The 60,948-nt window shown below is 35.8% G+C and overlaps 2 protein-coding genes across 2 annotated transcripts in view; one reads left to right on the plus strand and one right to left on the minus strand.

Moving 5' to 3' along the window:
• LOC145786232 (uncharacterized) overlaps window positions 1-9,633 on the minus strand; it is a 25,157-nt gene extending 15,524 nt beyond the window's left edge. Inside the window, exons 1-10 of the mRNA XM_082597874.1 lie at window positions 9,522-9,633; window positions 9,223-9,348; window positions 7,753-8,064; window positions 6,828-7,007; window positions 4,355-4,564; window positions 2,846-3,060; window positions 2,356-2,532; window positions 1,289-1,496; window positions 808-904; window positions 507-656 (exon numbers count right to left, since the gene is read on the minus strand). Coding sequence (XP_082454000.1) covers window positions 507-656; window positions 808-904; window positions 1,289-1,496; window positions 2,356-2,532; window positions 2,846-3,060; window positions 4,355-4,564; window positions 6,828-7,007; window positions 7,753-8,064; window positions 9,223-9,348; window positions 9,522-9,633 — 1,787 coding nt within the window. The remainder of the gene's footprint in view (window positions 1-506; window positions 657-807; window positions 905-1,288; window positions 1,497-2,355; window positions 2,533-2,845; window positions 3,061-4,354; window positions 4,565-6,827; window positions 7,008-7,752; window positions 8,065-9,222; window positions 9,349-9,521) is intronic.
• A 10,695-nt stretch (window positions 9,634-20,328) lies between these two features.
• Window positions 20,329-58,833, plus strand: LOC145786233 (receptor-type tyrosine-protein phosphatase H-like). The gene is made up of 28 exons (XM_082597875.1): window positions 20,329-20,347; window positions 21,014-21,313; window positions 21,927-22,208; window positions 22,623-22,901; window positions 30,946-31,221; window positions 32,467-32,742; window positions 33,724-33,999; window positions 35,741-36,016; window positions 37,261-37,536; window positions 38,518-38,793; window positions 40,012-40,287; window positions 41,488-41,763; window positions 42,973-43,248; window positions 48,473-48,766; window positions 49,026-49,129; window positions 50,248-50,410; window positions 51,670-51,800; window positions 52,174-52,330; window positions 52,712-52,814; window positions 53,291-53,362; window positions 53,848-53,929; window positions 54,964-55,054; window positions 55,308-55,384; window positions 55,591-55,720; window positions 56,051-56,178; window positions 56,992-57,149; window positions 57,525-57,660; window positions 58,442-58,833. The coding sequence occupies exons 1-28, from the start codon at window positions 20,329-20,331 to the stop codon at window positions 58,592-58,594; spliced, it is 5,343 nt and encodes a 1,780-aa protein (XP_082454001.1). The 3' UTR covers window positions 58,595-58,833.
• The last annotated feature ends 2,115 nt before the right edge of the window (window positions 58,834-60,948 follow it).

Raw genomic sequence — 60,948 nt, forward strand, 5'->3', positions numbered from 1 at the left:
TTAACAACTGAGCAGTGGGATGGCGCAGCGGATAAGACGCTCGTTTTCCACTCATCCAATCATGCAATCCTGGTTCGACTCCTGGCTTAAGCTGGTTGTTGAAAAACACCGTTCACCTCTACCTAGAGTGTAATAAATTGAGTGGCCGTAGTTGCTGAAGGAAAGGCGGCCGAGAGAAAGGAACTGGCCACCCCACTCTCGTTAGTGCCGAAGGCTTAGTATAATGGGAACATTATCTTCTCATTCCCGGATCAAGCATGATAGTTACCTTTATAGCTACACTATAAGTACCGAATCTGAGGGAGTAGCTAAATTTCAGGATTGAAAACCAAAAATCTCGGTTATAAAAGTAAACGTTTTGGATCGAGCTTAGGTTTAAATAAACCAGGTAACACAATAACATTCATTTTGTAAAATGTTTCTAAATGCATGTACTGTATTGTTCAAGTACAATCTACCTTCAATTTGGTAGCCTATTATTTTTAAGTGAATTCTCCAATTCTTACCCTATTTCTGCTACGGCAAGATATTCTTCTCCCGGTTGAAGATTGGCAACGTCATTACGTGCAATTTTGTCAAGAAACGCCTGTGAAGGCTGTGGTACTGACGGAATGGTATCATTTGTAGCGTAATACTGACCGACAATAAATATGCAGCTGAAAAAATTCGTTTCTGAATTAAAAATTCTCCAAAAAAAATTACTTAAAACGTGTACAATTCAGGAATCACTTTTGAAAACAGCACTAAAACCGCAACAACAATACATTCACAACATTCTGATAAATTCACTAAGTCATTGATGAATACCTTACTGGTCCATTAGTTTGACCCACAAGAGGGTAGAACAATGTTATTTTTCCTTCATCAGACACTGTTATTTGTGGAACAGGCAAGGTGGAAGGAGCTGAAGAATTACAACTTTCATTTTACAACAAAGTATATGTACGTAAGGTAAAGGAGCCAAATCCTTTTTGTTTTATTATTCACAGTGAAAAACATGCAATTTCCAAGAATGTTACGACTAAGCCAAATGTTTAACGTAACAACTTACTCCAGTCTCAAGCACGATCGCGTTTTGTCGCTTTTATATTTTTTAGACTTTTTCTATATGGACATGCATTGTTTTTGCTGGGATAGTCAAAAATACAAACAGTATTGAACTGACACATTGTAAACATCTTTACAAGTTTGATTCGTTTCATCAAATTAATAGAAAACAGTGTTGTACACCTATACACCCTAAGTACAGTGAACAAAAAGAAAATATTTTTTTAAGTATGTTTTCTACCTGTAGGTGGAGTAATGCACCACCCCTGAGCCATTACTTTTGTTCCATTGCCAGCACATGATTGGCCAAATATTTCTGCAGAGTGCCGACGGTTCGGTTCAGAAGGAAACGAAATATTTCGAGCTTGTGGCAAAGCATTTAATACAAAGCTGTTGGTATTGGCGTTGTTCACTTCAGGCAGGGTGTTAATTTCCACGGTGACTAAAATCTAAGAAGTGGACAATACTTAAATAAGAAGAGTCTACCAAGTTTTACTGAGCCTGTTGCAATTTATTGTATCTACTTGTGATTGTGCTAAAATGTGTTCTGGTAACTTTAGCGCCGCTCCTCGTAGTGTACAACTGTGTGTCGTTTGTTTTTGTGTACTGTAATTATATTTTTGGTTTGAATATGGACATTCTTGTCTGATGCAAATAAATAATAATAGTACAACCCAGAAACGCACAGTTTTTACCCAGAGATGTTCGTGATAACAAATTTTAAAACAAAACAAAATTTTATCTCATGAAACGAAATACTTTGCTATGAAACTCCATTTGAAACGGAATAACGTCGAAGAAATTTTGCAATGAACCGACAAAGCGTTTTGTTTCGTTTTCAAATTTCATTGTTTTAAACAAGAAAAACAATATAATTTTACGAATGAAAACCTACCAAATAGTAATAAGTCTTACACAAAATGGACTTTTCCGAAAGCAAAATCGGTTCTTTGCGATAGACGATATCTACTAAGCTACCGTAGCTTACATTAGACCCCTACAGTAGATTGATGTAGTCGTTCATTCCCAGTGGACTTTTCAAGTGAGCATCTGAATGCGTTGTTATAATGTAGATAAAAATTTATCCTTTTGCCACCAAAATGCAAGTGCCATAATAAATCTTCGATAATGTTGGTACACTAAGCAGAAAGAGAATACCTATACAAGTAAATCTTAAATAAAACATTTTTAGTACCTTTTTTTTGCATTTTACAATGACTGCAAAGCTGAAACAAAATGAAAAAAGCTACCAAAAATTATTAGCTGTTTATTGTTATATTTTCTCGAAAATTTATTTACAAAACTTACAACAAAGTTGTCCACGCTCGGAATATCTTGATCTGACCACAGCCATGTTATCTGGCACGTGCCACTGTTGAGGAGATGAATTGTTGCATTTTCTACTTCTTGGGGAGTCACAGAGCTTGTTTGTGCCGACTGTGACGTCATTATTGGAAGAGTGCAGAAGCTTGGGAGAGCAGATGCCTAAAGATAATATTACTTTGTACTGTCAAGATAATTAGCTTTGACCTTTTCTGTTACTGTGTATATTTTAGTTACCTTATCAGGCACAGGCTACAGACTTGCAGTGCATAAAGTATACATTTTTTGTTTGAGTATCCCACTTTGAGAGCAGAAGACTGGTTGGCAAACACCACAATGATAAGCTTGCTGCAGGTGCTTTGTGACACAAAGAATCTCTGTAAATGGAAACCAACGACACACAGATACGTGTTGCACTTACAGCCGAACTATAGCATAGAAAAGTTATTACATCGTCAACAAATAAAATACTTACCACAACATTGTATACAGTGACAGGCATTAGGTTTGTAAATTCCGTCAAAATATTTTCTGTGTTGTTTGGCACTACTGTTTTATTGAAGTTTGCCACACGAATTTCGTGTAAAAATCCAACCATAGTTGCAGAAGGACGCCATGTTACCATCAACAGGCTAATATTGCCTTTGATACAAGGTGATGAGATATTTGTGATTGTGGGAGCATTTTCATCTGAAATTTTTTTGTCAAGCATAAGTTTGATTTTGCAGCAACCGCAATAATATTAGCATGCGTTAGTTTTTGTTAGTTTTTTATATTTAAATGTAAGGTTCACCTGCAAATTATTGTCACATCTTATTAAAAGTTTTTGGTGACAGTAGATTTTCTATTTCGCATGATATTCAAGATATGGCTACTAACTTATATAGGCTTACTACTATTTCGAAACACTTTCGGTTATCATGCACCTCTCATAGCCAAGTAGGCAGTGGCGTACGCAGGATTTTCTCAAGGGGGGGGGGGGGGGGCATTGAGAGGAGCGTAGCCAGGAATTTTGAAAGGGGGGGTTTTGACGACCGGAGGGCGAAGCCCAACGGCGTTTTCGCTTAAGACGACACCCAGCGGCGGGGGGTCTGGGGGCCTCCCCCAGAAAATTTTGAAAAATTACTTTGAATTTGGTGCATTCTGAGAGCATTTTCAACAAAAACGTAGGTATGAATATTCCTGTAAAATGGCGCTGTCAGGTGGCATAGCAAAAGGATAAGATCATGTTTTCTTCGGCATTTTTCGGAAATAAAGCTAAGTCTCTATGTTTTCTTGTTGTTAATTCCTGGCTGAGATGTTTGAATGTTTGGTATTGGCAAAACTCGCTCTTTTAATGCAGTTTTGTATAAAATTAGACAAGTTTTTTTTTAGACTGAAAGCATCATTCCCAAGCATAAAGAGACTGAAAGCATCATTCTCAATATTGTAACGTCACACGCGTGCCAAAGTGGGGTTGTAACCCCCCCCCCATGTATTTCGTATTGGTTTAGTCTATAAAACAACATTGTTACAGTAATTGCTTTGACAGAGCAATGCAAAACATATTAAATGCCTTAATCTACGTCGTTAACTACAAAATTTTTTTAAAGGGGGTGGGGGGGCCATGGCCCAATGGCCCCCCCCTGCGTACGCCACTGCAAGTAGGTAATACTATCACACAAAGTATAAATATGTACCAATATTATTGTGTTTACTATTCCAGATTAGCAGCTCTAAATTTTGTCGAGTTGATGTAATAACCTACTTTGCACTTGTAGGTGAACTTTGCACCACAACGCAATTTGAATACAAAAAAACCTACACACCACTACAACATGGAAGATACAATAAGTTTGATTCTGCCTAATAATCTGCCTAATGAATAAGTATGTCTAGCTAATTATGCAACACCAAGTAAATGTTTGGGAACATGCAACATCAATTTTAAATCTTCAACTACCCGACGTAAGCCTGTACGACAAAAAAATAAATGTTGATATACTTATGATTTCACAGACGTAATCAGCCAAGAGCGCTGTTCCAGAATCAGTTGCCTCACAAAAATCACTCTCCCACAGCCACGCATTTTTTTTACTCATGAGTGTGCAATTCTTTCCAACAGAAGGCTCATCAACAAGCCAGTTGGTGAATACCACAGGTTGATCATCAGGCCATTTCCAAGTACCGTTGTGATTTTTTAAACCTATCCAGGCTAAAGAATAAGAAATAAAGTACTTGAAAAGTTTAAAACTTTATGCTAATCATTCTTCAAGTAGGAAATACCATAAGCAGTTGATTGATTGTGGAAATATTTATCCTCGTTTATGAGATTGCTCATGAGCTTATGAGCTCAACGGCAGTTTCCAACAGCCTACTTGTAAAACAGGGGTTGGCAACTCTTTCTCAAACGTGAGGTAAAACTAAACTCAGCAAAATTTCTGCTGCCGTAGTTTTATTCCTATCATAGTTTGTAATTTTGTTAAACCATGCAAACGGATGATAGTTTGATCGGATTACCAGTAGAAAACACAAAACCAACATAGCCTACATTTACTGCTACCACAATATAAATGTGTTTTTTCGTGTTGCTTTTAGCTTGAAAGTTTCTAAACTTCAGGTAGTAAGTTGGATGTAAAAAAAGCAGGTAACATCTGGAAGATGGTTTTATCAGTAAGTTTTGCTTTTAACTGTCTCCTTGTAAGTTTCGCTGACGAAGATAGTTGTTTGCGCAAACAAACTGCTAATAAATATTCGGGCTCTTTGCTTAGTAGCTTGAAGTTTTCTTTTTTTGTAGAAGTCACTCTGTCTCTGCTTCTTCTTCTTCTGGCTTTATTTGAACTTCAAGTAGGGTCGCTGGTGCAGATTGCAGCCTTCCAAATCTCTCTGTCTGCATGCAGCATCTTCTTCTTTCAAGCTGCTTGTGATTGATTGTAACTGTTTGAAATTTTTATTTGAACTTAGCACTGTTCTGTATCTCAACTGCTTCAGTTTAACACTTCTCTTGAAGGCCACGAAACAATTTGACATCACTCTCAAAAAAATAAATGACACCGCAGGGATGATTCACTTAAAATATCGTATCACAGAAGCAAATAACCACTGGCAATAGGTTTGTTTTCTTTCTATGCGGCAGAGAGCACAAAGTTTGTATTTTCAGCTGACTTTCCAAGAGTTTTCGTTTTGTTTTGAATTTGTGTACTTACGCGTAGTGTATGGTGTATCCATATCTTGAGCTTAAGTCAGAGATTGTCCTGAAGCTATAACTTCAAGTTTTTTTTAAGTTTAATAGGCTACGATGTCATACCGACTAGAAATGAAAAATCAGAAAACCGTTCTTGATCGAAAATTTTCGCACGATTGACGTTTTCATTTTTTAGAAAGACTGCACGTTGTAAAAATAAAGCAAGTCTCCAGACCTCTCCTCTGCTTATAAGAATTGATAGCATTAGCAAAAGTTTAATTATCGAGTCGAAATAGAGCTTAGAGTATTCATTGAAAACCTTTTAAGCATGGCACCTTTGGTTACAATGGTTTCTGGTGAATTTCACAATGTTGTCACTGACTTCTTGATTTCCAATTGCTTTTGAAGCAATTACACAAAACTTGTCGATTTTGGAATTTAGCAATTGGAAATTAAAATTTAGCAATTGGAAATCAAGAAGACGTTTTTTCAATTATTATTAGATCTCCTTCAGTTGTTATCGCCAATTTTCATCGCAATGTTGTTGTTATTGAAAGATATAGTAAGATATTATAGAATTATATAGATACCACAAGGCTCGCCGTACAATGCTACAATTTAAAAAAGTTTCAGTTACAATTTAAAACAATACGGCCGCCGGCTGTACAAATAAAATCTTGTAAGATTATTTTAATGTTTTGAGTGTTTGAAACGGATTGGCAATAATAATAATGTGAATTTTATAACATTGTGTCCATCGCAGATGTGCGTTGGTTCTCAGCGTTTTACAAAGTAGAGCTGTGCTCAATGATCGCTGATAACAACTTCTAAAGCATCCCTGCAAGACATTGTTTGGTGATTTTGATTGCGTAGTGACGAAAAAATATCAGTAGGCATAAAATACTTTGAAGCCAATATCATTTTTCAAAAAAACTTCATATTTGATCATCCTAAAAATATAAGTGTGAAACTGTGATTGTTAACCATGGTTTTCGGGCTTTGCATCTAGCCTGGTATACTTTAAAACAAAGCATAAGTTTCATTTTATCGCCTTGTAGTATTAAAAGTTTGTAATTTGTGCTTGGTATTTTTTAATTAAATTACTTCTATTTGTTATTTTGATACCATGGAACACATGACGCCTCACCAAGTGCGTCACTGAGAAGGTTTAGGGTGTAGAACTGCACCCTTAAGCAAGCTAGGTATAAAATTAAGCTCTGAAAAAAGGAGATGGAGACTGAAAATCTAGGGTGGAGACTAAAAATCATTACTAAAAAACTCTAATGGAGCTCACCGTTGTTTGTCCATTGTTGAGTTTCAAACACTTCTTCCATTGCTTGTTGTGTGTAAACGTCATCCACAGAAGCTAAATGCCCTCCAATATTTTTGCATTTCGTTTCAGCTCCATCACGATACAATGGTGGTTGTTGTTTGTAAAAAACAAAGTAGTTTTTTCTTATAACTTTGTAAAAGTCTAAATAAAAAATTCTTGAGTTACGTCCCGGGACTAGTTACGTCTTACAACCAACAGCTTGCAAGTTCTCGCAATGTCACTGAAATCAGCTGAGTGCTATCCATAAGTAAGTTCATTGCAATTGAACAAGTTTAATCAGCCATTTTAGAATTTTCCGAGATCAATACTTTTTACTGCAATTTTCAATTTGATACATTCTCAAAATTCAAATTAAAAATAATTCATTCACAAATTTTTCAAATTAAAAATAACAGTAAAAAATTTGATCTCGGAAACTTCTAGAATGGCTGATTAAACTTGTTTAAAATGTATTGAAATTAATGTTACGAATACCATCTCAAAATTCTTGCACAAAGAGTTTATTTGCTAAGATGTAGCCGTTACTTTTCTCGAAAGGATTTTCGGTTGAGAATAGTGCCAATCATTTGGCTTTAAAAATAAATATGTGACGCATATCAAGCGACAAAGGTTGAAATCTTAGCACGAGCAATTTATTTAAAAATAAACGCCCAAAGCTTCTCAGGGTAAATTTTAAAAGTTCAAAGGTGTGCAGGCTTAACAGCTGCTTGAAAAGGGTCCTTGACTACAGAATGGTTGAGAACCACTTCTGTGCAGTTTGCAAGTATGCAAGCATTTTCAACAGATAAAACTTAACAAGAAGCCTTCTCAGTTCGAAGTCAAATTGTCTTAAAATAAAGAATACAGCATGATTTAAATAATAATAATTGCTATAATTATATCTCACCATTGTTGATGGTAAAGCTGTGCGCATCACCGTCAACTATGTTTACCCCATGGCAAGAAATAACGCTGTGGCCCAAGCAGAATCCACCAAAAAACATTGTCAGTTCACTCTGGACAAACATTCCACTGGTACTAGTTGCAATACGAAACCAGGATAATGTTGCAGACTCTTCCAAAATACTTTCATTTAATAACATCCCATTCAGTTCCCAAGTAACGTTTGGTGCTGGACTGCCTTTAAATTCACATCGAAGTGTGAAGCTGTCGTTGAATATGGTTGACTTCGGATCAAAGCTTTGCAATTGTGTAGGCACTGGGAAAGAATTTTTATATGTTGTTACACATATTATTTTGCTCATGTAGTATTTGACACTTTATTACAGAAACAAATAATGTACAAGCTTTTAAAGTAAAACGTGGTTTGCTGTTTGTGCGATGTAGGTCATCAACGATATTTAGATGCTGTAGGCTACCAAACGTTTTAGGGTGTCGACGCCAAGTGAAAATCAAAATAAATTTGGTGCTGTATAAAAACAAGTAAAAGCATTGTAGAATATACAAAATACAAAGTGCGCAAATTTGAAAGTTTCACAACAATTCAAACACTTGTAATAGCTAATTAAATCATATGATAGCTCTTAGAATCTAATTATCGTGTGGTCACACACACCTTTAGGGAGAAGGGTGAAAGTTTATAGCTCCACAAGTATTGCAGACATTCTGGGAGTTTCAAACCCAACATGACTCTTGTTGAGGTGTTTGCATTTTTGACTGAAAACAAATTTGAATCCCACTATATAGCTCGGCCGAAATATGTCTGTTCTGCAACTAACTTAGGCAGGGTTGGGCAATTGAATTTATCCGTGGGCCACGAAAAGGTTGCATTAAACGGAAAACATTCTCCCTTAATTTAATCGTATAAACTAATTAATAAATAAATAAAATAAAAAAAACACACGAGAAGGGTATTTTATTGTTTTTCAGAAATACAGTTTATCCAATTCAAGTTATTCAATGAAGCAAATGCAAACTTTCACAGGTTTAAAAAGTTTTGTGTTTTGAGATTTTTAATAAGGCCACTTGTTGAGATCTTTGTCAATGTCTTCAAATTTATGTCAGTGAAAAAAGAAGATCTATTTTTATAGCGCCCAGTTGTGTCGGAGAAGTACGCAAGTAATTTGCTGCATTTAATGTTGCTATAAAGATAACACACTGTGTTCTTACAGAAGATATGCTATTCAAATGTTGATGGCAATGTCACATGTGAGACACATGGCACATGTGTCTTGGAAGATCTTAAATCAATACTCTGTACAATAAGCTAAGACGATAAGAGTAATTTATTTCTGATATCAACGATAATTTTAAGAACAGTTAATTTTGCTCATAAAATCTTAAAATGTTTTTTTGGCCACTGATTAATCAACGTAGACTGTTGGTTCTTATCACAAGCAAATAATCACAAACTTACGATATTGACAAACGTTCCCAGTGTAGCCGCCTATGCATGTGCAGTTGACAGAGCCGCTGTTGATAGAACAAGTTGAATTGTTTAAACACTCAACGGCGTCATCTTCAGGTTTGCATGGCCTGAATTCTGCAAGACAAATTTGTCAGAACCACCAGTGTGTTCAATACACAAAACTTGTATTACTCTGCACTAAGCACTAGTATAAAACTGTGTAGTAAAGGAAAATATGACATTAATTATTATCATCATGTGCCATCTCCGAGACGAAAGTTGGCTGTTCATTGGCTTCCACACGTCACGTTCTTCCGCTACTGTTTTTGCTTTTCCGATGCTGGACAAATCAGGCCACTGTTTCACATCATCTCCCCAAGTTCGTCTCATTCTTCCCTTGCACCTCTTTTTTTCCACCATGCCTTCAATAACCAATTGATGTAGCTATGCTGCCGATCCTCTCAAAATGTGTCTCGTGAATTTCATATTTTGTTTTACTAAATAGTTTGCCCATCTATCTTGCACTTCAATCTATTTTCTAATTGCTTCGTTTGTAATGTGTTTTTATATGATAATTTAAAATATTCTTCTGTAGCACCAGAGTTGAAAGGCATTAATTTTTTTGTAAATTTCTTTGCTGTAGGTCCAAATTTCACTTCCATATGACATGAATGGTTTGATATAACAAGATAATAGTCTCAGTTTTAATTGCAAATATATATCTCTTCTTAAAAATTCCTAACATTCCAAAAATGACGCTATTGCTTGACCGGTTATTCTTTTTATATCATTGGTGCATCTTCCATCTTGTGTAATGAGGGATCCTAGGTATGCATAGATAGTGACTTGTTTCAATTGTTCTGCTTCTAGCATAATTTTTATTTTTTTATTTTAATTGATTTTGTCTATCAACGTTGTCTTTGTTTTCTTTAAATTTAGTTTCATTCTGTACTTTTTGAGGACTTTATTAATTTTGTCCATAATTTCCTGACCATTAATGAGAAAGCAAAACAAATCGAATAAAACATTTCTTGTTATAAGTAACTACCATTTTCACATCTCAGTGATCTGAAAATTTCGATTTACTACTCATGCTTGTGTCCATGCTAAAGCATAACTTGTAACGTAAACCTAAGTTATACATTACAACTAGGCAATCAAAATTCAATAGGCCTACTAACAAAGTCTACAGTATTTAGCTTCTACTACACCTACGCAAAACATATTTTAGCATCTAAAAAAGCATCACAAGAAGTTAGGCTTAAATGAAGCTAATACTTTGCTTGCAAAAAATTTCACCTACAAAAACGAGCTATTATTGTGTCGTTATTACGGCGTATAATTTGATGTCTGTGAAAATATATGATAAGAGTGCTGTATTCCAATTTGTCATTTACTGGTATTTAAAAAAACATTAAAACTTCCCACGCATTATTGAAAACGTTTGCCATTAGGCCTACATTGCATCTGGATTTAATAGTAACCTAGTTATTATCTGTTGAAAGTTCTATTTCTTGTTTGTTTATTTTATTTCGAAACGTCTTTCACGCAACGTCAAAGTTATGATACACCATAAAATCTGTGTTAAGAACACAAGAACTAATGCTGATGTTATTGACATGTATTTTCAGTTAAAAGTAGCAAAAAATGTTAACAAAAACATAAGTGAAAAATTACCGTCTTTGTCTAGAATAGATGTAGGCTTCTACCCGAAAACGTTAGGATTGTAAATGCGGTGTCGCAGTGCTGCCAAGTTTCATTTGTATTTTATTGAATGATGGGTAAATTTTATTTTACTAGATTGATAATAAAACAAGATATATATTCTCTTAAACTGAAGAAGAAACGTTAAGATTGGTACATAAGAGCGACAGTATGGAAGTTATCGACTTACCTGCAAAGCTTTGATGACAGCAGATCACAAGCATGAGACAACATACTAAATGAAAGGACAGCATGCTTCAAATGATGATAAACAATCTTCGATGGTGATTCTGTACGTTGTTTTTATAATCTTTCTAATGTGTTTTCATTGAATCAATCTGCTTATTTTGTTACTGGTTTATCACAAGCTGGTGTCTGTAAAATATCATTTCATTTTTTTTTTATAAGTGTAACGCTGCCAATCTTGATTATATCTTTTTATAATCCTGTCCTTAAATCTTTCAGCTAGCTGTCATTTTCCAACAAATGTCTTTACTAAACATTTCTACTTTGCTTTTCAATAACAGTGAAATAATTTCCTACACTGTCGCTTCAGAACAATATTTATTTTGTTCATCTGTTCATTTGGTTCCTACAATTATTTTCGTTGGCAACGTCTACTTCCTGGGCAGATTTCGCGTCTTGTGTTGTCGTGAAATTAGTTTGCTAAACGAAAGTAAACAAACGAATTTTCCAGTCAATATCAGTCGGTCAATAAAAGTGTCTGTGTTTCTTGCAAAGTAACGATGATACGAGTTTAAGAACTTGCAGTTTAATCTTTACATTGTGCTTTTTTTAATTAATTGTTGTATCACATACAAGCTTTTGTAAGCAGCTAATGAATTCGACCATGAAATACAAGATAGCTTTTACAAAGCAAACGTTTACGTTTTTTATGTTAATTTTGTTTTGATGGTTTTGTTTGTCATGATTTCTCAACACTGGGTAGTCCATCTGTTTTGTGATAGTCGCATGTATTAATCGAGTGCCGTGCAAGCAGATCTTTTCATATCAGAGCTTCCTCTGCATTTTTCAATCATTATATATAAAATAGTTGACATTTCAATAAATTTAGTCCTTGTGTAATTTTTGAGACATATGATTCTTTTCTCATCCTGACCTGTTAACTCTTTCATACACAGAGTTTTTGCGCAGTTTGATAAAAAAAAACCAAACGGTTCAGCTGGGCTTTTTTGCAGAGCTCGATGTCTGATACAATTTCTTACAACCTAAAAATTTTCTTAATTCTATTTTTTTTTACCCAAGGATCTTGATACTTTGTATATAGCGACACGTGTTTTGAAAGCGATCAATAAAAATTGTAGATATTTTTTGTTGGCATGCACGAGCTTCACTTAATTCATCTTCTTCCTCAACCGTCTTCGTACGGGTGTTGGACTTTTCCGCTCAACCATGCACCAATGGGAAATGGCCTCTTCTTTTTCCTGTCAATGTTGTGCTGAGAAACGGACCGCAGACCACATCATCAACAATTGTAACATCTTCAAGCCATCTAACGGAATGGAAGGACTGTGTGTTTTAGCAGTCTTCCAGTATAGTCCGGGAACATCGTAAATCTGGGGTGATAAAAGCCTGAGATAAACCCTTGGCCCAAGAGGCTCACACGATTTAATTAAATGAACTCGAAAGAGATTAGCTTTGTCAGATTAAAGTGTAAATTCTTGTAAAAAAATAGACAAAAACGTCAAATCAATTTCACAAGTACTGTACAGCAACTTTTCTGTGGCACAGTGGTACTCAAACGTTTTTTCTTTGGCGGACCCCTTTTGGTGCTTTCGAAGCGGTCGCAAACCCTTGAAAAGATTATTTGAATTTTTGGTATAGTGCGTCGCCTCTCGTAATGGAAACAAATGTTTCATAAGTTTGGAAGCGACACATTTAGAAGAATTTATTAAACTCGCGACGCACTTATAGCGATTGATGACATTGACATAGTTATGTGATGAGCTATATATTGGCACACAGGATCAAAAATCAGTAATCTTTGTTTTTCTATAAACTTTACCACAAATTGATAGAATATTTGCGACCTTTCAAATAAGTTTTTTTTCATTTGTAATCAATATTTTGCTATCACAGTCATGGCAAAACTGTGAGTGCTGATAGACGGCTGACTAAAGTTTGCATTTCTAAGTTAAGCATTGATCAACAATGTGCTGTCTCAAACGAAATAAGTTGAACATACATAGCCTTATAAAAGATGTAACTCTTTTATGTGAAATTATTGTAATTAGGAAACCAAATCTTTGTGAGAAGTCCTTTAAAATGTCAAACGTTTGAGAATCACTGTAATACACATCGTTATACATAATTGAAATACACATCGTTATACAACATTGAAATACACATTGTGATCCACGGACCCCGGTTGAGAATCACTGCTGTCGCAGATTAAACTCCAATTGCATTTCCAACATTTATTATTGCAACGTTTCAGTTTGTTATCTATATTGTATGTTGATATGCTACAAAATTTTCAAAACGTGTCACAATCCAAAGTATTTAGATTTGAAACCATTGTATAGCAACAAGGAAGCAAAACGTGAGATCAACGTTACCACCGATGACGAACGCCTGCCATACTGCGCCGAACCCACCTACCTCGGCGTAACCCTGGACAGGTCACTCACGTACCGACGACACCTGGAGTCACTGCGCAAACAACTATCTGCGCGCGTTGCACTTTTGATGCTGCTGGCGGGTTCCGGCTGGAGAGCTGACGCGAAAACCCTTCGCACAGCTACCTTGGCCCTTTTCCATTCTACCGCTGAGTACTGCGCACCAGTGTGGTGCCGCAGCTCTCACACCCGCCACATTGACACCGCCATCAACGACGCACTACGCACTGTGACTGGATGCCTGCGTCCCACTCCAACAGAATGTCTTCCCATCCTTGCAGGCATCCAACCTGCTGAGCTTTGCCGTAAAGGAGCCATGATTTCCCTTGCTTGTCGCGCACTGGACCCCGACCACCTCCTCCACAGTACATTCCAGCGCCTACATGGAGAACAGCAGCGACTGAAATCAAGACGCCCATTTGCGCCCGCCGCACGACAGCTTCTGAACAACGTTGAAGATCTTGGAATAAGTGCGGCACACTGGACGAACTACACATGGAACACGGAGTGGAAAAACTACACCTCCCGACTCCGTAATTTCCTACCCGACGTCGATTCCCACCCTCCGGGAATGTCCCTTGCAAGACTTGCGTGGGTCCGGCTTAACCGCCTACAAACCGGCGTCGGTCGCTTTCGTTCAGACATGTGCAGATGGGGCCTGGCTCCCTCACCGGGATGCGAGTGTAGTGCCACAGACCAGACAGTAGACCATGTCGTCCATGACTGCTCAATCCATCAACCACCACATGGAACGCTTGGACTGAAGGCCCTGGATGATGAGACTGTCGAGTGGCTGATGACCTCATGCCCAAACATATAGTCTGGAAGAAGACAGCTCATACAACGAAGAAGAAGAAGCAGATTGATTTCTATTCAAGTATAGCCTGTACATAGACTAATTACAAGCTTTCAACATCAATATTCTGTTGCTGATGGTCTCCCGCCATATGTAATTTATTCACGTGCAGCCTACGTGACTCGCATTTTAGGGCAATGTCTTCTGTGCTTTGTTATATACGAAAATACATATGATTTAACAGAAGACTTGTTTAACAAACCTAAATACATTGTGTTTATATTCAGAAAATGTGTTTGTTTCGCAATGTTATGACGCCCATTTGTCGTTTCATGTGTTTTCTACCACATTTTAACGATGGAAAATGAAGGAATTCACGTGTTGTCATGGATATGTCAGTAAGGAAGACATGATTGATGCAGTACACAAACGCCATTATCTGATATATTTAAAATGAGATATGGTCACAGCCACACAATAATTTGGGTTTATATTTAAACCAGATAGTGGAATTTGATAGCCGAAACACTTATCAAAAATTTGAAAAATAATAAAAAATTTCAATTGCTAAATTCAAAAAATTTAGACTGCAATTTTTGCTGAAAATCGCTCCTTATCAGAAATTGGTGTGATTTTCTTTTGGCGATTATTACCACAACAATGAAATTTTATCCTCCATGCCCGAACTGCTACCACTCTTCATCAACATGGTGATCAAAACTTATCAATTTGTTCAAATTAGTAAAAAATATACAAAACTCTTGATCGCTTGATTTTAGACTGTTCATGGACTGCACTACCCGATAGTTACAACACAATTCACTAATATTGAAATGCTTTTTAAGAACTATAGCTTAGAGACAACGAGATTCACGTCTAAAAGTGCCATGCGAACCTACTCAGTACTCACCCTACAATAGCACCACAAGAAGCTTGAGAAGAGGTTTTCGGTAGATGTTGCAAAAATCTATTTATCAGATCTTTTGTTAAAAAAACTGTCACATTCTTTGTTATGTTTGTCATTTTTCAATCCCAAAATCAAATGTTGTCAATGTATTAATTTACTTGTTTACTACAAAAAATTTTTTGACTATCAAACTTTACATTCAAATTTGTCAGTCCTGTTTCTACTAAATGACAGATATAACATTTACGACTGTACCATAAACTCTCATAAACTTTAACCACTATGCTGCTTGTCAAGATTATGGTAAGCCACTCTTTAATGTTCAACTAGTAAGAAGGATCTTTTTTTGCTACTTCAAACAATAAACTATTCAAAGGAGCTGGAAAAGATATAAAGCTTGAAGAAACAAGAGGTGATGCTATTTTCCACAATAACGTATTAGTTTCTACAAAAGTTCGAAAATTTGTTAAAATACAATAATTTAAAACGAAAGTAAATGAGACGTTTATAAACGAGAAACGTTGTTTAACTTGTCACTGATGCTATGTGACAAAATAAGAATATGCCGATGAGGACAGCGCGATCGATAACAGATAGCCTATTGTGCAGCTTGAAGAATAAAAAAGTGAAAAATTCATTGAAAAAATGGCAAACCATAATAAACCTGTGCAAGCTTGAAACAAAGTAGTAGTTATGTTTTGTTGACAAATATCAGGATTTTTTTCAAATTAATAAGCAGAAAGTTTTTATTACTTTGCCACAAATGTGCAAAACTAAACATTAAAGGATCTAGCATTATTTTATTTCAAGCTCGAAAAGTCATCAAAATGATAAAAGTAGCTAGGGTGTTTTTGGCTTTCATGAATTCCTCACAACACTTTTAAGTTTCAACAAGGCAATACAATTAAACCTCCTAAAAACATCTATCGTAACTGCTAGCTATTCGGCGAGTGTATAGGCTACATCACAAGAGGTGTTAAGAATAAACGAAAAACGAGCAAAGTGAACTGATTAGAAGATATAAAATACTCATAAACAAGACGAGATAAGTTTCAAATTAATTTTATGAAGCTCTGTTTATAAAAATTACAGGCTAATTCCTCATCAAACAAGCAATCATTATTGTCAGGTATTATAAAACTTGCAGGGAAGGAGCAGAGACTTGTTTCTTATCAATATTGAGTTATTGACCAACGCCTATCACAAAATATAGACCAGTGGTTCTCAATCTTTGTTTCTTTTTTGGCCCACTTTTGTAGCACTAAACTTCTGTAGCCCATTACCTTTTTATAAAAAAAGATATAAAAAATAGGTTTAAAATAAAATAAAAAGAGAACATATTTCGAAACAGTTTATTAATTCAACCTACCATGAAGTACTTGCTTCTCAACATAATTGACCAACTTATAATTACAGTGGTTCTCCACAATTATGCTGTGTTTCTTTGAATGCCTCAAGTATTGTCAATGCCTTCCCATACTTCACAAAAGGAATACCGCATTAAAACCAGATCTGCAGAAGTTAAAGTAAGCTTACGCTTTCAGTGATGGCTTGATTGCAATCACAAAGTAGATCACAACACCACGGAGTGCTGCGAAAACTCAACGTCGATCTGAAACTGTGTGATCAGTCGTGAACAAATTAAACTTATACCATGTCAGTAGATTTATTTAAATAAGTAGATTTATTTAAATAAGTTTATATAATAATAAGTTTATATAATAATTTATATATGCTGGTACACCCCTTCATTTTCTTTAAATTATTTAAATAAATCTACATTTCGTTTACATTCCTTCCAAAACGATTATTCTTCCCTACCAATAACAAATTTATGCAATAAACGGCATAGATTGCATTACGCCGCCGAAAGTATTATTTTAATAATTAGAATAAAAGTTAACACTTTGTAGCAAACAACAGCAGCATCATTCATTGTTACTATAATCAAAACTACTAAACAAACACACAAGTGTAAAATTCACTACTGTAAAGTGATACAAATAAAACTAAATTTTTCAATAAATCTGACAATTTTTTTTGACTCATCTTAAAATATTTCTATGACCCACTAGCTGAGAACCGCTGGTCTAGACCCACCTTTGTTTTATTTCAAATCAAGGTACGGCGTGTGCCGATTTAATTGAAACGGATTCCATTCTTTTTATTTGTCAGATGGAGGGTGATATTCTGAACTCAAAAGTTTCAAAATTAACAGTTGTTAGATGCAATTGAATTTGATGAAACATTTATTGCCATTAAACTATTTATTGTTTTAGAATAATTGATCTCTTTTGTGAATGTGGCACAATTTCTCTATGACATTCAAAACATTTCCTTAGCTTGCAAAAATGACTTCTTTATTAGTTTCGCAAAGTTGGTGGATAGTTATTATTTTCTTACACGCTTCCAAGTTATCTGTATGTGAGGTAAATATATTGTTTTTATTTCATAGAAAAGCTGCAAAAGTACGAAATTTTTTGTTTAATGAATTAGGCCTATCATGGCTACCTAAAGATATCTCCAGGTGACCATGGGCCTACTGATATGAGGCAAGAGTAATACAAAAGCGTTTTACGATAGTTTCCTGCGCGGCTTCTGTTGAAATTGCTTTTGCTTCCAAGCAGTGCAGAGGCTTTTAAAATGTTGCAGAGCGTTTTGTTTGATATCATGGTTGATGTGAAATAGCCTGATATTCAACAAGCACTATGACAAAAACATAACTTGCTACATGGCCACCTGGAAGTGGGGCCGGATTTGTCCCATTTTCCAGATTTTGACTACCGCTACTGCTAATGTTTGATTGAAAACTATTTCATGGCATAAAAACTTTTTGTTAGCTTAGAGAAGCTGTAGAAAATGAAAAAAAAATTAAAAAAACATAGCAAATCAGGCCGTATCTCTGGATAGTAGTGCATCTACTAACAGCTAATTAATAAAAAGCCCGAGTTATTATAAAAGTATAATATGGTTATCTATATTGTCCTTCTCATAACGAACTCGCCAAGAACGTATTGTCGTATACGTGCTTCTGCCAATTTTGCAACTTCTTTTGTTACAGGAGCCACAATTCGATGTAAATATAACAGACATCCGCTCAACAAGTTTTTTAATCAATTGGGAAGATGTAGGTGACTTCTACAACGTTCGAGTGATGTCGCCGAATGCATCTCTCAATACTTGCATTTCAAGCAATGTTTCGAGCCTATTTGTAAGGATTGTTTCTTGTTTTGTGTGTAAAATACTAAAAACGTCTCTATCATTAGTTCTAATGTTCTGTAAATTTTAAAACTATAACAAATTAATTTGAAACCATCTGAAGTTGTTTTATAAACTTAATAACTTTAATTTCACATTTCATATCCTACATGTTCAGCTTATTCTGTATCTATAGTATACAATAAAAGCTACATCATTAAAGGGAGCTTGTTTATAGGTTTGCTACAGTGTGACTACACATTAGCATTCAATGTTTAGGCTAATAGGCTATATATTCTATACTTTTATATCTATACGTTAGTTTAATAGTATTTTTTTGCCTTTCTTTTTAATTTGTTTGCAAAACTCTCGTTGCAAGTAGACTTACGTCAATAATTAACTAATTTCTGTTGTACAAAGTTTTCAAAAATAAGAGAACAAAGATAGCAAGAAAATTAGCACTATTTCTAAAGTGCTTATAAAAATGCAAGTGTGCTACTGAACAAATGATATCGACAAAAGTTTTTTTTTATTAAATTTATTTACTATAACCTACCTGTGATAAAAGGATGGGTTTTAGGTTTGAATCCCATTGATAGAACTTGAGGAACCTGGAAGAACCCTTCTTTTTTAGTTCTTATTTTAACTAAAATATTTTTATCACAATGAGTTTTCTTTTAAAAACATAGCGCTTGCATCAAAACGAAATCGCTAAAGTAATGTAAAATCTGTAAATTCCAAACACTTCAGTAGGCTTATAGTGTGGCTCAGGGGTCATTATCTGGCGACCCGCCTCACTGTTAGCCTATGTGTGGCACGCAGAAGGGATTAACATACAAGTATAATAAAAAATACCAATCGAATTGTAACTTTAGGCAGGGTTCGCTTATAGTTTTTCAAACGCAATATTCAGCCACACTACCCCTGCGAATTTGTTAAAATGTGTACAAAGTGGAAGTTTGGTTCTGGGTAGTTGAAAATATTGGTCGAAACAATCCATGTTGCGCCATATGCGTTTTGATTTATTCTTACTTTTCCTGTGTATTTTCTCTTCCTGTTGTTAGAATATGTTTTCGCTAGTGGCTTTGCTGTTACCATTGCTGCTAGTATAACGATTTGTTAATACATCCTTGTTTATTCAAATCGTTAACTGTAAGATATCATTTGTGAGTTTTTTTGAAATAGGGAGGCCCCAGGGATCAATCTAATTTCTGTCTGTCGAGTCGGGTGGGGTTAATTCACTTAGTGCTTCAATAAGTTATATAAATAAATTTTTATACTTTAGAGTAGTTTATCTTGGTAAGAAGAGGTCTTTTTGTTCCATTTTTCAATTTCTTCAGCTGTCGTGTGTTTTCGTAGGTTCCGAAATTAAACAAACAATTGCGTGGTAGCCCATCCTTTCAGAAAGTACCCATTTGTAAAGCAAAGAGACAACAGTAGCCTACTCTTTGCTTGGCAATTCATTTTTTGATAAAATCGCTTACCTCGCTGCAAGTGGGGAAAACGAATGCCCTCGTTTATTAGGCATTGGACTTGAAGAAGCGTTGTTCGAATATTTTGTTAGTGCGGTTTTCTAAGATGAATATTAACAACGTGTAGCGCTGGACCTGGGTAGGCTACTGGGTAGCCTACGAAGTGAGTTCTTTTCTGGCATGAGCGTCAACCTATCTAAAATTGTATTAATACCGCCGCCAAAGCTTTTCAAGTGGCCCTCATGCAAAAATGGTTGATAGCCCCTGGTGTAGCTAATGCAATTAAAAGAATTGTGTTCTTTTTAGTTTGCGGTTAATGCAAGTATCTGCCCATTGATTTCACCTCGAAGTGTATACGAAGTTGAAGTGACAGTGTTCGACGGTACATCAAACTTTTCGATGACAAGCGTAGAAACTGGTGAGTCGAGAAGCAATTGACACAAAACGGATGAAAGTTCATAAAACTTGAAAGGTGATGTCAGTAACCAAACAAGCACAACTACTCACCTTCGCCCCTGGTCCTCAAACAAACTTCAGACATTTTTCTGAAAGGCTTTTAACAACTATTCAAATTATCAGAAAGTAGTTCTGTCAACATACCGGAACAAAGTTTACAAAGAATAAAACCCCATCCAGTGGCATTTTCATTGATATACCAGAATGGGAGAGGTTTGGTAGTGTCAGCAACAATGGTCTCTTGCTGAAATCAGCCGTGCTGACCGAAAAAAGACCGAAAATAAAGCAGATTATCATTTCAACATCTTGCGGCAGCCTTGCCTGCGGTCACTAAAAGAACGAGAAAATATTTTCCAAGAAACCACGTTTTAGAAATCGATAAAACTTTTTGCTTTAAGATACAATAATACAAACGTAAAATGGTTGATACAAATCTGTTTTTGGTATTTTTTTAATGTTTATAAACAAACCTTTTTTGCACTTGAGCTAGATTGCTGACAAGAATTGTACTAAATTGCAGTGAAAAGAATATTCTATCGGTATATTCCATACTGTATATGTTAAGCTATAGGTGGAGTTGGTCACTAGCATATGGTTGCTGCTGATATACATTCGTGTATTGTTTCAGGTCCACCACCTCCGATAATCATCAACACATCCAGTACAGAACCAACCGAGTTACAAGTTGAGTGGAATGAGACGGATACTTCAACGACTGACCCTGTCAAACAATACGTCATCACTTGTCAAAAACTGTTTTCTAATGGAACAGCAGAAAAATCGTTTTCACTTAAAGTGAACTCTTCGTCAACAAACGTCATTTTTACTAACCTCACTTCAAATACGAATTATATTGTGGTTGTGAAGTCTCGTACAACAAATTCTACAAAGACAAGTGATCTAAGTCAGCCAGCAAACGGGACAACTGGTAAGTTCTTACTTTAAATTACAGTATTTAAATTTTTATGTGTATGCAGTGGCGTAGCACCACCACTTTCCGCCCTTCAACATTTGCGCAAATTGGCGCCCCTTTTTCACCATCACTCCTTCAAAAGTACAATACAGGCAGATGAAAAAATTTCATAATACGAAACACTATCAATTGATGACGTCAGCTAGTTTGGAGACCAAGCACAATAAAAATACACTGCAAGTGTAAGCTTGGGATAGGCAACCTTTATATAGGCTACATATAACAATTTTAAATTTTGTGTTATCCGCTATGTATTTTTCATAAACATTTCAAGTGTTAATAATATTCATCAAGCTTTTGTGGATTAAAACCACGCATCAAATATTTTGAAAAGGTAGAGATCAGAGTTAAACTTGCGTTCATTTGACAAAACAAACAATGCATAAAGTATAAATCTCAAGTTTATATTAACGAATTTCTTAAATAAACACTTGGACTCGGAGAACGTTTGTTAGGTTCTGTGACTCCATTGTACCTTTATTGCACTCTATCTCAAATAACCTAGCAAAGGTTGGTTGTTAGCATGTATCCATTGCAATATTTTAAAGTTGAAGCAATGAATTTCCAGGTATTTTAAAGCCCACATTCCTTAATGTAACCTCAAGCACAACTTCAACCATTCACATAAGCTGGAGCCAGTCGTTAGGCGGTGGTGCTGTTGAAGTAACTGGCTACCTCGTATCATGGTCACCTTCTGATAATGGCGGATCTATGAACGTGAGTGGAGCTGACACCAATTCGGCACAAATTACCAACCTGACTTCGAACACAAATTACTCAATTACTGTCACTGCACTATATGGAGATGGAGGTGCAAGTGAAAGATCCGATCCAGTTGTTGGAACAACAGGTTAGAAAAAAACATTGGGCTGTGAGATTTTATTGTGTTTCAAGCAACAACGACAAAGAATACTTTAATACTGTTTGTTTGCTAGGATGTGGCCGCCTGACATAACTCTCCATAATGTATTTATTATATGAACGTGTTCACTGTTTATCCTGTTTTCACGAGTGTTGCATCACAAAGATGACAAACAACATCCAAAACGGTCAGTATAAGACAATTTCAAAAAAAAATGTATTTCAACTAAATGTTGTTAACAGCACTGGCTGAAAAGGAGAAATCATGGTGTATATAGTTGAGACATTTTCTGTTTGATTGTATTTTGTTTGTAAACCTGCTGAAGGTGGTATATTTAAAGCTATTACGTCTTGATGTTACTTGTGCACTTTTTTAACTGAAAATTTTATTTCAAAATTGCAGAAGTTGCAAAGCCCACATCCCTTAATGTAACCTCAAGCACAACTTCAAACATTAACATAAGCTGGGATCAACCAAGAGGTGGTGATGCTGTTGAAATAACTGGCTACCTCATATCATGGTCACCTTCTGATAATGACGGGTCTATGAACAAAAGTGGAGCTGACACCAATTCGACACTAATTACCAACCTGACTTCGAACACAAATTATAACATAACTGTCGCTGCACGTCATGCTGGTGGTATTGGTGAAAAATCAGATCAAGTTGTTGGAACAACAGGTTAGAAAAAACTTTGGGCTGTGAGATTTTATTGTATTTCAAGCAACAACGACAAAGACTACTTTTGTTTGCTAGGACAGGGCTTCCCAAACTTTTTTGGTCGCGACCCTTTTTAATCTCCTAAAAATTTTCGCGACCTTTTACGGTTAAAATGATAAATAGCGCGAAATATAGCCTACATTTGTGATATTGATGGAAAGGTTTTCAAATGAAAACTTAAAACAAGCTAACGGTACTTAATGACTGTTACTTTACAGTTTACATGTAGCCTACTGGAAACAAAATGAAGAACCAAACACATTTATTCAGATGGATGTGAGTGTGATGGCTGCGACATCTTTTTGCTACAACCAAGTCTAGCCGTGACTCAACGTTGGTTAATGCTGGTTCTAAGACGGTTTCAAAGCTGCTCACAGTAGTTTTGATTGTTGTTCATCAGCGTTAAAAACGCTGACTCGAACAAATTGTCGTCGTAGGCTCCAGCGCGTGTCCGAGCATTGGTTTTATTTTCCAGTCGGATGTGACTTTGGAGGCCTAGTCTACAGCAGTGGCGTACCGTGACCACTTTGACAGGGTTTTCAGTGACGGCAAAGCAACAGCGGGGGGTCTGGGGGGCCTCCCCCAGAAAATTTTAAAAATTAACATTGAATTTGGTGCGTTCTGAGAGCATTTTCAGCACAAATTCTGAACATGAACAGAATTGACAAAAATAATGTTGTCGGAATGGAGAAGAATACAAAATAGATATTTATTTGAAAGCGCCTATTGAATGAGACTTAATATCAAACATTAAGTTGCATTTCTAAAGTCACATACTTCAGTTCAGTTGCAACACCTTGAGAAATGTACAAGCGAATTAAAAACAAACAGGTGAAAGTTAAAATAAAAAACAATAGCAAAGCAACTCGATAACACTGGTCAACAAAAAAACATTTTTTTTTTGCATGGGCTTTGAGAACTGATTTAGGGTAACTTTGGGGTGCTGAATCCGAATCTGACCTCAGATTTATCCCATCACGTGAGGTTTGTGAAATATGATAACAGCAAATTGCTACTTTTGTCAAAAGTGGAAGATTTGGCGTTGCGTTTACCACCAACATATGCAGTGCTATAACGAAAGGTTAGTGTTAGACAGGCCAAAACAGCTTAAATAAGGTTACTGAACAAGCATTGCCATAAGCCTGTTTAAATCTTTGTGATTTCATGCAAAACATTGACGGGGGTGGGGTCAGTTATACTTTTAGCCTCCTTTTTGGCTTGTTACTACTGGATGGTTAATAATGTTGCTTAGAAAACAAATCGGTATCAAAATTATAGTTGGTGGGTGTATTTCAGCTACTTATGTACTACATGACCTGGATTTCTGGATATAGCACAATGTGTATGTGCAATAAACGCAACGTCAAATCTTCCACTTTTGACAAAAGTAATAATTTTAGAATGGTGCATCAATGATATTGGCTGTTGCCATAAGCTTTGTTGCAGATTCAGACAAACTAGTCCTAATTTACTGGCACTTGGTGCATAAAAAACATTTTATCTTATCTTGTTTCCAACTCTGATCACCTCAAACCATAGCTCAAACTCTAATCCAACGAGCTAAAACTTGCTATTGCCTGGGATTCCCCCAATGACGCGCCAAGGTGTGCAAATCAGCGAGTGCACAGCCTAGCTGAACTAAAACCATTGCTGTTTTCGCTGCCTTGTGACGTCATTTTTCTTAATTGTTTATTTTAAATAGCACTCGCCAAGGTGTTAGTGCACACCCAGCTTAAAGGTAATGACCGAAAAAAATTAAAGGCAATAACCTCAAACGTTGGAGTATTAAAATTAGAAGGGGACAAGTTTTGCAATTGAAAAGAAAGCAATCAGCATGCAGCAAGATGTTAGAATATCAGGAAAGTAAAGAACATCGACAACCGATGGAAATTTTTTTTTTCTGGATTTCTTGGGGTGTGCACTGCACTTGAACACCCTGAATATACGCCACTGGTCTACAGTGGAAAAGACGTGGGCAAAAGTGACATTGTATGGAGAGTTGGGAACGTGGTTGTATTAGCTGTTTTTCTAATGTTTTATTTTTTATGAACCTTTTGTATCCTGTTTTTTTTGTTTTTTTTTCGAAAAAATCCGTGTCTTCCCTGGTTCTCTCCCTCCAGTTTGACCTACCACTGGCAAATTGTTCCCACGATTCTAGATCAATGTTTGCTGGGTCGAGGGAGACTTTAACTGATCTTTGTAATTGGGTTGTTGGTGAGATGATCCTCTCAACGAATACGCAGCATTTGCCTCAGTTTCCTCTGTTGGAAATTTTCAACAGAAATTCGTCAAAACAAACGACAGGAGAGCGGTTAGGCCTACTGCTGAATCAGGTAATAGATAGTAGATATTCTGTTTTAACAAGCCAAAAAGTGTAAAGGTGTTTTGCATACAATTTATAAATTTCCACAAAATTTAAAGTCAGAAGATAGATCAGTAAATTCTTTCTGAGAGAAGTGCTCGGTAGGCTAGCTACTTTGTTTTTGCGGTGCAAATAGGTTTTGGATTCAGTATAATTTGGTATTGTCCAATTCTGGAAGAAAATACTTCTGAAACTGTTAACAGATTTGACAAACGTTTAATAACCAAAGGCTTTAGCATTTGATTTTACATTATTGTTAACCAAAATTTTTCAGTAAATGAGCACATTTCAAACGAATCACTTGTAACTTTTTGTTTCCATACGTTTAATGTGTTGATGAACGCTTTAATTTTAGATTTCATTGTAAAAACATACATGTTTTCCCTATGGAGGGACAACTTAAGTTCGTTAAGTTCTTTAAGCAAATCTGATAAATTGCGTAATTTCAAGAACCAGATGTCATTGCCAAAATGGTGCGCCAAGTCTGCATTTTTTTTTTTGTTAGAAACATCACGACTTCAATTTTCAACACTACCGTAATAAAACCTATTTAGCTTCACTTTTAAAAGCCATCTTACTTCTCATTGCAATAAAAGGGTTATAAATTCCGATTTACCACATTAACCGATTTAGCCCGACTCTCAATACCGTTAATAACTTAATTGCACAGAAGTGTTAATATGCAGTACTTTGTGTAAAATTGGTACACTCTCTGCGACCCCTGAAGTTCGTTACGCGACCCCTTGCGGGGTCGCGACCCCCAGTTTAGGAAGCCCTGTGCTAGGATGTGGCCACCTGAAATAACTTTCCATTGGTCTGTGATTGTAACCTCCAATTTTATAATTACATGGAATATTTCTATTGATGAATTGGATATTGATATTTAGATTGATTTGCTTTCAGCTTTATTGCCGCTATCTAACTAAATATAATTAAAATAACAGGACTAAACACTAACGTTTCATTAGCCTACTATCATTGATTAAATAGTGAACTTATCAATATGAAAAGCAGTACAAAGAATTTTCACAAAACAATAAAAAATGGTGATTGTTTCTTCACGCCTTGTTGGTAACAACTAACAAATCATAATAGGTTTAACTCTCGACGATGAATATGATTTATTTTGAGCTAATAGACATATTTAAAAAGCGGTTATAGGTGAATTGTTCGTAAACAGTTGTTCGTAAAACAATTGTTTGTAAACAATTGTTCGTAAAATTAATTCTTCCTAAAACAATTCTTCGTAAAGCAATTTTTCGTATACATCAATTCTTCGTATAGGACTAGGTGAATTGTTCCTAAACAGGTGATAGGTCAATTGTTCGTGAACAATTTTTCGCAACAGCAAGGTTTGTCTTGCAATTTCCGATAAAGTTGCATAATGCAAATTTTCCTGAATAACCAAGTTACGACGACATAAACAAATAAGCACAATGAAAAAGCGCATTTTTTGCTATTTATTGGAATACAACAATTGTCTGTGTTTAGCAACTCTTTGCTTACACTACCAATACTACTTTAAGTAACTTCGTACAAATTGTCCACGAGCCAAGTTTAGTATGAAGTATTGTGTGCAATTCCACGCAAGTAATCACAAATTTCATCATCTCGAAAGTCTTGACGCCAAGTTCGGACGACTCTAGTTAGTCTTTCTGCACTGTCCTTGTACTTCTTCTTTGGAGGGGGTCCTGCCTGGCCACTGACATACTGTTCAATGCGAACCTCATTTAGGTTTTGTTCTCGCTTGATTGCAGATATGAACTTCCAAATATCTGGATGATTTGCAGATACCTGGAACATGAACCCTCTGTGCCATCCTTCAATGCTATTATTAGTTTTGGGAAGGCCACTGAGGACTCCATCACAGCAGTTCCACATTTGAATTGCAAACATTGGAGGACGGCGCCCTTGACGACGATCTGGGCGTCCAACCCAAGTGTCTTCAAAGTAGTCAATTACTAGCTGAGCAACATCTGGTAATACACTCCCATCAATAAGAATGTCAAAGGCCCGGCTGACTTCATCAATAGGCACAAAGGCCAGAGACGACAACATGCGCAGCCTCAGAGCAAACTCTGCACTTATCTCGTACTCAGGCCCGGATTTAGAGGGGGCAGGTGCCCCGGGCCCCCCGACTTTTGAAGGGCCCCTCTACGTGGAAAAAAGGGATTTTGTGTTATTTTTTCTTCCTTTCAGCCTTTGAAGTTTCTGCAAAATGCTGTGCAGTGCTGGATTGATGCTACTGTAGACGCAGAGGTGGTTTTTCGCGCCGTAGGCTTGAAAAAAAATTTTGCAGGGGGCCCCCCGATCGAAAAGTGCTCCGGGCCCCCCATCAGCTAAATCCGGCCCTGCTCGTACTGCTCCTTCAGGCCACTTGATTGCGTCTTTCTCCAAATGCACTGGCACAAATGGAACAGCCAAGGTGAGTTGAAAGTGGGTAGCCTACTCTCTGCTTACTGCATTGACCATGGCCATCTCAAAGTCAGTCATGATTGTCTCTGGAACAGCAACAGCAGGTAACAACTCCTTGATCATTTGCAGCAGATGAATGTATGTCCCTCTACTTTTGTCCCCCAGCAGGGCATACACCAGAGGCACTGAAGTGTTTTCCTTCAGTCCGTGTATTGTGTAAAGCTGTTCAGACAGTGAAGGCACTGTCTTGAAGGTGCCGTCAGCATACCAGTGCTTTGAACGGGCAAGGAGCTGCAGATTTCTTTCAGTGGCAAAGAGGACCATACGGTTATCTGCAGGCCCAGAATCATAGGCCAAGAATGTTACACCAGCAAACGTTTGCTTGTACACTACTGGAAGCACAATGTCACGGAGAGAACGTGGGATTGCTGGGCCTGCATTTTCCTTCAATCGCACTTTGGTGACTGTCCTTTTCATGCACTGCACACTTGGCAGTTTTGCTGCCTTGGCTTTTGCTGGGCAGAGAATATTTTCCATAACCTTTGCTGCTTCGACATGACCAGCATCTCCAGCATGATTGTGCTCACCTCTGGATTGTACAATGGCTGCCATAGCAGTTGTTACTCGTGGAGGACATTTCTTATAAAAATGCTCACATTTCCAATAAGTAGTTTCTTGCCCTTGTGCGTAAAGTGCACTATAATCTTTGTAATAAAGCTGGCCACTATACAAAAGTTTTAGCTTTTCTTTTTCGCTGCTCACAAACTGCAATGCCATTTTGAATCAGGGACTCTACAGTCTACACTCTGTCTGCTCGTCTACACTCTACAGGTACAGCACGTCTTTAAGCACAATTAGCACATCTCTAGCATATAGGCTACCCTAATTGATTGTTCGTAAATAATGGTAACTGTTTAAAAAAAAAAAGCTGTAAGTTAGCCTAACTTTCATGAACATTTGTTCACGAACAATTAGTATTACGGTCAATTGCATGCCCGAAGAAATGCTTTACGAAGAATTGTGTTTACGAAGAATTGATTTTACGAACAATTGTTTACGAACAATTATTTTACGAAAAACTATTTACGAAGAAAACGTCGGACACCTTAAAAAGCAAATTATATCATAATAATAATAACAGTCATAGCATTTATATAAACTAATTCTCCTCAATCTGTTTCTTAGCATTCTTTCTTTCTGTTTATTCGTAAGCTTTTTGATTGTTTTTCATCGCTAATGACTTTTCATTGCTAATGATGGAATTGGCTTGATCAGCAACTTCAGGTTTTCTGATTTCCCGCCAGCAAACCAATCATTTTTTAAATTGATTTGCTGGCTGGGTTAGGCCTTATATTACGCAACAATGCCCATAGCGCACTGCATCTACAACGCATAATCACACAAAGTACTCAGATACATTAGCAAACTTAACCCTATCTTAGTACTAGCTGTTTTCGTACGCGGAAAGCACGTCACTGGCTATCTTAGCTCCGTGCTAATTAATCGCTAATAACGGGAGCTATGAAAATCACAAAGCCAAAATATTTTACAAGACAATAGCCATGTGTATTGTGCGTACAGAAATTAAATTTTTACCCAACAAATTTATTGAAATAAAATGATTGAAATGAAAAAACATCAGAAAGTCAGTGTTTATTCTAACCTCCCGAAAATAGCTTCAAAATTGAAATTTTTGAACTATAACATAGAGTAATGCTAAACTAAACAAAAAATTACTTTTGCTCATAAATATAAGGTATTTTTGGGCATTTTTAAATTTCAAAGTAATTGTACTAACATTTATATTGCACTAACATTAACATATATATATCTAGCATTGCACGAAAATGTCTATTTACCTGAGACGAAATGCTTATTGTGATGGGAAGGAAGGTAGAAAAATGACCAGTATAGGTTTAGAAAAGTCGCAAAGAATAAAAACTAAAAGTCAAGAAATTTCACATTTCTAGCATATTTCTAGCATTTTAGTTTGCGGTTGATGCAAGCATCATCTTATTGATATCACCTCGAAGTAGATACGACGCTGAAGTGACAGTGTTTGACGGTACATCAAACTTTTCGATGGCAAGAGTAGAAACTGGTGAGTTAAGAAGTAATTGACACAAAACGGACGAAAGTTGATGAAACTTTAAAGGTGATGTCAGTAACCAAACACGCACAACTATTCACATTTCGCCCCTGGTCCTCAAACAAACTTCCGGCATTTTGCTGAAAGGCTTTGTCAGCAACAATGGCCTCTTGGTAAAATCAGCCGTGCTGACTGACAAAACGCCGGAAATAAAGCAGGTTATCATTTTTAACATCCCGTGGTGGCCTGCAGTCACTGGAAGAACGCGAGAAAATATTTTACAAGAAATCGTGTTTTAGAAATGAATAAAACTTTAAGCTTTAAGATACAAATACAAACGTAAAACGGCTGATACAAATCTGTTTTTTGGTGTTTTTTTTAATGTTTATAAATAAAACTTTTTTGCACCTGAGCTAGATTGCTGACAAGAATATTGTAGAAAAGGATGTTCTATAGGTAGCCTATACTCTATATACGTTAAGATGTAGGTAGAGTTCGTCTTACATAATATTTAAAAAGCAAATTATATCATAATAATAATAATAGCCATACCATTTATATAAACTAATTCTCCTCAATCTGTTTCTTAGCATTATTTCTTTCTGTTTATTCGTAAGATTTTCGATTGTTTTTCATCGCTAATGACTTTTCATTGCTAATGACTTTTCATTGCTAATGATGGAATTGGCTTTAATGATCAACGACTTAAAAGTAAAGAAATTTCACATTTCTAGCATATTTCCCTACTAGGGTGGGGCGTATTCATAAAACCACTCGTCGCTACAGATTGGGTTAAGTGGGATATTAATAAGCAGGTCAACACCCGCTTTAATAAATAAAAACTTGCATAAATTATGAACGATTTGTTTCTAAAAACATTAAAAATAACTTTTTCGATCCAAACCTGGTACATTGACCCACACAGACATTCGATGTGAGGTTTTTGTAGTTTTTAAATGTCAAAAATACTTTGTACCAAAATCACCAATCTTTATATAAAAAACCTGAAAGTAAACGCAGAAAAACATTAGGCCTACATGATAATTATAGCACTCAATGCAACCTTTGATTTGTGTGTAAAAAAATTTTTGAAGTAATTTAAAAGATGTTCGTTTACTATCACTTCGACTTCTTTTCAGTTCCAGCGGTAATGCCTTCGCCCAACAGAACCGACTCAACGATTAAATCTATTTCAATAACATGGGACAAAGCAATGGGATCTTCAATGGATCTGACTTACATTGTAAAGTACAAACTAGTAACAGATCCTAGATCACAAATATTTAATGAAACCACCAAAAAAACATCAACCACCATAGACGGTTTGGACTCAAACGAGCAATACAGTTTCACTGTGCAAGCGGTGAACGCAGCTGGCAGTGGGGACCCATCGGAACCTGTGGATTTTTTTACTCGTAAGTATGATCCAGGAATCTTGGAAAGTTAAACAATTGGTTGCGTGTGGCATCAGTGGTACCGGTATCATGAAAAGCATAAGACTGATTACAAACTGTAAAGCAGTGGCGACTCTGGAATTTGAACTACACAGGTTTAGCCTGAGCGCCGAGTAACAAAAAAAATTGCAAGTGAGCTAATAACCACGTTTAACTCCAGTAATCACGTCATATTGCAAGAAGCCTGGTTTGAATTATGCGATTTTAAACATTGCCAGTGAAATATTGCTCATAGCTCGAAGCTGCAGGTTTTTGTCATACTCTCTTCAAGAGCTATTGTCATTATAAAATAAACCTAAATAGTGTGAATTATTTATAGTGGAAGAAAAACGAAATCTAAAATTGGCTAATCAGAAGAATTCAAATTAACGAAGGAGCTTTGAGACATAAACGAATTCTCTTTGGCGTCATAAGACTGGATCGAGAGTTTTTATGAAGATTGCTTCCAGTGCTACAAGGTGAAACGAAGAACGACCTTTAGCAAGAATTGAAAAACATTTTTAGTCTAAATTTCAAAGCACATTCTGAGATATCGTATAATATAATTCATTACATGATAATGAAGAATGTCATTCTGACGATATCTCAGGTCAGTCGCCAAGTTGTTTCACCTTCGGCTCTGGAGCTGAAAGATCTAAGATCGATTCCTGGTCAGGTCAAACTGAAGACTTTAAATGTGATAGGCTACCGATTGTGTTCCTTCATGAATAACGCAGTGAGAATAAGTCGGGTAATAATGTGATGACATCGTAAAACAGATATAAAATTAAACATGAGCCCTGTCGCTAAAAGACCTTAGCTGTTGCAGAGCGACAATAAACAAAACTATTACATCATTATTATTCTGACGATAAACCAGATCAGTGGCCGAGTGGTTATTGCCTTCAGCTTTGGTACTGGTAGATTTGAGATCGATTCCAGGTCGGATCAAACCGAGGACTTTAAAAAAGTCTTTTATGACGTAGGCTATATTCTTTACTGAATATATTGGCTCACATAGAACATCGATATGTAGCGTTCGCGGTTTTTGAATGTCGAAATTCTTTTACGAATATCACTAATCTTTATGTTGAAACCTGAACATAAACGCAGAAAAAACTTTACATGATGTTTATATTACTCATTAAAACCTTTGATTTGTGTGTAAAGATTTCTTTGAAGTAATTTAAAAGATGCTCGTTAACTATCATTTTGATTTCTTTTCAGTTCCAGCTGTAATGCCTTCGCCCAACAGAACCGACTCCACAGATAATTCTATTTCAATAACATGGGACAAAGCATTAGGATCTTCAATGGACCCGACTTACACTGTAAAGTACAAACTAGTAACAGATCCTGGATCACAAATGTTTAATGAAACCACAAAAGAAACAGCAATCACCATAGACGGTTTAGACTCAAACGAGCAATACAGTTTCACTGTGCAAGCGGTGAACGCAGCTGGCAGTGGGGACCCATCGGAACCTGTGGATTTTTTTACTCGTAAGTATGATCCAGGAATCTTGGAAAGTTAAACAATTGGTTGCGTGTGGCATCAGTGGTACCGGTATCATGGAAAGCATAAGATTGATTACGAACTGTAAAGCAGTGGCGACTCTGAAATTTGAACTACACAGGTTTAGCCTGAGCGCCGAGTAACAAAAGAATTTGCAAGTGAGCTAATAACCACGTTTAACTCTAGTAATCTGGCATATTGCAAGGAACCTGGTTTGATTTGAATTATTTTAAATATTGCCAGTGAAGTGTTGCTCATAGCTCGAAGCTGCAGGTTTTTGGTCATACTCTCTTCAAGAGCTATTGTCAATCGTCATACTGAAATAAACATAAATATTGAGAAGAATTGATCGTAAAAGAAAAGCGAAATGTTAATTTGGCTGATCATAAAATTCAAATTAACGAAGGAGCTTTGAGGCATAAACGAATTCTCTTTGGCGTCATAAGACTGGATTGAGAGTCTTTATGATGATTGCTTCCAATACTGCGATGGGAACGAAGAATGGCCTTTAGCAAGAATTGAAAAAAAAATTTTAGTCCAGAATTCAAAGCATATTCTTAGATATCGCATAATATAATTCATTATATGGTAATGAAGAACATTTTTTCTGACGATACCTACAGCATCATGTTAGTGGCCAAGTTGTTTCACCTTCGTCTCCGGGTCTGGTAGATTTGAGATCGATTCCAGGTCAGGTCAAACCAAAGACTTTAAAAATGATACCAAATGTGTTCTTTCTTTTCCTAGGGTTTCTAACCCTAGAAATTCGATATGTAGTTTTTGCGGTTTTTGAATGCCAAATATACTTTTACTAATATCACTAATCTTTCTGTTGAAACCTGAAAGTAAACGCAGAGAAAACATAGCATGATGATTATAGTACTCATTACAATCTTTGATTTGTGTGTAAAGCTTCTTTGAAGTGATTTAAAAGATGCTCGTTTACTATCATTTTGATTTCTTTTCAGTTCCAGCTGTAATGCCTTCGCCCAACAGAACCGACTCCACAGATAATTCTATTTCAATAACATGGGACAAAGCATTAGGATCTTCAATGGATCTGACTTACATTGTAAAGTACAAACTATCAAAAGATCCTGGATCACAAATATTTAATGAAACCACCAAAAAAACAGCAACCACCATAGACGGTTTGGACTCAAACGAGCAATACAGTTTCACTGTGCAAGCGGTGAACGCAGCTGGCAGTGGGGACCCATCGGAACCTGTGGATTTTTTTACTCGTAAGTATGATCATTTGTCATTGTTTCATGTCGTCAAGTTATAGCCTATCTATTTTGTGAGTCGTGCAAGGCCTGGTGCGTTGCGCTTGAAATGGCTTTGCCCGTGGTAGGATTTCTTTGTGGGGTTTTCTTTGCCTGCCTTGCTCTTTGCTATGAGCTAAACGCATCAAGACGTGTTCCCCTTACGACCATCAGCACTCTTGATAACGCACCATGGCCGATCTTCATAGCAACTGTCCATACAAATCTTCAATATATCAGCTAAAGTTATGTAGGCTAATAAAGTTATAGCCTATATATTTTTATTTGTTTTGTAACATTTTTTATTTTTTTATTTTCCCTTTATATCTTAAATTTTTCTGAAGGTGTTGCGACCGTGCCAAATTTTTTTCAACTCAATAACTTACTTCGATCACAAGCACGTTTTAACGTTCGCGTTTTGTCGCTTCTACCTTTTTCTTGACCTTTGCTATGTTGATGTGTATTGTTCTGATATGATGGTCAGAAATAAAAAAACAACTGAACTGAACTGATCCAGGAATCTTGAAAAGTTAAACAATTGGTTGCGTGTGGCATCAGTGGTACCGGTATCATGGAAAGCATAAGATTGATTACAAACTGTAAAGCAGTGGCGACTCTGGAATTTGAACTACACAGGTTTAGCCTGAGCGCCGAGTAACAAAAGAATTTGCAAGTAAGCTAATAACCACGTTTAACCCTAGTAATCTGGCATATTACAAGGAGCCTGGTTTGATTTATATTATTTTAAATATTGCCAGTGAAGTGTTGCTCATAGCTCGAAGCTGCAGGTTTTTGTGTGACTCTCTTATAATGAAATAAATATGAATATTGTAAAAGATTGATCGCAAAAGAAAAACGAAACGTAAATTTGGCTAATCAAAAGAATTCAAATTAACGAAGGAGCTTTGAGGCATAAACGAATTCTTTTTGGCGTCATAAGAGTGGATTGAGAGTTTTTATGAAGATTGCTTCCAATGCTGCAAGGTGGAACCAGGAATGGCCTTTAGCAAGTATTGAAAAACATTTTGAGTCCAGAATTCAAAGCACATTTTTAGATATCGCATAATATAATTCATTATATGATGACGAAGCATGTTTTTCTGACGATACCCCAGGTCAGTGGCCAAGTTGTTTTGCCTTCGCCTCTGGAGCTGGTAGATCTGATATCGATTCCAGGTCGGGTCAAACTGAAGACTTTAAAAATGATACCGATTGTGTTCTTTCTTTCATAACGCTGTAAGAATAAGTCGGGTAATAATGTGATGACATCTTAAACCAGATATAAAATTAAACATGAGCTTTGTCGCTAAAATACCTTAGCTGTTGCAGAGCGACAATAAATAAAACCATTACATCATTATTGTTCTGACGATAAACCAGGTGACGGGCCGAGTGGTTATTGCCTTCAGCTTTGGTACTGGTAAATTTGAGATCGATTCCAGGTCGGATCAAACCGAAGACTTTAAAAAAGTCATTCATGACGCAGTCCTAACCGAATATATTGGCTCACATAGAAATTCAATATGTAGTTTTAGCGGTTTGTGAATGTCAAATATACTTTTACGAATATCACTAATCTTTCTGTTGAAACCTGAAAGTAAACGCAGAAAAAAGATTACATGATGTTTATAGTACTCATTAAAACCTTTGATTTGTGTGTAAAGCTTCTTTGAAGTAATTTAAAAGATGTTCGTTTACTATCACTTTGATTTCTTTTCAGTTCCAGCGGTAATGCCTTCGCCCAACAGAACCGACTCCACAGATAATTCTATTTCAATAACATGGGACAAAGCATTAGGATCTTCAATGGACTTGACTTACACTGTAAAGTACAAACTAGCAACAGATCCTGGATCACAAATATTTAATGAAACCACCAAAGAAACATCAACCACCATAGACGGTTTGGACTCAAACGAGCAATACAGTTTCACTGTGCAAGCGGTGAACGCAGCTGGCAGTGGGGACCCATCGGAACCTGTGGATTTTTTTACTCGTAAGTATGATCCAGGAATCTTGAAAAGTTAAACAATTGATTGCGTGTGGCATCAGTGGTACCGGTATCATGGAAAGCATAAGATTGATTACGAACTGTAAAGCAGTGGCGACTCTGGAATTTGAACTACACAGGTTTAGCCTGAGCGCCGAGTAACAAAAGAATTTGCAAGTGAGCTAATAACCACGTTTAACTCCAGTAATCACGTCATATTGCAAGAAGCCTGGTTTGAATTATGCTATTTTAAACATTGCCAGTGAAGTATTGCTCATAGCTAGAAGCTGCAGGTGTTTGTCATACTCTCTTCAAGAGCTATTGTTATTGAAAAATAAACCTAAATAGTGTGAATTATTTATAGTGGAAGAAAAATTAAATCTAAAATTGGCTAATCAGAAGAATTCAAATTAACGAAGAAGCTTTAAGACATAAACGAATTTTTTTTGGCGGCATAATACTGGATCGTAAGTTTTTATGAAGATTGCTTCCAGTGCTACAAGGTGAAATGAAGAACGACCTTTAGCAAGAATTGAAAGCATTTTAGGTCTAAAATTCAAAGCACATTCTGAGATATCGTATAATATAATTCATTACATGATAATGAAAAATGTCATTCTGACGATACCTCAGGTCAGTCGCCAAGTGGTTTCACCTTCGGCTCTGGAGCTGGAAGATCTGAGATCGATTCCTGGTCAGGTCAAACCGAAAACTTTAAATGTGATAGGCTACCGATTGTGTTCCTTCATAAATAACGCAGTGAGAATAAGTCGGGTAATAATGTGATGACATCGTAAAACAGATATAAAATTAAACATGAGCCTTGTCGCTAAAATACCTTAGCTGTTGTAGAGCGACAATAAACAAAACCATTACATCATTATTATTCTGACGATAAACTAGATCAGTGGCCGAGTGGTTATTGCCTTCACCTTTGGTACTAGTAGATTTGAGGTCGATTCCAGGTCGGATCAAACCGAGGACTTTTAAAAAGTCTTTTATGACGTAGGCTATATTCTTTACTGAATATAATGGCTCACATAGAAATTCGATATGTAGCTTTTGCGGTTTTTGAATGTCGAAATTCTTTTACGAATATCACTAATCTTTATGTTGAAACCTGAAAGTAAACGCAGAAAAAACTTTACATGATGTTTATATTACTCATTACAACCTTTGATATGTGTGTAAAGATTTCTTTGAAGTAATTTAAAAGATGCTCGTTAACTATCATTTTGATTTCTTTTCAGTTCCAGCTGTAATGCCTTCGCCCAACAGAACCGACTCCACAGATAAATCTATTTCAATAACATGGGACAAAGCATTAGGATCTTCAATGGATCTGACTTACATTGTAAAGTACAAACTAGTAACAGATCCTGGATCACAAATGTTTAATGAAACCACAAAAGAAACAGCAACCACCATAGACGGTTTAGACTCAAACGAGCAATACAGTTTCACTGTGCAAGCGGTGAACGCAGCTGGCAGTGGGGACCCATCGGAACCTGTGGATTTTTTTACTCGTAAGTATGATCCAGGAATCTTGGAAAGTTAAACAATTGGTTGCGTGTGGCATCAGTGGTACCGGTATCATGGAAAGCATAAGATTGATTACGAACTGTAAAGCAGTGGCGACTCTGGAATTTGAACTACACAGGTTTAGCCTGAGCGCCGAGTAACAAAAGAATTTGCAAGTGAGCTAATAACCACGTTTAACCCTAGTAATCTGGCATATTGCAAGGAGCCTGGTTTGATTTGAATTATTTTAAATATTGCCAGTGAAGTGTTGCTCATAGCTCGAAGCTGCAGGTTTTTGGTCATACTCTCTTCAAGAGCTATCGTCAATTGTCATACTGAAATAAGCATAAATATTGAGAAGAATTGATCGTAAAAGAAAAGCGAAATGTTAATTTGGCTGATCATAAAATTCAAATTAACGAAGGAGCTTTGAGGCATAAACGAATTTTCTTTGGCGTCATAAGACTGGATTGAGAGTCTTTATGATGATTGCTTCCAATACTGCGATGGGAACGAAGAATGGCCTTTAGCAAGAATTGAAAAAAAAATTTTAGTCCAGAATTCAAAGCATATTCTTAGATATCGCATAATATAATTCATTATATGGTAATGAAGAACGTTTTTTCTGACGATACCTACAGCATCATGTTAGTGGCCAAGTGGTTTCACCTTCGTCTCTGGGTCTGGTAGATTTGAGATCGATTCCAGGTCAGGTCAAACCAAAGACTTTAAAAATGATATCAAATGTGTTCTTTCTTTTCCTAGAGTTTCTAACCCTAGAAATTCGATATGTAGTTTTTGCAGTTTTTGAATGCCAAATATACTTTTACTAATATCACTAATCTTTCTGTTGAAACCTGAAAGTAAACGCAGAAAAAACATAGCATGATGATTATAGTACTCATTACAATCTTTGATTTGTGTGTAAAGCTTCTTTGAAGTGATTTAAAAGATGCTCGTTTACTATCATTTTGATTTCTTTTCAGTTCCAGCTGTAATGCCTTCGCCCAAGATAACCGACTCCACAGATAATTCTATTTCAATAACATGGGACAAAGCATTAGGATCTTCAATGGATCTGACTTACATTGTAAAGTACAAACTATCAAAAGATCCTGGATCACAAATATTTAATGAAACCACCAAAAAAACATCAACCACCATAGACGGTTTGGACTCAAACGAGCAATACAGTTTCACTGTGCAAGCGGTCAACGCAGCTGGCAGTGGGGACCCATCGGAATCTGTGGATTTTTTTACTCGTAAGTATGATCCAGGAATCTTGAAAAGTTAAACAATTGGTTGCGTGTGGCATCAGTGGTACCGGTATCATGGAAAGCATAAGATTGATTACAAACTGTAAAGCAGTGGCGACTCTGGAATTTGAACTACACAGGTTTAGCCTGAGCGCCGAGTGACAAAAGAATTTGCGAGTAAACTAATAACCACGTTTAACCCTAGTAATCTGGCATATTACAAGGAGCCTGGTTTGATTTGAATTATTTTAAATATTGCCAGTGAAGTGTTGCTCATAACTCGAAGTTGCAGGTTTTTGTGTGACTCTCTTATAATGAAATAAACATGAATATTGTAAAAGATTGATCGTAAAAGAAAAACGAAACGTAAATTTGGCTAATCAAATAATTCAAATTGACGAAGGATCTTTAATGCATAAACGAATTCTTTTTGGCGTCATAATACTGGATTGAGAGTTTTTATGAAGATTGCTTCCAATGCTACAAGGTGGAACCAGGAATGGCCTTTAGCAAGTACTGAAAAACATTTTGAGTCCAGAATTCAAAGCACATTTTTAGATATCGCATAATATAATTCATTATATGATGACGAAGCATGTTTTTCTGACGATACCCCAGGTCAGTGGCCAAGTTGTTTCTCCTTCGGTTCTGGAGCTGGTAGATCTGATATCGATTCCAGGTCAGGTCAAACTGAAGACTTTAAAAATGATACCGATTGTGTTCTTTTTTGCATAACGCTGTAAAAATAAGTGGGGTAATAATGTGATAACATCTTAAACCAGATATAAAATTAAACATGAGCCTTGTCGCTAAAATACCTTAGCTGTTGCAGAGCGACAATAAATAAAACCATTACATCATTATTGTTCTGACGATGAACCAGATCAGTGGCCGAGTGGTTATTGCCTTCAGCTTTGGTACTGGTAGATTTGAGATCGATTCCAGGTCGGATCAAACCAAAAACTTTAAAAAAGTCTTTCATGACGCAGTCCTAACCGAATATATTGGCTCACATAGAAATTCGATATGTAGTTTTAGCGGTTTTTGAATGTCAAATATACTTTTACTAATATCACTAATCTTTCTGTTGAAACCTGAAAGTAAACGCAGAAAAAAGATTACATGATGTTTATAGTACTCATTAAAACCTTTGATATGTGTGTAAAGCTTCTTTGAAGTAATTTAAAAAGATGCTCGTTTACTATCACTTTGATTTCTTTTCAGTTCCAGCTGTAATACCTTCGCCCAACAGAACCGACTTCACAGATAATTCTATTTCAATAACATGGGACAAAGCATTAGGATCTTTAATGGACCTGACTTACACTGTAACGTACAAACTAGCAACAGATCCTGGATCACAAATATTTAATGAAACCACCAAAAAAACATCAACCACCATAGACGGTTTAGACTCAAACGAGCAATACAGTTTCACTGTGCAAGCGGTGAACGCAGCTGGCAGTGGGGACCCATCGGAACCTGTGGATTTTTTTACTCGTAAGTATGATCCAGGAATCTTGAAAAGTTAAACAATTGATTGCGTGTGGCATCAGTGGTACCGGTATCATGGAAAGCATAAGATTGATTACGAACTGTAAAGCAGTGGCGACTCTGGAATTTGAACTACACAGGTTTAGCCTGAGCGCCGAGTAACAAAAGAATTTGCAAGTGAGCTAATAACCACGTTTAACTCCAGTAATCACGTCATATTGCAAGAAGCCTGGTTTGATTTGAATTATTTTAAATATTGCCAGTGAAATGTTGCTCATAACTCGATGCTGTAGGTTTTTGTCATACTCTCTTCAAGAGCTATCATCTTAATGAAACAAACATAAATATTGTGAAGTATTTATAGAAAAACGAAATCTAAATTTGCCTAATCAAAAAAATTCAAATTAATGAAGGAGCTTTAAGATATAAACGATTTCTCTTTGGCGGCATAAGACTGGATCGAGAGTTTTTGTGAGGTGAAACGAAGAACGGCTTTTAGCAAGAATTGAAAACGTTTTAGTCTAAATTTCAAAGCACATTCTGACATATCGTATAATATAATTCATTATATGATGACGAAGAATGTTTTTTCTGACGATACACCAGGTCCGTGGCTAAGTTGTTTTGCCTTCAGCTCTGGAGCTGGTAGATCTGAAATCAATTCCTGGTCAGGTCAAACTGAAGACTTTAAAAATGATACCGATTGTGTTCTTTCTTGCATAACGCAGTGAAAATAAGTGGGGTAATAATGTAATGAAGTCGTAAAAAGGATGTGAAATTAAACATGAGCCTTGTTGCTAAAGACCTTAGCTGTTGCAGAGCGACAATAAAAAAAAACACATTACATCATTATTATTCTGACGATAAACCAGGTCACTGGCCGAGTGGTTATTGCCTTCAGCTTTGGTACTAGTAGATTTGAGATCGATTCCAGGTCGGATCAAACCAAAGACTTTAAAAAAGTCATTCATGACGTATATTCCTAACCGAATATATTGGCTCACATAGAAATTCGATATGTAGTTTTAGCGGTTTTTGAATGTCAAATATACTTTTACTAATCTTTCTGTTGAAACCTGAAAGTAAACGCAGAAAAAACATTGCATGATGTTTATAGTACCCATTACAACCTTTGGTTTGTGTGTAAAGATTTTTTTGAAGTGATTTAATAAATGTTCGTTTACTATCACTTTGATTTCTTTTCAGTTCCAGCTGTAATGCCTTCGCCCAAGATAACCGACTCCGCAGTTAATTCTATTTCAATAACATGGGACAAAGCATTAGGATCTTCAATGTATCTGACTTACACTGTAAAGTACAAACCATCAAAAGATCCTGGATCACAAATCTTTAATGAAACCACCAAAAAAACATCAACCACCATAGACGGTTTAGACTCAAACGAGCAATACAGTTTCACTGTGCAAGCGGTGAACGCAGCTGGCAGTGGGGACCCATCAGAACCTGTGGATTTTTTTACTCGTAAGTATGATCCAGGAATCTTGAAATGTTAAACAATTAGTTGCGTGTGGCATCAGTGGTACCGGTATCATGGAAAGCATAAGATTGATTACGAACTGTAAAGCAGTGGCGACTCTGGAATTTGAACTACACAGGTTTAGCCTGAGCGCCGACTAACAAAAGAATTTGTAATTAGGCTAATAACCACGTTGAACCCTAGTAATCTGGTACCTTGCAAGGAGCCTGGTTTGATTTATTTATTTTTAAATATTGCCAGTGAAATGTTGCTCATACCTAGAAGCTGCAGGTTTTCGTTTGACTCTCTTCAAGAGCTATCGTCATTTATAAAATAAACCTAACTAGTATTAAGTATTTATAGTGGAAGAAAAACGAAATGTACAATTGGCTAATTAGAAGAATTCAAATTAACGAAGAAGCTTTAAGACATAAACGAATTCTTTTTGGCGGCATAATACTGGATTGAGAGTTTTTATGCAGATTGCTTCCAGTGCTGCAAGGTGAAACAAAAAACGACCTTTAGCAAGAATTGAAAGTATTTTTAGTCTAAAATTCAAAGCACATTCTGAGATATCGTATAATATAATTCATTATATGATAATGAAGAATGTCATTCTGACGATATCTCAGGTCAGTGGCCAAGTTGTTTCACCTTCGGCTCTGGAGCTGGAAGATCTAAACTAAAGACTTTAAATATGATACCAATTGTGTTTTTTTTTGCATAACGCTGTAAGAATAAGTCGGGTAATAATATGATGACATCGCAAACCAAATATAAAATTAAACATCAGCCTTGTCGCTAAAAGACCTTAGCTGTTGTAGAGCGACAATAAACAAAACCATTACATCATTAATATTCTGACGATAAACCAGATCAGTGGCCGAGTGGTTATTGCCTTCAGCTTTGGTACTGGTAGATTGAGATCGATTCCAGGTCGGATCAAACCAAAGACTTTAAAAAAGTTGTTTACGACTATATTCTTTACTGAATATATTGGCTCACATAGAAATTCGATATGTAGCTTTCGCGGTTTTTGAATGTCAAAATACTTTTACTAATATTACTAATCTTTCTGTTGAAACCTGAAAGTAAACGCAGAAAAAACTTTACATGATGTTTATAGTACCCATTACAACCTTTGGTTTGTGTGTAAAGATTCTTTGAAGTGATTTAAAAGATGCTCGTTTTCTATCACTTCGATTTCTTTTCAGTTCCAGCTGTAATGCCTTCGCCCAACAGAACCGGCTCAACGGATAAATCTATTTCAATAACATGGGACAAAGCATTAGGATCTTCAATGGACCTGACTTACACTGCAAAGTACAAACTATCAAAAGATCCTGGATCACAAATGTTTAATGAAACCACCAAAAAAATATCAACCACCATAAACGATTTGGACTCAAACGAGCAATACAGTTTCACTGTGCAAGCGGTGAACGCAGCTGGCAGTGGGGACCCATCGGAACCTGTGGATTTTTTCACTGGTAAGTATGGACAAGAAATCTTAAAAAGTGTAAACAATGGTTGCATGTTAATGGTATCAGTGGCAGCCTATCATAAAATGTGTAGCAACTTTAAAATAAATGCAATAATATCAATAACGCGGTGGCAATGCTTTTGTGATGTTTGTAATCTGTAAATATCAACTTTAATAGACACCTGGTACATACGTGCTGTTTTTGGGAGGCTGATGTCCAGTGTTTTTTTTGTTTTTTTTGCTGGTAAGAAAAGTTCATTCAGCATTTGCGCAAGTCGCTAGATTTCACTAAAGTCATCCAGGAAATATTAACTCATTCAAAACTTCAAGTAGACACGTGTTACCCAATGGCCTTGTGTGCAATTTAGATTTCGAAAAGCGCGAATCCAGTATTTGTGTGCGCTATTCCAAAAGTTCTTGCTTGAGTACATTGATATAACCACGCGTTTTTTGTAAACATACAAACGACAACATTTCAAGTGCCCATCATCACCATTTATTATACAGCCCGTGGTTAATCTTTTTTTTTTCAAATCCAACTTTAGCCCTAGTTTTAGAATGCAACAGGACATTCTAATTTTTTTTTTAATTTCCGTCCAAAACCCTTCTCTCCCCTACCCTGAAAACTACTTTTCTCGTTTATTTTCCTTTCTTGTATGGACGTCACTTTTTGTTTATGGCATTTAAAGTTCAAATATTATTTGCTACTGTACTAAATTAATTAAAACACATTAAATGTGTTGCAAGACTGCCGTAAACATTTTTCTGGTCTTGGTTTCATCGTAAAGCACGGAAAGTGGTCATTTCGATTTGTGCGGGTTCGCAAAAGCGTGACATTAATGCAAACACCTTGTATGAAGCTGGTTGTTGAGCCGTAGTGATCCGCCGCCAATGTGTGAGACCGGGCTGGAGGCTTCCAGCTCTACCAAGCCTGCCGCCGTTACCCGTGATATCATCGCCATTGGGCTTTGTTTGGTCCAGGTCCAATTTGAGACAAAGGCCATATGGTTGTTTAAGATGGTCGTGACTACGCGAGGGCTACGCACACACTCTTGGCCTGCTCCATGTCCACTGCGGTCCAATAAGAGCAAAACGTTCAGCTTTAGTGGAATTGGTTGCAACGGGCTGCCGGGTGCTCTGTTCATCGAGGCCAGCCTTAGCCTACAAGATGCCTGCCCGTCAGACACTGACCTCTTCCGCCAAAAAAGACTTCCGTTGGAGACTTTTACGTGTGTCTAATAGCCCCAGGAGTTGCTAGGAATGAGTCAAGTTTTCAGCCTGGGTTCACCTCTACACCGCGTTGAAGCATCTCTATAGAGATGGGGCTGAGCAAAGTCAGCTTCCTAGACACTCCGATTTCGTAGAGGGGTTGAGCCGTAGTAGATTGACTAAAACCTATCTCCAAAACCAACTTTTCAAAAAATAAAGTAGCTTTTAGCTTGTTTTGTTATGATAACTGATAAAACGTCTTTGGCGTCTGTCTGCAAAAACTTATTTTGCATTTTCGATTCAGACCATCATTCTGAGATTCTCTGGTTAATCTTTTTCCATCTACCTGTCTATTTTATCTGCTGATTTTACTTTAATCACATAGATTGGCTTGCCTTTGGTATGCTTCTGCTGCAACAACCAATTGAAAACTTCAGGCAGACAAATGCTGCTCAAGATGATTCTCAACAGCAAGTTGTTGTAATAAATGTTTGTCGACACGATGTGGCTGTTGAGAAAGCTCTATCAGAAGGACACTAGACATTGCGCCCAGCCAGCTTGACTCTATATCCACAGCTCAGGCAGCCATGGATATTCCCTTGGTTCTTGACCCTTTATCCATAGATGCACATTTGGCTTGTTTTATACTGACAAGTAAGCGATTGCCATCTGTTCACTATCTATCAAAGATTGCCATCTACACTAGTAAGATCACTATCTGTTCTAGCAATAGTAGCAACCATCACTATTTTACATTCTGAACATTAGAGCTACTCCTGGACATGACCTAGGCTACAATGGATCTTGTCATTGAACTTTTCACAATGTCTAAAATTAATTTTATGATGCAACATATAACATGAAACGGTTGTAGTTTTAAAAAAATTTTCAGGTAAATATTTCCATAGAAAATCCGACGTTGAGGCAATTTCTATCGTGGGAGAAAAGGTTGCGGAGACAAAGCCTATTGGAAACATGTTACTTTCAGGGACTTTAATCTGGCCCAAAAATAATATAAGCCTACAGAAATATTCATGCACCATAAGAAAGAGCAAAAAGCCTGTGAAAGTTTCGAAATGGATTTTAAGTGCATATAGTTATATTTATTTTGTTTGAATATTGAAAAGCTTGGGTGTTCATCAGGACAATTATCATTTCTAACACTAATTGCAACCTTCATCTCATGAAAGTGAAAGTAAAAATAACAACAAACATGCTGATTTATTGCTTTACTGACGTTTCGCGCATCATGACAATGCGCATCCTCAGAGCGAATAACATAAAAAATAAAATACTGTATACTGCAGTGCGGCTGAAGGCAATTTTTTTTTTTTAAATATTTATTTTAAAGATTGGCCAAAGATAACCGCTCACACATCTTTGGCCAATTTTAAAAACAATGTGTGTTTTATTTTTTCTTGTCTTCAACCGCACTGCAGTAGCCTACATAACTTTGCAAATTTTATTTTGTATGTTATTCGCTCTGAGGATGCGCATTGTCATGGTGCACGAAACGTCAGTGAAGCAATAAATCAACCTGTTAGTTGTTGCTTTTACTTTCACTTTCATCAGATGAACGTTGCAATTAGTGTTAGAAAAGTTTATTTTATTTGTTTATTTTGCCCGCTCGATCCAAAATTCGAAAATAGAATTTTATGAATGAACTTTTCAATCTTCTTTTAAATTTACCAATTATCCATATGCATGCGTACCGCAATAAATACTAATCAAAGAAGTAGAGTAGGCTACCGTATTAAATTGATAAATTCAAGTGTATTGTGAAGCTTTCTCCACACAAGTGTGGCTTCGTCAATTAGGGGAAGGGAAGGTAATTTGATACACTTTTAACATTTTTTCCTGTTAACTGAAAATTACTTGACACAAACTATTGATTTTAAGCTGAAATGAAAGTCTGATCACTTACACACTTTTTAAAAACATTTTCACCTTTCTATTTTTTTTACTTTTTTTTTAATTGAAATTTTAAAAATGTCACTCAAATGTATCAATTTACCTTCCACGGAAGGTAAATTGATACACTCAGAAGGTAATTTGATAAAGTAAAACTATCTTAATACAGAAATCCCATTTGACAGCAAAGCAATAAATAAAAATTTATTATGTGGTTGGCTTGCTTGGGTGTAAAGATAACTGTTGAGGCCCATGTGTGCGGCGAAGCTTCTGTAGCGGGATGGACATGGGGAGGATGATTGGCTGGAGTTCTTATTCAAGGGGATGCTTTGCGCTTTTCTCATTTTTTGACAGCAGATAGCGTGTAGGCCTACGAAAGCTTATATAATAGTTGTTTCCCAAAGCAGCAGGTATTGTTAATAAAGAAGAACTTATTTAAATCAACTAGATCGATCAATGACAACATTTATTACACTCACAAAAAGAATTTAATATACCGTACTGTATCAATTTACCTTCTCTACATGTATCAATTTACCTTTTTCAAAAAAAGTTATAAAATTCTAATTTTTGTATGCTTGGATGCACATTGCAGAAAAAACCTGACATGCCCTTGAAGCCTTATCAATGAACTGTCAAATGAGTTTGGTTTCATCTTTCAGGAACTTTTCTTTAATTTTCCAGACGAAAATAATCATGAGTTAAAATTTTTACGAAAATACTCAAAAAACACACTTTTACAATTTATGTCATAAAAGCACGAGTTAGTTGCATGGTGCAATTTTTGTAGGCATTATTTTCACAGGTCTTCCACCTAATGACAATATTTTTGACTAATATTTTTTGTACGTTTCTGTAGGGGGGGTGTATCAAATTACCGTCCGTATCAAATTACCTTCCCTTCCCCTACTACATATCTATTATATCAAAGTTCTACTTTTGTAAGAATGATACGTGTATGTTACTTAAGAAGGCACACCTGTGTGACTAAAGCTGTACAATACCTTTGGATCAATTTAATGTGATAGCCTATTCTCTATCTGTATTTTCGGTACGCTTTTGCGCATGCGCGTAAGAATGTGCACAAATTGAAATGATACCTTTTCCGTGTTTTACGACGAACCAAGACCAAAAAAACAGTTTGTGGCTGTCTTGCAACGTTATTAAGGTGTTTTGGTGCAATAGTAAACAATATTTGAACTTTAAATGCCATAAACAAAAAGTGACGTCAATGCAATACAAGGCAATTTTACGCGAAAAGAAATCTTTATGGTAGGGGGAGGGTTATAATTTCGCAGTTGAAGCAAAAAAAACGATGCAGGTTTTGATAATGCATCAGATGTACAAATAATTCCGATTCGTGAGTATTATTCAATATTGCCTGATGTAATTACAACGTGATAAATGTGCTGGTTTTTCAAGAAAATGATTTGTTGCATCAGTAGTAAAATCTTTTTTTTTATTTACTTGATGTTTATGACAAAACACAACTAAATCGAAAATAAATAAAAAAAAAACTTTAGAGAAATGATAAAATGTTAAGGTGTGAATAAGAAACCAGTTTGTTTTTGAATCTTATAGCACAGTTACTAGTCTATGTTATGCCTAAATGCAGCTATACAAAACCCAACCCGTGTTCAGTTGCGGTGTTTGGATGGATGGATGGTCATTTGTTTTCGTTTGGATGCGAAACAAAACGTACATAAGACAAAAACGTACAGTGTGCATCCAACTAGAGAGTGCGAAAGACTGTAGCCCTAGAAAGGCGTAGGAGGTCGTCGAGTCTCCACGCTCTCATTCAAACAGTTATACAAAAGCAAGTATTGCTTTTTTAAATAACAAATTAAGTTTGCTTTATTTCATGCACAAGACATGCGCCTTATTCAATGCACAAGTCCAGTCATTTTGTTGAACTCACAAGTTGAGCAGCACTGTGTTAAAATGTCCACTAAACTGAACATTTTTAGATTTGTAGTAAAACAGTTGGAAGTTGAATAACAAACTGACCACACTTTACACTTAATTCGCTGGCTATCATTAGGGAAAGCTTAATAAGTTGAATGTAACTTCAATTTTTGTAGAAATATCGTTGTAGTACATGTTGTGTTTAGTTCCGGGAATGCCGACATTTGCAAGCAGCGGGCAGACACAAACAAACACTACAATCAACTTAAAATGGATGAAACCAGACGGTGGAGATGCAATTGTAAACTACTCTGTGGAATACAAAGTTACCGAACCAGAAAACAACTACATCACAGCTGAAGTTGTTCCCCACGTGCCTGCGCAAAACGAATACCATTATGAGCTTAAGGGCTTGATTCCTGGGCAGAGTTATGACGTAAACGTAACAGCTTGTAACTCAGCTGGGATGGGCACTCCTTTGCTAGACAAGAGACGTACAGGTTAGTTATTAAATAATGCATTTGCTATTACGTAGTTTTGAATGACGTGTTGTTTTCTAATCACTGCAAACTCTGAAACAAAATAGGTAGCCTTTTCTAAAATATACTATTTCAGCATGACCTGTTGCAAGATAGTATGTTCTTGCCACTACTAAAAGTATTTTGTTGACATATTAACGGTAGGACTACTCCGTTTTGTTGGCAATATGACGTAAGTGCAAATGAGGAGTTGATTGCAATATTGTTTGCGTTTGTTCAGTTCCTGCTCCTGTTGAATCTCTTCAAGCTCTTCAGAATCCATCAAATGCTTCACGAGTTATAGATTTATCCTGGAATACTACTGGAGTAGGAGATTATATTCAAGTAAATACTTTCACAAGAACAATTTCTTGCTCTGTTAGCATAGTATGAGCTAGTAAATAGAAAAGAAAAGTATATATATGTAAAGTTTAATGTAACTTAGATATAATCCTTTCGAGCCTTAAACCTAACCTAATGTCTAACGACGATTTCACGAAACAATGCCTAAAGCCTATTTCAACAATAACTTTTAAAACAAGATTAAGTGTCATCAGTCGATCGCACCAACATACTGTATATGGAATAGTCTTATGGCAAACGCAAAACCAAATACGGCAAATACGTTACAAATACTGGGGCAGCATAAACTACACCATAGCGAATTCTTCTTTATTCAACTCAGTTTCAGTTTTAATTTTCAAGTTTCATCTTCTTTATTACGTATTGATATGGTTGAGCATCAGTATCATGGTAGTATGGCGATATTCCAACCCATATGACACCATAGTTGCTGAAAAACATTGATGTTATAAAACAACAAATCAACATGTTATGACACAACATTATTTTTAAATTTTACTGTAATTAACTTTATTAACGACCAATATGTTTGCGCTAAAAAACCTTATTCAGTGCAAATACCAGTTATAAATTACAGTAGAATTGTTTCAAAGCTATAATGAAGTTTTGCTACAGTTGCATCTGTTGCAAAGTCTTGTTTTTAAACAACAGTATTTGGCTATAGTGACTTCGGCGATAATGACATTTCTCGGTAGTGACACTTTATCGAAAGTCCTTTCAGGTGTCACCATGGCCATGGTGTCACTATAGACAAAATCTAATGTTACGTTAAAAAAAAAAAAAACTCACATATGACTTTACACTTGACGTATACTATTGAACAGCATATTTCATAAATAACTTTCCGTTATAAAAAAAGCATTTTACAAGCACCAGCACTTCAAATAAGAACGTAAGCCAAAGCGCCGTCGACATAGCGTAAACTTTACTGTACCAAACTCGGCGATTTGGCCTGCTTTAGTGGCTTAAAACCACTAGAAATAGAGGCTATGCGAAGTTACTTTTTCAGTCTGTGGAAAAATTTAAACTTTCGCTATGAATTTTGAAGCTTTTTTTTTAATTTAAAGCAAGCAGAATTCACTATACACCTCTATCTTTAGATTGCTTACATTGACTCAAATACAACAATTTTCAATGTAAACCAAACCTTTATCAAGAGGACTTACGGTCTCCAAGTACAACCAGGAAACAATTACACCATAAATGTGATAACCGTTTCTGGCGATTTCAGCAGTTCAACGCAGACAACAGAACAAAACTCAAGTGAGTAATGCAGTGTCGCGTTAATGATTTAGAAATAAGTTTTCTACTTTCAATGTTATAGCAAATACAGTAGAATTGATGTGACAAATGAAAAAACTTTAAATTGAGAATGTAAACATGTAATAGGATATTTTTGAACTAAATTTAGCATATTGAAAGAGTAGCTGTGTTCAAAATAACTTCAAAAATTAATACATAATGATAAAATACATCTATAATAATGTGTCATCTCCTGCAAAAAAGTTTCGCTTTTAGCAGCATGATAGTTGCTTACTTCACAATGTAAATACAAACAACCTGTTTTAGCTTGATGCTGCGAATTCGCTGTGGTAATAGTGAATTGCACTAGCTTTCGTAACACTTCGTTATATGCTATGACTACTGCAGAAAGTTCTAACTAACAGGTTTCGTTGCACGTTTGTTTTATATGTTAACAAAACTTTAAAGTTTGCAAAAAGTAACTCTGCTTCTTGCTAAAAAATGATTAGCCAAATTTTTTCTGCAAGTGATGTAAGCCTATGTATGTTTTAAGTTCCCAGTTTAAAAGCAAAAGTATTTGGAAATTGTTTCTAAACAAAAAGTATTTTTTCTTGCATTGGAGCTAAATTCCTTTGCTTCGACTTCGTTTCGATTGAAGTGTTTTTGTAAACATTTTTTTCGATTTATTTTGAATAAGTGTTCGCAAAAAAGAAACTTTCGTTTAATTTCTTTCGTTAAAAGAAAATTTGTTAAATTAACTCTAGTTTTTAACATAACAGGTTACGTTGGTGTAGTAACAAGGAACCGAAAAAGTTTGCTTTTTCTTGTATAGTAATCTTACATTTTGAAAATTGTTGGAATAATGTCTAATCTATTTTTGTACAAAGTAAAAAACAGCTTTTCGCAGTTGACATGTTAATTGTTAGCGACTATTGGCTATACACAAACAGTGCAAATATTCTAGAAGTTTATTTTGCTTGTGTCGAGAAGGAAGTCACAATAGATTCATTATTCGAAATGAACAACTTGAATCTGCTGCCATGCTAATTTAACTTTGGTAGCATTGTGCAAGCACTATGTGCAAGCACAATAACACAAAGCGACAAAACCAAGAAGGGGTTGAGAAAAATTGAAAAAAGAAAAAAGTAGGCCTAACATATTATTAAGTAGATCAACACCAGAGAACACAAAAATAGAAGAAATTATTACCACATATTGTATTACTACTTCATTCTTTATGTTATCATGTGCGGTTCGTAAAAAACACCTTATGCATTCAGAACCATCGCTACCCAAAAACATAGAACCATCTGTTAACTCCAGTTCCATCTCCGTTAGTTGGGGCGAGGTTGACGGCCATGCCGACTGGATCGTGGTGAATATAAGCGGTGAAGAGGAAATTCAGGAAACGGTGACTGCCATCATACTAAAGTGTCTAATGGGCAAACAAGCGTTATTAATGACAAATGGTTCAATTTTATTTTGTTGGTTATAAAACATGGCTGATAATTTACAAGGTTGTTATATGAAATAAACCTTATCATGTCCCTGTTTCAAAGAAGAAGCGATCGTAAAACAAATATTGCGAACAACATCTAGTTCAAGCACCTAATGATTAGATGCTTGAACTAGATGCTGAGTTTGCAATATTTGTTTTACTTTCGCATAAGGTCCTAATGCCTCACTGACTATAGTCTAACCAGATTCTAATGCCAGAGAATAAGACAAGTGTAACTATTTTGGAACTACCTGTTGTGATGATGTTTCTTTGAATCACGTTTCAGTTTAAACCACAACCAGATTACTACGAAATTTCCAATCTCACTTACAAGACTAATTACGTTTTAACAATGTATACAACCATCATAAACATTGACGGGAAAACAGAAAAGAGCGAAATATTTTCAACAACTCTGAGAACGGTAGATCCAGTCCCAACAGGTCAGTCAACTGCTTTGTTAGTTCACCATCAACAAAGCTATATCTAGTCAGTAATTAAGTGGGCTGTAGGATGAAATAAACTGAGGATCTTAAAGGAAAGCAGCGATCGTGTGTTGGTTTTTATCTTGCCTCAAAATTTGCAGTGTGCATTGGTAAGAGCTTTCAGATCAATACTTGTAGAAAATGAGTTCCCTGACTTAAAAAGATTACGAGTGCTTGTTCTAAAAGCTGCAACTTATTTTCTGATTGCCTTACATAAACCAATACTGGCTTTTAGGATCTCTTTTATGCAATCACAGTAAAAACAGTTTTGTCTTCAGACACTGCTTGATGTTCTTAAACAATATCAAGAGATAATCTATTCATTGTTTTTTTATAAAGATGTCGGATTGATTGTTGGTTTGGTTCTGGCAGTTGTCGCACTGATTGTCATTTCTGTGGGAGGTGTTTATTATTACAGAAGGCGAAAAGCAAAAATGTTTTTGTAAGTACGTTTTTGTTGTGGAAAATTGTTGTAGGCTATCCTGTTGATGCTTTTTGTATAGATATAAAATAAGATTTATATGAAATATTACTTTTTGTGAGGTTAGCTGAGTTTTAACCAATAAAATATACCAATGTTATAACACTTTTCAGTGTAAGCCGAGGTTACCCAGCTTGTGTGTCGTGGTACATAGGCATGCCGCTACAGGGATTAAAGTGCGCCGCAAAAGTTTCATAGTTTCAGAAAAGTATAGCATATAGGAAAATTGGAATTCGTTTAAGCAAATGTGATAAAATAGGTGCAAATGGTTTGGAAGCTTGGTCATTTTAAACAAAAGACACAGCTACTTGATCTTGTATCTAGAAATTTTAACAGTCAAAGGCAGACCACCAATACATTTATCTCTCCACGGTGCATCATGGTCACACACTATGATAATAGTCTCGTCTCCAAGTAGTCAAAAGGTTTTGTTCCAGAGAGGAAAGAGAAAATCGCATCATACCCAACTTGCAAATGCTCTTCGCGGGATCATCACCGGCCACAGCAAGGTAATTTAAACGAATATTAATAAATACGTATACACAATAAATGCTATTAATACTACTAAATGTGCTCAATGCCAAGCAAAAAGCCAAGCTGTGAAGTTTTTTAGTGAATTAATGACTAATTTTGATGTAATATATAGGCTATATTTTATTGGTGCAAATATGGTGAAATATATGGCACTTACAATATTATTAAGTCGATGGTTTATCTATTTTTATTAAAAAAAGACGAAAAATAAGATATATGATAAATGGTAAGAATCTAAATGCCTTTAAACAATTTGTGAGACTTGTATAACATAAAACGTAGCTGGCATGTTACAGTTCAAAACCGTACATGAAAACGTATTGAAAAAGAAACAGCTACATGAAACTCTCGTTAAGCGTTGTATTCACAACACAACAATGTTTTACCCGATTTGTTTCTTTCTTTTTGGTAAATATTCACAATTGTGCAAGGTTGCTTTATAATCCGGCGTTTGTATCAGATCTATCTGTTTGCCGGATTTCTACAAGCATGTGGAACGTATGGGAGAATTTGATAACAAAGAATTTGGACAAGAATTTAAAGTAAGTTTCTATACGAAAACATGGCTCCTGGCGGTGACGCCAGATTTGTCACATTTTATAGATTTTGACCACCCCTAACTACTGCTGTCTAACTGAAATTTTTTAAATATTTTAATTTTTTGCTAACTTTTTTTAAATGTCTTAAATTTTGCTAATTTTTTTTTTATATATTTTAATAACTTTTTTTAAATATTTAAATTTTTTGCTAACTTTTTTAAATATTTTAATTTTGCTGACTTTTTTTAAATATTTTATTTTTTGCTAGCTTTTTTTAAATACTTTAATTTTTTCTGACTTTTTTTAGATATTTTAATTTTTGCTGACTTTTTTCAAATATTTTAATTTTTTTCTAACACGTAATGACATAAAAGCTTTTTTTCTGCCTTGAGGAAGCAGCGAAAAGGGAAAAGCCCTAAATTAAAACACGATCAGTCAGATAATTAACAAACGAAAAACAGTTTGATAGAAATTTTTTTAATCAAATTGGCTTTGTTATTCAAAGCCTGGTGATATTAAAACCCAATTTTTCGCCAAAGAATGACAGAGAAAAAGACGTTGAAATATTATTTTAAAAAATTTCATTCAGGCAATTATCCAAAGTTGGCAAAGTCTAGAAAAGTCTTGCAGAATTTAACAAAGCAGGTCGTATGTCTAAGTAGTGACGACAGCATCCAAAAGTTTTTTATATGGCCTTTATAGTTACAACTGGAGTTGCAACCCAAAGCATGTACTTAGACATTTAATGTAATTGGAAACTCATAAAGTTGATTTTATTTATAAACTACAATAACAAATTACCCTACTACATACTCACAACTAGATAACCAAAGCACAAACAATAAACTAAGGGATTCACTTTATATTGTCTTTTAAATGTATAGTGTGTATTTTGAGTATAAACTATTATGGCCTATAAATTGTTTTGTTTTATGAGTTGTACTTAGTTGGCAGTAGGCTACGTGCTATATCTAGCTAAATCAAACTGGCATGCATGTTATCCTATAGCTCTGTCTAAACAACTTGTTTTTGCACAGAAACTTATTTCAGTTGGAAACGATCAGTCAGCGGAAGTTGGATTACTCCCTGGCAATAAAGAAAAAAATAGATGCAAAAACATTATTCCGTGTAAGTTGCAACAGAAAATGCATTAAAACTAATTTGGTTGGTTAGAATTTTTAACCTCGGACAGAGAAAACCTGTGATAGGTTCTTCTTGGTAGTTTTGCTTATATGTAAGAGGATTTGACCCTCACTGATTCAAGCTATTAAGCGTTTCTCAACTATTTGAATAAATAATTTTATTTTCCATCGACGTCTGGTGTCTAAAAATGTCGCTGCCCAATTTGCACTTTGCAGAAAATTATTATCTTTGTATTTAGATGACAACAACAGAGTTATCCTGCAAACTATGGAAGGAGAACCATGCTCGGACTACATCAACGCATCGTATATAGCTGTATGTGTTTACTTATGTTTTAATTTGTAGCTTACTGGCATTTCACTGGTGCTAGCAGCTTTCAGCAAAAAAGTTGCGGCACGAGAAAGTAGTGTAATTTATCGTTAAAGTGCGTTGAGATGCTATAGATTTTGAACAAACTTTAGTTATCAAAAATGGTTTTATTTTTGTGTTGAATGAGCTAAGTATCAAGTTTTTTTTAACAGGGTTGGAAACACGAAAAAGAATACATTGCGACACAGGGCCCTATTCCAGAAACCAGAAATGATTTTTGGAGACTTGTTTGGGAGCAAAATAGCAGTCATATTGTTATGGTCACCCAAGGAGTAGAATTCGGTGATTATTTGTCGAATTTTAAAAATAAAAAAACTACCTTATCTAGTTGAAGAAAGCATTTTTATAGTTGCCTACAATTTTAGTAAAGAATATTTTTTGAACCATAAACAGATAAACCGAGTTACAACTCAGAATTTTTATGCCGTCTTGTGTCGTTGCTAGGTTTTATCTGTTTATAAGTCTTAAAAAGTAGGAAAAAAATTGTTATTTAAACAAAAAAGTGTAATTCTATATTTGAAACAACACAGTAACATTTTTCTGCTTGATACCTAAGCTGAATAAATTATTTTTAAATGCAAAATAGCTCTATTACTTTGCATTGTTTTTTAGGCAAAATTAAAAGTGACCACTACTGGCCTTATCGTGAGAATCCTATTGAGTCTAACGACCTCACCGTGTCACTGACATCGCAAGAAGTCAAAACTTATTGGGCAGTCCGAGAATTTAGTTTATCAAAGGTAGGCTACTGTAAGCCTTACAGTACAATAGAACTAAATAGCTTTATTCTTAATATATTTACATTCATGTTTCCTATTTTTGTATAATTTTTATGTTTATATTATTACTTTTGCTAAGTTACATGCTCAAAGACACAAACGGAAGAAAATTTCTCCTTGTGAACCTGAAATAGGGAGATTGATACTAAATCTGTTTGAAGTGAATTTTTTGATTGAAACGAAACTTTAAGTTTATTCGACGAAAGAGGGTTTAAAAAAAATTCAAGATTTTTTTTAAAACAAAACGAGTTTGAAATAAAATTTCATTTTGTTGGGAAATTTTAAAACTACTTTATTTTGAACATTTTCAAGTTTGAATATTGGACGAACATGAACATTCAAGGGTCATCTAGGTTAAATTTCAAGATGCTTTCTGCCTGAGGAAATTTTTATATGTGTCGCTTTGAGTGTTTTCGTTTCAAGTTACCAACAAAACAAGGCAAGATATCTTGCATCAAAACTGAACAAAACGTTTCTAAATGTTTAGTTTCAAACATTCGGAATGTTGGACGACAAAAATGAACCACCAAAATAATGTAATAAGACGTAATAACTTTATTACGTTTTAAGAAAGTTTGGTACATTAAAATATTTTAATAAAGCAAAAGTTTAAGATATAAAGTAAACAAAATCAGCCAAGTTCGGAAACTTGTATTGATAAACCTTTCATCACAATAAAGGTGGCTTCTTCAGTATCTTATTCAAACAGAAATATAAAATAGCAGAAATAAAATATAAGAGCCTGCAAATATATCTTGAAACGTTTCTACTCAGGGTGCAGAAGTCCGCAATATTTATCACTTCAACTACACTTCGTGGCCTGATCAAGGCGAACCCGAGACCACAGAGAGTCTGGTCAAGTTCGTACGGATCGTGAGGCGTTCGATTGAAAACGAGGAAGGAAATGTTGGACCGACCATCGTGCATTGCAGGTTGTATGATCACGTGACCTCATAATTTACCAAGCGAAACGGCACCTTGTGCCAAAATTGAGGTAAAAATGATATTTTGATAAATGTTCTTGTTGTTTTGAAAAAATTTTGTCCTTGCTAGCAAATCTACCTTTTTTTACATTGTATGAACATCTGCAGACGTTAAAACAATGTAAAAAATGAATGAATTGACGTATGTTGGTGGAATATAACCTGCACTTTTGCTCAGTTTTGGCTTTGTAAAATAACAAAAAAAATACCTTGACAAAAAAATCAGTTTCTTTAAAAAAATAAGCAATGGAAAATGCAGGAGCCTATGTATAGCACAATAAAACAATTTTTCTCAACTTTTCTATCTGTTCTTTTTTTCCACAGTGCTGGAGTTGAACGCACGGGAACATTCATAGCAATGGATCGCCTACTTCAGCATTTGCAAGAAAATTTTTCAGTCGATATCTTCGGAATTGTCCATCACATGAGGATGCAGCGAATGCATATGGTCCAAACAGAGGTTGGTTTACTTGGAACCTTTGTTTTAACTATTTGTTCAGAAAAATGTATTAAAATTTTAACTTCTCTTTACTTGAAAACATTTCAATGCAGTATATTTACACGAATGAATGATAACCCAAGAAGCAAGTATTGACATAGCCTACAAATGCACTTGAGGCCTAATATAATCACGTATGTCATGTCATCTTTTGAAGAATATTAGCCCAACGCAAGTAAATTTATTCCAGTCAATAGAAACTGAAAAGTCGTAAGAAATAAATTTATTTCAAACACATTAGCAATGTCAAAAACAAAAAATCAATAATAGAAACTCCGTTAGTATTGATCTGTACATCTGTCTGATAACACACATTCTGCCATTAATTTTATAAAAATATATAATTTTGTTTGCTCACCCTTTCATCAAAAAACTGAGACGGAGCATGGAGAGTATAATTGATAGCCTACCCGGTAACCTATTAGCAGATAAGGAAGCGTCAGTTTTAAATACTGTACTATTGTTATGCATAACTCTGTTTTATAAAGACTTGTAAATGCGCAGGTCATAAAAGAAATTAAAATTGCTTTTTGAAGAATATTCTTGACAAATCCACAACACTGATGAACGAGTTTGTGGTTGGTTTGTATCAGGGCAGCGATTTTTCATTTACAATAAATACACTAACACTGTGATTCCATAAACAGTCGTTGTTACATGCCTTTTGAGCGGTGTAAAACCTACAGATAAGTTTTACACATCCTTTTCAGCTAACTGGTTTGCTTACACTTTCTTTCTACAGAAGCAATACATCTTACTTCACAAAATGGTTCTGGAAATTATCAACAGCTCAAGCGACTTAATTGATGAGAATGGAGATCTTCTCTACGAGAACTCGACAAGATATGAAACTTTTCGCCATTTAAACCCAATCTACGAAAATACAGACATCTGATAAACATTTCTTGATAACATGAAGAGCAACGAAATGAAGCGACAAGACTGTAGCTGGGTGTGCTGAAACCTGTTTAATATAAACATTGAAGGAACTTCTTGCTACGTTATGTTCAATCAAACGTATCCTTTTGACTGCATCAGTTATTTCCAATGCCATATTATTTCTGACGTAAAAACATCATCACAACTGTCGTGTAGCACAAGTCTCGAATACTTTAAAATACCACTCGATCATTCCATTGTGGTCGCACTTGTCACGCCCGATACAATGAATGTCCATGGAACCCGGTGTAGCGGTCCAGAAGTGACTGCAGTTCAGAAGTGACCAGGTTTGCCAAATATTTCATTTTTTTTTAATAATGAAATTTCTGATCCTTCAAAAAGTCACAGTGACAACTTTAAGCATTGATTAATTTAATTGACAGATTATGCATTAGTTTGAGAACAAAAAGTTAATTTAACTCAGTTCCAAAAAGTTTGCTTTTGTATTACATGTCGACGCGCCTGGCAGCCCTTGTAACGTCTGGTTTAGCAGTCACTTCTGAACTGCCACTCCGCTGTAGCAGTCCAGAGGTTATTGATATTGCAAAAGGACATGATGTTTCGAAACTGGTTTGAGGAAACTTGCAAATGGGTAGAATATTATGCAGTTGAAGCTTTTTTTTTTGCATATTACCGTATATAACTAGGTTTAAGAGTAAACTACAAAACTATGGCAAAACAAATGATATCCTTTGACCACCTTCCATATTCCCGAAATCTGGCGCCTGGCGACTTTTGGCTTTTTCCCAAATTAAAAATTATTCTGAAAGGAACTCATTTCTCATCTCCAAAACAAATCAAGGTCTCACTGACGAGTGATCTGAAAAATCTGAAAGAGGAGAAGTTTTCCAAGTGTTTTCAAGGATGGCAGGATAGAATGCAAAAGTGCATTAACTTGGTAAGGTACAACTTTGAAGGGGACAATTTGTAAATTATGAAAAAAGCAATGTTAAACTTTTTTTATAACAACAGTCCCATTTCCATTTTTGTGGCACCTCGTACTTTTTGTGATAAGTAACTTAAAGTGCCTCTAACAGGTAAATAAATTCGCTAAATTTAACTAAGATACCAAAAAGATGACACTAACAAACTTACCTGACCAGCAAATTGTAAAAAATACCAACAGGCTACTAAGTTACACACTTGCAAACTTTCGTTGACTTTCGGCGAATCTGGCAATCCTTCAATTGCGAAAATAAAAACGGCAACACCGCTGTGACGTCACCATAAGTGGGGAGGATGCATTCTTTCTCTGTGGTGATTGGGTAAGGTATAGTACGACTACTGCAAAACGTGAATGTGTGGGGCTCTGGTGGTCTAAAGCATGTGCATTGTGCAAAATATGAATTACCGAAATAAAAAAGTTAACTTATTATTACTATCAGGTTTAGATCAAATAGGTGGAGTTTATTTTTGTCATACGGCATCTCAATTCAATTGAAATTGTAGTTTCGTAGGGCTACAATTTTGATAATTTTTTATTTGTCCTAATCTGGCTATAGCCATTTGCAGTGTAACAACAGTATCTCACAAACAGTAAGTTACCCTTAATTTATGGTTGAGGCAATGCCTACAAATTGCTGTTTATGTGACTGTCAGTGACAAAGACTGTGTGCTATCTTTTCACGCTTTCCCACAAAACAAGGTGCTGAGAAGAAAATGGTCAAAGTTTTCTTCAAGTGTTCCAAAGTGGGATGGACCATACAAACTAGTCGTATATGTTCTCTTCACTTCACTGATGAGGATTTTGTTATGGTGGTGCGTTTGCCACAACTAGCACTCTAGATGGTTCGTTTGCCACAAGTGCGAGTCTATGCCTCAACCCAATGAATGTGTATGTTGCCATGAAGTGCCACAGACGAAAGAATTTTTGAAGAAAAACCCATCTAGTTGTGTTACAAATTTGACTGAATTTGAGGCACACTTTCATCCTGCAGTTTTGAGGACTTTTTTATGAGGAGCAGGAAGAACTGGAGAAAAACCAATAAAACGAAAGGAGAAAACGGAGACCTATCAAACGAGTAAGGATGCTACATTAGGCTAAAAATACCCTAAATGCTAAAGAATGCACACTAAAAGAAGTGATTTTATTTCCTTGCAGGGAGTATCGGATAGTTGCCTGCAGGTATGTAGCCTATTGGAGTGGATACTTCAAGATGATGCTCTCGCAAGCAACAATCGGATTGTGCTGCCGTCATGCATTGTTTGGCGAATCTGAAACAATTCTCTAAGTCCAGATGACCGTTACACTGGATTTCAATGGCCAACTGAAGGCACATTATGAGAGAGAGAGAATTTTTATTTATTTAT

This window comes from Aplidium turbinatum, chromosome 17 (genome assembly GCF_918807975.1).
Source record: "Aplidium turbinatum chromosome 17, kaAplTurb1.1, whole genome shotgun sequence".
NCBI lineage: Eukaryota > Metazoa > Chordata > Ascidiacea > Aplousobranchia > Polyclinidae > Aplidium > Aplidium turbinatum.

Bases quoted from the DNA above. Each gene is read 5' to 3' on its own strand.
- LOC145786233 (XM_082597875.1), top strand. The intron at 34,000-35,740 runs GTAAGTATGATC...ATTTCTTTTCAG, and splicing joins ACCTGTGGATTTTTTTACTC to TTCCAGCGGTAATGCCTTCG. The intron at 37,537-38,517 runs GTAAGTATGATC...ATTTCTTTTCAG, and splicing joins ACCTGTGGATTTTTTTACTC to TTCCAGCTGTAATGCCTTCG.